Genomic DNA, 72089 nt, shown 5'->3' with positions numbered 1-72089 from the left:
CAGACATAGTGGAAAAGCGTTTTGCTAAGATGTAGACGACAAGAGAGGCTAAGGAGTGGATGTTAGCAAATGACACCCATCTTCAAAAAAGGCTATTAAGAGGACTCGCCATAGTACAAACCAGCCAGCCTCTTTTTTATCCCCAGGAAGTTGATGAAGCAGCTCTTCCTGGAAATCCTTGCCAGGCACATGAAAGATGATCAAATAATGTAGTTAGCATGATTTTTCAGGGGAATTTCATGCTGAACATCACTTTAAACTCCTCTGATGAATCAACTTGACTGGTAGATGAAGGGAATATTATCTGCCTGGGCTTCAGGGAGGTGTTTGACATACCTCTACATGGCATCACACATACATATGGAAGCAATAGTGCAAAGGGGAGGGAATCAGTGTCTTTTCAGTGATGCTGAGGGAAAAGACAAGAGGCAGTGGGCACACACTGAAATACAGGAGATTGCCTTTGAACATCAGTAAATGTTTCTTTACTGTCAGGGTGACTGAACCACGGCACAGACTGCCCAGAAAGATTGTGGAGCCTGGATCTTTGAAGACATTAAAAGTACACCCAGATAGAATCCTGGGCAAGAGGCTCTAGGTATCCTGGTTTAGGCAGGGGGGTTGGGCCTGGTTAGCCCCACCAACCCCTTCCACTCTCTTTCATTCTGTGCTAGTGAATTCTCTTCAAGATGCATTTCAAAGCACTGGCATGACAAAGTTCTGTGCAGACAGAGATCCAAATGGACATGGCATCTAAGTTCCTTAAGCAGTGTTCAAGAAGAATGTAAAACTCTGGCACAAGTGTCTCTTCCCTAACTGAATCCCTTTCATGGGAAAATTCCCAGCGCTAGAAAGATCTTCTGATACGCATGCTTAAGACTGACACTGGCTGAGCAAATTTCTCCCTATGTATATCTAAGACCAGTTAGGATCTTCACCCAAAGTGCAGTCAACATAGTCACAGAATGCCTATTGTTAAGAAGTGACAGCTTCCATCAGAATGGCAGCTATTGGTCCACAAAATGGATTAATGGATGGGAATTATCTACGTGGGTTAAAAACAAAAATAAAGAGTTGGTCTTTATTTATCAATTTCATGGCAATATTGATAAGGGAAGAAAAAGATCTAAGTCCTTGACTTTCTGGACTCGAGGAAAGATTTTAAAAATTCCTTGTAAAAATGTATGATCACAATCAGACTATTGAAACCATTTTAGTTGGGAACAAAGTTCCAAAATTGTCTAGATAGTGGCAAAGAAGCCAAGAAAATAGGAAAGAAACAAAAAGAGAGCAAAAGAGTCAGCTTCAGTGTACAAGCTCGTTCTAGAAGTAGTCTGCTGGGAAAAGGAACCCCCAGCTAAATTTCCAATGTATTCCTGCGCTTGATTCAGTAACTGGTCAATGTAAAAACCAATCCTTTTGTACAACTTCTTCCAGCAACAAAAACTCCAACAGGTTGACACTACCATCATGCCTGTTCCAGACATATTTAAAAGAGAAATGATGATTTTCTTGAAAACCTACTTACATAAAAGTTGCAAGATGGTGGAGGGATTCCCACATCCTCCTTCCTCCATCTGGCTTGAAAGTATATTTGATAAAATATGCAACAAAGCACATGATTTATAAGGGAGAGTCAAATGGATGATTTGGGAATCGATCTCTTGTTGATAGTAAACTTCATATCCACTCGGTGTGACCTTTTTAAAACAAAATGTGGAGCTGAGGCATGAATCTGCCACAACAATTGTAAAGCAAACATACACACTCCCCTTCATATGCCCCCCCCTCCACACACACCTAGGCACACACAGAGATCAGCATAGCAGATCATGAACACCTTGGAAAAGACTGAAATGCTAAATGCCTCTCTTGATGGGCAAAAGAGCTGGTGCAGTAATTCAAATGCCTGGTACAAAAATTCTGTTTAATATTTAGCTCCTATTTAAAACACAGCTTTTCATTTCATTCTATTTACAGAATATTTTCATTTCATTTGTTTCTTTAAAATTACTTAGTTCTCACCTGTTGTATGTCTAGGAATATTTTCTTCCAAAAATAGAAAAAAATAGATGATATCTTTTCAGCAGAAAACATTGGTTGATACAATTTTAAACCATCATGATATGGAAGAATTCTTCTGTCCCTCTCGAAGGTGGAAGAAGCATTTGGATCACAGATCATCTACAATGAAATACTTGACATGTTTAAGATGCTTTCAATCAATTTTGATCGTCAATTGCTTATTTGTTGTAAACAGTAATTTTTCAGTGAAGGGAAAGCGTGTGTGGTATATCTACATGATATGTTCAAAGGCAGTTCCTACTAATGGCCAGGCTGAATTCCAGTAAATAATGTCCCGAATGATATTTTGCCGCCTTCTTTGGCACTTCATGAAATCTTACCCCGATGAAGTGCTGAAACACAGAGATTTTCTCTTAGAGAGTGTCTCATGTTGTAACCTATCCCATGGATTTTATGCTGTAATTCTTATCTCTTTTAAAATTTACTATCTTCTGTACAGTTTTCATGAAACTTTCTGTTACAGTAGTGAATAGCACAGATAAATGTCATTTTGTACAACTTTGAATTTACCCCAAGAGCTGAGAGAAAACTTGATCCTATACTTCAATCCGAGTTTCTTCTATAGTCCAACTTTGTTTCTCTACCATCAAGCTTCTCCTTTGTTGCTGCTCCAAGCCCCGTCCAAGGTGACCTTGAATACTTTCAGGGATGGGACACCCACAACTTCTCTGGGCAACCTGTTCCAGTGTTCCAGCACTCCCACAGTAAAAAAGGCCTTCCTTTCATCTAATATGTGTAGGAAATCATAAATCTAGGCATAGAAGCTTGGAGTGCAAATTTGAAATTCTTTGGATTTGAAGCACATTTTATATGAATACTGACTTACAGATGACTAAAAGATGTTGATGGGCATTTGAGCTGACAAGTTTTGAAAAAGTGCACGGAAATTAAAATTGAAACCACTAAAATTAAAAACTCCTTGCCATTTTCTTTTTCCTCTCCTATTCAAAATTGCATATGTCAGATATCAGTGCTTCATGCAAACCTCTCAGATGCTCTCAGAGAAAAAGCTTTTCTTTCAGACTAAGTTGCGGTTGACGTAGAACACTAGCAGGAGTGAAAGATTTTCTGGGCATTGGGGCAGCACGTTCTCCTTGGATTTGTGTGCAGAATGCATTTTATCCAAACTGGAAAATAGATCCCAGCTCTGTTCTATTCATCATTCTTACTTCATCAGGCCAGAAGATTCTGTGAAAAGTAGCCTGCGGACCTTGAAGACAGCGCATGTGAACCAGATGAGAGGTGATAGAGAAGTTGAGGGAGAGAAGAAAGAGCATATGGCTGAAACCAGAAAGTATTTCTCCACGTGATCATGGAAGATTGCAGGAGCCACTTGGTACTATCAAACCAGCCCGACTTGGCACTGGTGCCACTATGGGTCTGGGAGCCATGTTGCATATCGTGCATTTTAAGGAGCCAGCTGGCCACACCCAGCCATATGCCCCCAAACACAAACCAAGCCCTTTTCTCTGGCAAACAAAACTCAGCTGCCCTGCTTCTGGATGGCAGATTGCAGGAGCCACTTGGTACTATCAAACCAGCCCAACTTGGCACTGGTGCCACCTTGGCTCTGGGAACCATCCTGCCTATTGTAGCTTTTCAGGAGCCAGCCGGTCACTCCCAGCCATAGGCCCCCAAACAGAAACCTCGGCCCGTTTCCCTGGCAAACAAAAGTAAGCTGCCCCGCTTCTGGATGGCAGATTGCAGGAGCTACTTAGTACTATCAAATCAGCCCGACTTGGCACAGGTGCCACCTTGGATCTGGGAACCATCCTGTGTATCGTGGATTTTCAGGGGCCAGCCGGCCACTCTCAGCCATATGCCCCCAAACACAAACCACGGACCTTTTCTCTGGCAAACAAAAATCAGCTGCCCCACTTCTGGATGGCAGATTGCAGGAGCCACTTGGGACTATCACACCAGCACAACATGGCACTGCTGCCACCTTGGATCTGGGAACAATCCTGCGTATCGTACATATTCAGGAACCAGCCGAACACTCCCAGCCACAGGCCCCCAAACACAAACAACGGCCCATTTCCCTGGCAAACAAAACTCAGCTGCCCCGCTTCTGGATGGCAGATTGCAGGAGCCACTTGGGACTATCAAACCAGCCCGACTTGGTAATGGTACCACCTTGGATCTGGGAACCATCCGGCGTATCGTGGATTTTCAGGGGCCAGCCGGTCATTCCCAGCCATATGCTCCCAAACACAAACCTCGGCCCTTTTCTCTGGCAAACAAAACTCAACTGCCCCTCTTCTGGATGGCAAATTGCAGGACGCACTTGGTACTACAAAAAGAGCCCGACTTGGCAGTGGTGCCACCTTGGCTCTGGGAACCATCCTGCGTATCGAGCATTTTAAGGAGCCAGCCGGCAATTCCCAGCCGTATGCCCCAAAAAGAAACCACGGACCTTTTCTCTGGCAAAAAAAACTCAGCTGTCCCGCTTCTGGATGGCAGATTGCAGGAGTCACTTTGAACCATACAACCAGCCTTACTTGGCACTGGTGCCACCTTGGATCTGGGAACCATCCTGCCTATCGTTGATTTTCAGGGGCCAGCCTACCACTCTCGGCCATAGGCCCCCAAACACAAACCACAGCCCTTTTCTCTAGCAAACAAAATTTAGCTGCCCCGCTTCTGGATGGCAAATTGCAGGAGCCACTGGGTACTACAAAAACAGCCCGACTTGGCACTGGTGCCACCTTGCGTCTGGTTACCATGCGGCGTATCGTGCATTTTAAGGAGCCAGGTGGCCACTCCCAGCCATATGCCCCCAAACACAACCCACGGCCCTTTTCTCTGGCAAACAAAACTCAGCTGCCCCGCTTCTGGATGGCAGATTGCAGGAGACACTTGGTACTATCAAACCAGCCCGACTTGGCACTGGTGCCACCTTTGGTCTGGGAACCATCCTGCGTATTGTGGATTGTCAGGAGACAGCCGACCACTCTCGGCCACAGACCCCAATCAAAAACAAAGGTCCGTTTCCCTGGCAAAAAAAACTCAGCTGCCCCGCTTCTGGATGGGAGATTGCAGGAGGCACTTGACACTGTCAAACGAGCCCCACTTTGTACTGGTGCCACCTTGGGTCTGGGAACCATGCTGCGTATCGTGGATTTTCAGGAGCCAGCCGGCCACTGCCAGCCACAGGCCCCCAAACAAAAACCACAGCCTTTTTCTCTGGCAAACAAAACTCAGCTGCCCCGCTTCTGGATGGCAGATTGCAGGAGCCACTTGGTACTATCAAACCAGCCCGACTTGGCACTGGTGCCACCTTGGGTCTGGGAACCATCCTGCCTATCGTGGATTTTAAGGAGCCAGCCGGCTACTCCCAGCCACAGGCCCCCAACAAAAACCACGGCCCTTTTTTCTCGCAAACAAAACTTAGCTGCCTCACTTCTGGATGGCAGATTGCAGGAGCCACTTGGTGTAATCAAACCAGCCCGACTTGGCACTGGTGCCACCTTGGGTCTGGGAACCATCCTGCGTATCGTGGATTCTAAGGAGCCAGCCGGCCACTCCCAGCCACAGGCCCCCAAACAAAATCAACGGCGCTGTTCCCCGGAAAACAAAACACGCCTGCCAACTTTTTGATGGAGTTTGCAGGAGCCACTTGGTACTATCAAACCAGCCCAACTTGGCACTGGTGCCACCTTGGATCTGGGAACCATGCTGTGTATCGTGGATTTTCAGGGGCCAGCCGGCCACTCTCAGCCATATGCCCCCAAACAGAAACCTCGGCCCGTTTCTCTGGCAAACAAAACTCAACTGCCCCTCTTCTGGATGGCAAATTGCAGGATGAACTTGATACTAAAACCGCAGGCCGACTTGGTAGTGGTGACACCTTGGGCCTGGGAACCATCATGCGTATCGAGCATTTTAAGGAGCCAGCCGGCCACTCCCAGCAATATGCCCCCAAAAACAATCCACGGAATTTTTCTCTGGCAAACAAAAATCAGCTGCCCCGCTTCTGGATGGCAGATTGCAGGAGCCACTTTGCACCATCAAACCAGCCCGACTTGGCACTGGTGCCACCTTGCATCCTGGAACCATGCTGCCTAGCGTGGATTTTCAGGGGCCAGCTGGCCACTCTCAGCTATATGCCCCCAAACAAAACCCACGGCCCGTTTCCCTGGCAAACAAAAGTAAGCTGCCCCGCTTCTGGATGGCAGATTGCAGGAACCACTTGGTAGTATCAAACCAGCCCGACTTGGCACTGGTGCCACCTTGGGTCTGGGAACCATCCTGCGTATCGTGGATTCTAAGGAGCCAGCCGGCCACTCTGAGCCACAGGCCCCCAAATACAAACAACGGCGCTTTTCCCTGGAAAACAAAACTCGCCTGCCAACTTTTTGATGGCAGATTGCAGGAGCAACTTGGTACTATCAAACCAGCCCAACTTGGCACTGGTGCCACCATGGGTCTGGTAACCATCCTGCCTATTGTAGCTTTCCAGGAGCCAGCCGGTCACTCCCAGCCATAGGCCCCCAGTCACAAACCTCGGCCCGTTTCCCTGGCAAACAAAAGTAAGCTGCCCCGCTTCTGGATGGCAGATTGCAGGAGCCACTTGGTACTATCAAACCAGCCCGACTTGGCACTGGTGCCACCTTGGGTCTGGGAACCATGCTGCGTATCGCAGATTCTAAGGCGCCAGTCGGCCACTCCCAGCCACAAGCCCCCAAACACAAACAATGGCGCTATTCTCTGGCAAACAAAACTCAACTGCCCCTCTTCTGGATGGCAAATTGCAGGACGCACTTGGTACTATCAAACCAGCACGACTTGGCACTGGTGCCACCTTGGGTCTGGGAACCATCCTGCGTATTGTGGATTGTCAGGAGCCAGCTGAACACTCTCGGCCACAGAGCCCAATCAAAAACAACGGCCCGTTTCACAGGCAAACAAAAGTAAGCTGCCCCGCTTCTGGATGGGAGATTGCAGGAAGCACTTGACACTGTGAAACCAGCCCCACTTGGCACTGGTGCCACCTTGGGTCTGGGAACCATGCTGCGTATCATGGATTTTCAGGAGCCAGCCGGCCACTCCCAGCCATAGGCCCCCAAACAAAAACCACAGCCTTTTTCTCTGGCAAACAAAATTCAGCTGCCCCACTTCTGGATGGCAGATTGCAGGAGCCACTTGGGACTATCACACCAGCACAACATGGCACTGGTGCCACCTTGGATCTGGGAACCATCATTCCTATCGTGGATTTTCAGGGGCCAGCCGGTCACTCTCAGCCATAGGCCCCAAACACAAACCACGGCCCTTTTCTCTGGAAAACAAAACTCAACTGCCCCTCTTCTGGATGGCAGATTGCAGGAGCCACTGGGTACTATGAAACCAGCCCTACTTGGCACTGGTGCCACCTTGGGTCTGGGAACCATGCTGCGTATCATGGATTTTCAGGAGCCAGCCGTCCACTGCCAGCCACAGGCCCCAAAACACAAACAACGGTGCTTTTCCCTGGAAAACAAAACTCGCCTGCCAACATTTTGATGGCAGATTGCAGGAGCCACTTGGTACTATCAAACCAGCCCAACTTGGCACTGGTGCCACCATGGGTCTGGTCACCATCCTGCCTATGGTAGCTTTTCAGGAGCCAGCCGGTCACTCCCTGCCATAGGCGCCCAGACACAAACCTCAGCCCGTTTCCCTGGCAAACAAAAGCAAGCTGCCCCGCTTCTGGATGGCAGATTGCAGGAGCCACTTGGTACTATCAAACCAGCCCGACTTGGCACTGGTACCACCTTGGGTCTGGGAACCATCCTGCCTATCGTGGATTTTAAGGAGCCAGCCGGCTACTCCCAGCCACAGGCCCCCAACAAAAACCACGGCCCTTTTTTCTGGCAAACAATACTTAGCTGCCTCACTTATGGATGGCAGATTGCAGGAGCCACTTGTTGTAATCAAACCAGCCCGACTTGGCACTGGTGCCACCTTGGGTCTGGGAACCATCCTGCGTATCGTGGATTCTAAGGAGCCAGCCGGCCACTCCCAGCCACAGGCCCCCAAACAAAATCAACGGCGCTGTTCCCTGGAAAACAAAACACGCCTGCCAACTTTTTGATGGAGTTTGCAGGAGCCACTTGGTACTATCAAACCAGCCCGACTTGGCACTGGTGCCACCATGGGTCTGGTAAACATCCTGCGTATCGTGGATTCTTAGGAGCCAGCAGGCCACTCCTAGCCACAGGCCCCCAAACAAAAACCTGGGCCTATTTCTCTGGCAAACAAAAGTAAGCTGCCCCGCTTCTGGATGGCAGATTGCAGGAGACACTTGGGACTATCAAACCAGCCCAACTTGCACTGGTGCCACCTTGGATCTGGGAACCATGCTATGTATCGTGGATTTTCAGGGGCCAGCCGGCCACTCTCAGCCATATGCCCCCAAACAGAAACCTCGGCCCGTTTCTCTGGCAAACAAAACTCAACTGCCCCTCTTCTGGATGGCAAATTGCAGGATGAACTTGATACTAAAACCGCAGGCCGACTTGGTAGTGGTGACACCTTGGGCCTGGGAACCATCATGCATATCGAGCATTTTAAGGAGCCAGCTGGCCACTCCCAGCAATATGCCCCCAAAAAAAATCCACGGAATTTTTCTCTGGCAAACAAAAATCAGCTGCCCCGCTTTCTGGATGGCAGATTGCAGGAGCCACTTTGCACCATCAAACCAGCCCGACTTGGCACTGGTGCCACCTTGCATCTGGGAACCATGCTGCCTAGCGTGGATTTTCAGGGGCCAGCCGGACACTCTCAGCTATATGCCCCCAAACAAAACCCACGGCCCGTTTCCCTGGCAAAAAAAAGTAAGCTGCCCCGCTTCTGGATGGCAGATTGCAGGAACCACTTGGTAGTATCAAACCAGCCCGACTTGGCACTGGTGCCACCTTGGGTCTGGGAACCATCCTGCGTATCGTGGATTCTAAGGAGCCAGCCGGCCACTCCCAGCCACAGGCCCCCAAACACAAACAACGGCGCTTTTCCCTGGAAAACAAAACTCGCCTGCCAACTTTTTGATGGCAGATTGCAGGAGCAACTTGGTACTATCAAACCAGCCCAACTTGGCACTGGTGCCACCATGGGTCTGGTCACCATCCTGCCTATTGTAGCTTTCCAGGAGCCAGCCGGTCACTCCCAGCCATAGGCCCCAAAACACAAACCTCGGCCCGTTTCCCTGGCAAACAAAAGTAAGCTGCCCCGCTTCTGGATGGCAGATTGCAGGAGCCACTTGGTACTATCAAACCAGCCCAACTTGGAACTGGTGCCACCTTGGGTCTGGGAACCATGCTGCGTATCGCAGATTCTAAGGCGCCAGTCGGCCACTCCCAGCCACAAGCCCCCAAACACAAACAACGGCGCTTTTCTCTGGCGAACAAAACTCAACTGCCCCTCTTCTGGATGGCAAATTTCAGGACGCACTTGGTACTATAAAAACAGCCTGACTTGGCACTGGTGCCACATTGGGTCTGGGAGCCATCGTGCGTAGCGATCTTTTTAATGAGACAGCCGGCCACTCCCAGCCATATGCCCCCGAACACAACCCACGGCCCTTTCCTCTGGCAAACAAAACTCAGCTGCACCGCTTCTGGATGGCAGATTGCAGGAGCCACTTGGTACTATCAAACCAGCACGACTTGGCACTGGTGCCACCTTGGGTCTGGGAACCATCCTGCGTATTGTGGATTGTCAGGAGCCAGCTGAACACTCTCGGCCACAGACCCCAATCAAAAACAACGGCCCGTTTCACAGGCAAACAAAACTCAGCTGCCCCGCTTCTGGATGGGAGATTGCAGGAGGCACTTGACACTGTGAAACCAGCCCCACTTGGCACTGGTGCCACCTTGGGTCTTGGAACCATCCTTCCTATCGTGGATTTTCAGGAGCCAGCCGGCCACTCCCAGCCATAGGCCCCCAAACAAAAACCACAGCCTTTTTCTCTGGCAAACAAAATTCAGCTGCCCCACTTCTGGATGGCAGAGTGCAGGAGCCACTTGGGACTATCACACCAGCACAACATGGCACTGGTGCCACCTTGGATCTGGGAACCATCATTCCTATCGTGGATTTTCAGGGGCCAGCCGGTCACTCTCAGCCATAGGCCCCAAACACAAACCACGGCCCTTTTCTCTGGAAAACAAAACTCAACTGCCCCTCTTCTGGATGGCAGATTGCAGGAGCCACTGGGTACTATGAAACCAGCCCTACTTGGCACTGGTGCCACCTTGGGTCTGGGAACCATGCTGCGTATCATGGATTTTCAGGAGCCAGCCGTCCACTGCCAGCCACAGGCCCCGAAACACAAACAACAGCCTTTTTCTCTGGCAAACAAAATTCAGCTGCCCCGCTTCTGGATGGCAGATTGCAGGAACCACTTGGTACTAACAAACCAGCCCGACTTGGCACTGGTGCCACCTTGGGTCTGGGAACCATCCTGCGTATCGTGGATTCTAAGGAGCCAGCTGGCCACTCCCAGCCACAGGCCCCAAAACACACACAACGGCGCTTTTCCCTGGAAAACAAAACTCGCCTGCCAACTTTTTGATGGCAGATTGCAGGAGCCACTTGGTACTATCAAACCAGCCCAACTTGGCACTGGTGCCACCATGGGTCTGGTCACCATCCTGCCTATCGTAGCTTTTCAGGAGCCAGCTGGTTACTCCCAGCCATAGGCCCCCAGATACAAACCTCGGCCCGTTTCCCTGGCAAACAAAAGTAAGCTTCCCCGCTTCTGGATGGCAGATTGCAGGAGCCACTTGGTACTATCAAACCAGCCCGACTTGGCACTGGTGCCACCTCTGGTCTGGGAACCATGCTGCGTATCGTGGATTCTAAGGAGCCAGCCGGCCACACCCTGCCACAGGCCCCCAAACACAAAAAACGGCGCTTTTCCCTGGAAAACAAAATTCGCCTGCCGACTTTTTGATGGCAGATTGCAGGAGCCACTTGGTACTATCAAATCAGCCCAACTTGGCACTGGTGCCACCATGGGTCTGGTCACCATCCTGCCTATCGTAGCTTTTCAGGAGCCAGCCGGTCACTCCCAGCCATAGGCCTCCAGACAAAAACCTCGGCCCGTTTCCCTGGCAAAAAAAAGTAAGCTACCCCGCTACTGGATGGCAGATTGCAGGAGCCACTTTGCACCATCAAACTAGCCCGACTTGGCCCTGGTGCCACCTTGGGTCTTGGAACCATGCTGCGTATCGTGGATTCTAAGGAGCCAGCTGGCCACTCCCAGCCACAGGCCCCCAAACACAAACAACGGCGCTTTTCCCTGGAAAACAAAACTCGCCTGCCAACATTTTGATGGCAGATTGCAGGAGCCACTTGGTACTATCAAATCAGCCCAACTTGGCACTGGTGCCACCTCTGGTCGGATCGCCATCCGGCCTATCGTAGCTTTTCAGGAGCCAGCCGGTCACTCCCAGCCATAGGCCCCCAGACAAAAACCTCGGCCCGTTTCCCAGGCAAACAAAAGTAAGCTGCCCCGCTTCTGGATGGCAGATTGCAGGACGCACTTGGTACTATCAAACCAGCCCAACTTGGCACTGGTGCCACCTCTGGTCTGGGAACCATGGTGCGTATCGTGGATTCTAATTAGCCAGCCGGCCACTCCCAGCCACAGGCCCCCAAACACAAACAACGGCGCTTTTCCCTGGAAAACAAAACTCGCCTGCCAACATTTTGATGGCAGATTGCAGGAGCCACTTGCTACTATCAAACCAGCCCAACTAGGCACTGGTGCCACCATGGGTCTGCTCACCATCCTGCCTATCGTAGCTTTTCAGGAGCCAGCCGGTCACTCCCAGCCATAGGCCCCCAGACACAAAGCTCGGCCCGTTTCCCTGGCAAACAAAAGTAAGCTGCCCTGCTTCTGGATGGCAGATTGCAGGAACCACTTGGTACTATCAAATCAGCCCGACTTGGCACTGGTGCCACCTTGGGTCTTGGAACCATGCTGCGTATCGTGGATTCTAAGGAGCCAGCTGGCCACTCCCAGCCACAGGCCCCCAAACACAAACAACGGCGCTTTTCCCTGAAAACAAAACTCGCCTGCCAACATTTTGATGGCTGATTACAGGAGCCACTTGGTACTATCAAACCAGCCCAACTTGGCACTGGTGCCACCATGGGTCTGGTCACCATCCTGCCTATCGTAGCTTTTCAGGAGCCAGCTGGTCACTCCCAGCCATAGGCCCCCAGACAAAAACCTCGGTCGGTTCCCTGGCAAACAAAAGTAAGCTGCCCCGCTTCTGGATGGCAGATTGCAGGGGCCACTTTGCACCATCAAACTAGCCCGACTTGGCACTGGTGCCACATCTGGTCTGGGAACCATCCTGCCTGTCGTGGATTCTAATTAGCCAGCCGGCCACTCCCAGCCATAGGCCCCGAGACACAAAGCTCGGCCCGTTTCCCTGGCAAACAAAAGTAAGCTGCCCCGCTTCTGGATGGCAGATTGCAGGACGCACTTGGTACTATCAAACCAGCCCGACTTGGCACTGGTGCCACCTCTGGTCTGGGAACCATGCTGCGTATCGTGGATTCTAAGGAGCCAGCCGGCCACTCCCAGCCACAGGCCCCCAAACACAAACAACGGCGCTTTTCCCTGGAAAACAAAACTCGCCTGCCAACTTTTTGATGGCAGATTGCAGGAGCCACTTGGTACTATCAAACCAGCCCAACTTGGCACTGGTGCCACCATGGGTCTGGTCACCATCCTGCCTATCGTAGCTTTTCAGGAGCCAGCTGGTTACTCCCAGCCATAGGCCCCCAGATACAAACCTCGGCCCGTTTCCCAGGCAAACAAAAGTAAGCTGCCCCGCTTCTGGATGGCAGATTGCAGGACGCACTTGGTACTATCAAACCAGCCCAACTTGGCACTGGTGCCACCTCTGGTCTGGGAACCATGGTGCGTATCGTGGATTCTAAGGAGCCAGCCGGCCACTCCCAGCCACAGGCCCCCAAACACAAACAACGGCGCTTTTCCCTGGAAAACAAAACTCGCCTGCCAACTTTTTGATGGCAGATTGCAGGAGCCACTTGCTACTATCAAACCAGCCCAACTTGGCACTGGTGCCACCATGGGTCTGGGAACCATCCTGCCTATCGTAGCTTTTCAGGAGCCAGCCGGTCACTCCCAGCCATAGGCCCCCAGACACAAAGCTCGGCCCGTTTCCCTGGCAAACAAAAGTAAGCTGCCCCGCTTCTGGATGGCAGATTGCAGGAACCACTTGGTACTATCAAATCAGCCCGACTTGGCACTGGTGCCACCTTGGGTCTTGGAACCATGCTGCGTATCGTGGATTCTAAGGAGCCAGCTGGCCACTCCCAGCCACAGGCCCCCAAACACAAACAACGGCGCTTTTCCCTGAAAACAAAACTCGCCTGCCAACATTTTGATGGCTGATTACAGGAGCCACTTGGTACTATCAAACCAGCCCAACTTGGCACTGGTGCCACCATGGGTCTGGTCACCATCCTGCCTATCGTAGCTTTTCAGGAGCCAGCCGGTCACTCCCAGCCATAGGCCCCCAGACAAAAAACTCGGTCGGTTCCCTGGCAAACAAAACTCAGCTGCCCCGCTTCTGGATGGCAGATTGCAGGGGCCACTTTGCACCATCAAACTAGCCCGACTTGGCACTGGTGCCACATCTGGTCTGGGAACCATCCTGCCTGTCGTGGATTCTAATTAGCCAGCCGGCCACTCCCAGCCATAGGCCCCGAGACACAAAGCTCGGCCCGTTTCCCTGGCAAACAAAAGTAAGCTGCCCCGCTTCTGGATGGCAGATTGCAGGACGCACTTGGTACTATCAAACCAGCCCGACTTGGCACTGGTGCCACCTCTGGTCTGGGAACCATGCTGCGTATCGTGGATTCTAAGGAGCCAGCAGGCCACTCCCAGCCACAGGCCCCCAAACACAAACAACGGCGCTTTTCCCTGGAAAACAAAACTCGCCTGCCAACATTTTGATGGCAGATTGCAGGAGCCACTTGGTACTATCAAACCAGCCCAACTTGGCACTGGTGCCACCATGGGTCTGGTCACCATCCTGCCTATCGTAGCTTTTCAGGAGCCAGCTGGTTACTCCCAGCCATAGGCCCCCAGATACAAACCTCGGCCCGTTTCCCTGGCAAACAAAAGTAAGCTTCCCCGCTTCTGGATGGCAGATTGCAGGAGCCACTTGGTACTATCAAACCAGCCCGGCTTGGCACTGGTGCCACCTCTGGTCTGGGAACCATGCTGCGTATAGTGGATTCTAAGGAGCCAGCCGGCCACTCCCTGCCACAGGCCCCCAAACACAAACAACGGCGCTTTTCCCTGGAAAACAAAATTCGCCTGCCGACTTTTTGATGGCAGATTGCAGGAGCCACTTGGTACTATCAAACCAGCCCGACTTGGCACTGTTGCCACCTTGGGTCTGGGAACCATGCTGCGTATCGTGGATTCTAAGGAGCCAGCTGGCCACTCCCTGCCACAGGCCCCCAAACACAAACAACGGCGCTTTTCCCTGGAAAACAAAATTCGCCTGCCGACTTTTTGATGGCAGATTGCAGGAGCCACTTGGTACTATCAAATCAGCCCAACTTGGCACTTGTGCCACCATGGGTCTGGTCACCATCCTGCCTATCGTAGCTTTTCAGGAGCCAGCCGGTCCCTCCCTGCCATAGGCCCCCAGACACAAAGCTCGGCCCGTTTCCCTGGCAAACAAAAGTAAGCTGCCCCGCTTCTGGATGGCAGATTGCCGGAGCCACTTGGTACTATCAAATCAGCCCAACTTGGCACTGGTGCCACCTTGGGTCTGGGAACCATCCTGCGTATCGTGGATTCTAAGGAGCCAGCCGGCCACTCCCAGCCACAGGCCCCCAAACACAAACAACGGCGCTTTTCCCTGGGAAACAAAACTCTCCTGCCAACTTTTTGATGGCAGATTGCAGGAGCCACTTGGTACTATCAAACCAGCCCAACTTGGCACTGGTGCCACCATGGGTCTGGTCACCATCCTGCCTATCGTAGCTTTTCAGGAGCCAGCCGGTCACTCCCAGCCATAGGCCCCCAAACACAAATCTCGGCCCGTTTCCCTGGCAAAAAAATGTAAGCTGCCACGCTTCTGGATGGCAGATTGCAGGAACCACTTGGTACTATCAAGCCAGCCCGACTTGGCACTGGTGCCACCTTGGGTCTGGGAACCATGCTGCGTATCGTGGATTCTAAGGAGCCAGCCGGCCATACCCTGCTACAGGCGCCCAAACACAAGCAACGGCGCTTTTCCCTGGAAAACAAAACTCGCCTGCCAACTTTTGATGGCAGATTGCAGGAGCTACTTGGTACTATCAAATCAGCCCAACTTGGCACTGGTGTCACCATGGGTCTGGTCACCATCCTGCCTATCGTAGCTTTTCAGGAGCCAGCCAGTCACTCCCAGCCATAGGCCTCCAGACAAAAACCTCGGCCCGTTTCCCTGGCAAAAAAAAGTAAGCTACCCCGCTTCTGGATGGCAGATTGCAGGAGCCACTTTGCACCATCAAACCAGCCCAACTTGGCACTGGTGCCACCTCTGGTCTGGGAACCATGCTGCGTATCGTGGATTCTAAGGAGCCAGCCGGCCACTCCCAGCCACAGGCCCCCAAACACAAACAACGGCGCTTTTTCCTTGAAAACAAAACTCGCCTGCCAAATTTGATGGCAGATTGCAGGAGCTACTTGATACTATCAAATCAGCCCAACTTGGCACTGGTGCCACCTCTGGTCGGGTCACCATCCTGCCTATCGTAGCTTTTCAGGAGCCAGCCGGTCACTCCCAGCCATAGGCCCCCAGACAAAAACCTCGGCCCGTTTCCCTGGCAAACAAAAGTAAGCTGCCCCGCTTCTGGATGGCAGATTGCAGGAGCCACTTGGTACTATCAAACCAGCCCGACTTGGCACTGGTGCCACCTCTGGTCTGGGAACCATGCTGCGTATCGTGGATTCTAAGGAGCCAGCCGGCCACTCCCAGCCACAGGCCCCCAAACAAAAACAACGGCGCTTTTCCCTGGAAAACAAAACTCGCCTGGCAACTTTTTGATGGCAGATTGCAGGAGCCACTTGGTACTATCAAACCAGCCCAACTTGGCACTGGTGCCACCATGGGTCTGGTCACCATCCTGCCTATCGTAGCTTTTCAGGACCTAGCCGGTCACTCCCAGCCATAGGCCCCCAGACACAAAGCTCGGCCCGTTTTCCTGGCAAACAAAAGTAAGCTGCCCCGCTTCTGGATGGCAGATTGCAGGAACCACTTGGTACTATCAAATCAGCCCGACTTGGCACTGGTGCCACCTTGGGTCTTGGAACCATGCTGCGTATCGTGGATTCCAAGGAGCCAGCCGGCCACTGCCTGCCACAGGCCCCCAAACACAAACAACGGCACTTTTCCCTGGAAGTCAACACTCGCTTGCCGACTTTTTGATGGCAGATTGCAGGAGCCACTTGGTACTATCAAACCAGCCCAACTTGGCACTGGTGCCACCATGGGTCTGGTCACCATCCTGCCTCTCGTAGCTTTTCCGGACCTAGCCGGTCACTCCCAGCCATAGGCCCCCAGACACAAACCTCGGCCCGTTTCCCTGGCAAACAAAAGTAAGCTGCCCCGCTTCTGGATGGCAGATTGCAGGAGCCACTTTGCACCATCAAACTGGCCCGACTTGGCACTGGTGCCACCTCAGGTCTGGGAACCATCCTGCGTATCGTGGATTCTAATTAGCCATCCGGCCACTCCCACCCACAGGCCCCCAAACACAAACAACGGCGCTTTTCCCTGGAAAACAAACTCGCCTACCAACTATTTGATGGCAGATTGCAGGAGCCACTTGGTACTATCAAATCAGCCGAACTTGGCACTGGTGCCACCATGGGTCTGGTAACCATCCGGCCTATCGTAGCTTTTCAGGAGCCAGCCGGTCACTCCCAGCCATAGGCCCCCAGACAAAAACCTCGGCCCGTTTCACTGGCAAAAAAAAGTAAGCTACCCCGCTTCTGGATGGCAGATTGCAGGAGCCACTTTGCACCATCTAACTAGCCCGACTTTGCACTGGTGCCACCTCTGGTCTGGGAACCATCCTGCCTGTCGTGGATTCTGATTAGCCAGCCGGCCACTCCCAGCCATAGGCCCCGAGACACAAAGCTCGGCCCGTTTCCCTGGCAAACAAAAGTAAGCTGCCCCGCTTCTGGATGGCAGATTGCAGGACGCACTTGGTACTTTCAAACCAGCCCAACTTGGCACTGGTGCCACCTCAGGTCTGGGAACCATGCGGCGTATCGTGGATTCTAAGGAGCCAGCCGGCCACTCCCAGCCACAGGCCCCCAAACACAAACAACGGCGCTTTTCCCTGGAAAACAAAACTCGCCTGCCAACTTTTTGATGGCAGATTGCAGGAGCCACTTGGTACTATCAAACCAGCCCGACTTGGCACTGGTGCCACCTTGGGTCTGGGAACCATGCTGCGTATCGTGGATTCTAAGGAGCCAGCCGGCCACTCCCTGGCACAGGGCCCCAAACACAAACAACGGCGCTTTTCCCTGGAAAACAAAATTCTCCTGCCGACTTTTTGATGGCAGATTGCAGGAGCCACTTGGTACTATCAAATCAGCCCAACTTGGCACTGGTGCCACCATGGGTCTGGTCACCATCCTGCCTATCGTAGCTTTTCAGGAGCCAGCCGGTCACTCCCAGCCATAGGCCCCCAGACACAAAGCTCGGCCCGTTTCCCTGGCAAACAAAAGTCAGCTGCCCCGCTTCTGGATGGCAGATTGCAGGAGCCACTTGCTACTATCAAACCAGCCCAACTTGGCACTGGTGCCACCTTGGGTCTTGGAACCATGCTGCGTATCGTGGATTCTAAGGAGCCAGCTGGCCACTCCCAGCCACAGGCCCCCAAACACAAACAACGGCGCTTTTCCCTGGAAAAAAAAACTCGCCTGCCAAATTTGATGGCAGATTGCAGGAGCTACTTGGTACTATCAAATCAGCCCAACTTGGCACTGGTGCCACCTCTGGTCGGATCGCCATCCGGCCTATCGTAGCTTTTCAGGAGCCAGCCGGTCACTCCCAGCCATAGGCCCCCAGACAAAAACCTCGGCCCGTTTCCCAGGCAAACAAAAGTAAGCTGCCCCGCTTCTGGATGGCAGATTGCAGGACGCACTTGGTACTATCAAACCAGCCCAACTTGGCACTGGTGCCACCTCTGGTCTGGGAACCATCCTGCGTATCGTGGATTCTAAGGAGCCAGCCGGCCACTCCCAGCCACAGGCCCCCAAACACACACAACGGCGCTTTTCCCTGGAAAACAAAACTCGCCTGCCAACTTTTTGATGGCAGATTGCAGGAGCCACTTGCTACTATCAAACCAGCCCAACTTGGCACTGGTGCCACCATGGGTCTGCTCACCATCCTGCCTATCGTAGCTTTTCAGGAGCCAGCCGGTCACTCCCAGCCATAGGCCCCCAGACACAAAGCTCGGCCCGTTTCCCTGGCAAACAAAAGTAAGCTGCCCCGCTTCTGGATGGCAGATTGCAGGAACCACTTGGTACTATCAAATCAGCCCGACTTGGCACTGGTGCCACCTTGGGTCTTGGAACCATGCTGCGTATCGTGGATTCTAAGGAGCCAGCTGGCCACTCCCCGCCACAGGCCCCCAAACACAAACAACGGCACTTTTCCCTGAAAACAAAACTCGCCTGCCAAAATTTTGATGGCTGATTGCAGGAGCCACTTGGTACTATCAAACCAGCCCAACTTGGCACTGGTGCCACCATGGGTCTGGTCACCATCCTGCCTATCGTAGCTTTTCAGGAGCCAGCCGGTCACTCCCAGCCATAGGCCCCCAGAGAAAAACCTCGGTCGGTTCCCTGGCAAACAAAAGTAAGCTGCCCCGCTTCTGGATGGCAGATTGCAGGGGCCACTTTGCACCATCAAACTAGCCCGACTTGGCACTGGTGCCACATCTGGTCTGAGAACCATCCTGCCTGTCGTGGATTCTAATTAGCCAGCCGGCCACTCCCAGCCATAGGCCCCGAGACACAAAGCTCGGCCCGTTTCCCTGGCAAACAAAAGTAAGCTGCCCTGCTTCTGGATGGCAGATTGCAGGACGCACTTGGTACTATCAAACCAGCCCGACTTGGCACTGGTGCCACCTCTGGTCTGGGAACCATGCTGCGTATCGTGGATTCTAAGGAGCCAGCCGGCCACTCCCAGCCACAGGCCCCCAAACACAAGCAACGGCGCTTTTCCATGGAAAACAAAACTCGCCTGCCAAGTTTTTGATGGCAGATTGCAGGAGCCACTTGGAACTATCAAACCAGCCCAACTTGGCACGGGTGCCACCATGGGTCTGGTCACCATCCTACCTATCGTAGCTTTTCAGGAGCCAGCTGGTCACTCCCAGCCATAGGCCCCGAGACAAAAAGCTCGGCCCGTTTCCCTGGCAAACAAAAGTAAGCTTCCCCGCTTCTGGATGGCAGATTGCCGGAGCCACTTGGTACTATCAAACCAGCCCGACTTGGCACTGGTGCCACCTCTGGTCTGGGAACCATCCTGCGTATCGTGGATTCTAAGGAGCCAGCCGGCCACTCCCAGCCACAGGCCCCCAAACACAAACAACGGCGCTTTTCCCTGGAAAACAAAACTCGCCTGCCAACTTTTTGATGGCAGATTGCAGGAGCCACTTGGTACTATCAAACCAGCCCGACTTGGCACTGGTGCCACCTCTGGTCTGGGAACCATGCTGCGTATCGTGGATTCTAAGGAGCCAGCCGGCCAGTCCCTGCCACAGGCCCCCAAACACAAACAACGGCGCTTTTCCCTGGAAAACAAAATTCGCCTGCCGACTTTTTGATGGCAGATTGCAGGAGCCACTTGGTACTATCAAATCAGCCCAACTTGGCACTGGTGCCACCATGGGTCTGGTCACCATCCTGCCTATCGTAGCTTTTCAGGAGCCAGCCGGTCACTCCCAGCCATAGGCCCCCAGACACAAAGCTCGGCCCGTTTCCCTGGCAAACAAAAGTCAGCTGCCCCGCTTCTGGATGGCAGATTGCAGGAGCCACTTGGTACTATCAAATCAGCCCAACTTGGCACTGGTGCCACCTTGGGTCTGGGAACCATCCTGCGTATCGTGGATTCTAAGGAGCCAGCCGGCCACTCCCAGCCACAGGCCCCCAAACACAAACAACGGCGCTTTTCCCTGGAAAACAAAACTCTCCTGCCAACTTTTTGATGGCAGATTGCAGGAGCCACTTGGTACTATCAAACCAGCCCAACTTGGCACTGGTGCCACCATGGGTCTGGTCACCATCCTGCCTATCGTAGCTTTTCAGGAGCCAGCCGGTCACTCCCAGCCATAGGCCCCCAAACACAAATCTCGGCCCGTTTCCCTGGCAAAAAAAAGTAAGCTGCCCCGCTTCTGGATGGTAGATTGCAGGAACCACTTGGTACTATCAAGCCAGCCCGACTTGGCACTGGTGCCACCTTGGGTCTGGGAACCATCCTGCGTATCGTGGATTCAAAGGAGCCAGCCGGCCACACCCTGCTACAGGCGCCCAAACACAAGCAACCCCGCTTTTCCCTGGAAAACAAAACTCGCCTGCCAAATTTTGATGGCAGATTGCAGGAGCTACTTGGTACTATCAAATCAGCCCAACTTGGCACTGGTGTCACCATGGGTCTGGTCACCATCCTGCCTATCGTAGCTTTTCAGGAGCCAGCCAGTCACTCCCAGCCATAGGCCTCCAGACAAAAACCTCGGCCCGTTTCCCTGGCAAAAAAAAGTAAGCTACCCCGCTTCTGGATGGCAGATTGCAGGAGCCACTTTGCACCATCAAACCAGCCCGACTTGGCACTGGTGCCACCTCTGGTCTGGGAACCATGCTGCGTATCGTGGATTCTCAGGAGCCAGCCGGTCACTCCCAGCCATAGGCCCCCAGACAAAAACCTCGGCCCGTTTCCCTGGCAAACAAAAGTAAGCTACCCCGCTTCTGGATGGCAGATTGCAGGAGCCACTTTGCACCATCAAACTAGCCCGACTTTGCACTGGTGCCACCTCTGGTCTGGGAACCATCCAGCCTGTCGTGGATTCTGATTAGCCAGCCGGCCACTCCCAGCCATAGGCCCCGAGACACAAAGCTCGGCCCGTTTCCCTGGCAAACAAAAGTAAGCTGCCCCGCTTCTGGATGGCAGATTGCAGGACGCACTTTGTACTTTCAAACCAGCCCAACTTGGCACTGGTGCCACCATGGGTCTGGTCACCATCCTGCCTATTGTAGCTTTCCAGGAGCCAGCCGGTCACTCCCAGCCATAGGCCCCAAAACACAAACCTCGGCCCGTTTCCCTGGCAAACAAAAGTAAGCTGCCCCGCTTCTGGATGGCAGATTGCAGGAGCCACTTGGTACTATCAAACCAGCCCAACTTGGAACTGGTGCCACCTTGGGTCTGGGAACCATGCTGCGTATCGCAGATTCTAAGGCGCCAGTCGGCCACTCCCAGCCACAAGCCCCCAAACACAAACAACGGCGCTTTTCTCTGGCGAACAAAACTCAACTGCCCCTCTTCTGGATGGCAAATTTCAGGACGCACTTGGTACTATAAAAACAGCCTGACTTGGCACTGGTGCCACATTGGGTCTGGGAGCCATCGTGCGTAGCGATCTTTTTAATGAGACAGCCGGCCACTCCCAGCCATATGCCCCCGAACACAACCCACGGCCCTTTCCTCTGGCAAACAAAACTCAGCTGCACCGCTTCTGGATGGCAGATTGCAGGAGCCACTTGGTACTATCAAACCAGCACGACTTGGCACTGGTGCCACCTTGGGTCTGGGAACCATCCTGCGTATTGTGGATTGTCAGGAGCCAGCTGAACACTCTCGGCCACAGACCCCAATCAAAAACAACGGCCCGTTTCACAGGCAAACAAAACTCAGCTGCCCCGCTTCTGGATGGGAGATTGCAGGAGGCACTTGACACTGTGAAACCAGCCCCACTTGGCACTGGTGCCACCTTGGGTCTTGGAACCATCCTTCCTATCGTGGATTTTCAGGAGCCAGCCGGCCACTCCCAGCCATAGGCCCCCAAACAAAAACCACAGCCTTTTTCTCTGGCAAACAAAATTCAGCTGCCCCACTTCTGGATGGCAGAGTGCAGGAGCCACTTGGGACTATCACACCAGCACAACATGGCACTGGTGCCACCTTGGATCTGGGAACCATCATTCCTATCGTGGATTTTCAGGGGCCAGCCGGTCACTCTCAGCCATAGGCCCCAAACACAAACCACGGCCCTTTTCTCTGGAAAACAAAACTCAACTGCCCCTCTTCTGGATGGCAGATTGCAGGAGCCACTGGGTACTATGAAACCAGCCCTACTTGGCACTGGTGCCACCTTGGGTCTGGGAACCATGCTGCGTATCATGGATTTTCAGGAGCCAGCCGTCCACTGCCAGCCACAGGCCCCGAAACACAAACAACAGCCTTTTTCTCTGGCAAACAAAATTCAGCTGCCCCGCTTCTGGATGGCAGATTGCAGGAACCACTTGGTACTAACAAACCAGCCCGACTTGGCACTGGTGCCACCTTGGGTCTGGGAACCATCCTGCGTATCGTGGATTCTAAGGAGCCAGCTGGCCACTCCCAGCCACAGGCCCCAAAACACACACAACGGCGCTTTTCCCTGGAAAACAAAACTCGCCTGCCAACTTTTTGATGGCAGATTGCAGGAGCCACTTGGTACTATCAAACCAGCCCAACTTGGCACTGGTGCCACCATGGGTCTGGTCACCATCCTGCCTATCGTAGCTTTTCAGGAGCCAGCTGGTTACTCGCAGCCATAGGCCCCCAGATACAAACCTCGGCCCGTTTCCCTGGCAAACAAAAGTAAGCTTCCCCGCTTCTGGATGGCAGATTGCAGGAGCCACTTGGTACTATCAAACCAGCCCGACTTGGCACTGGTGCCACCTCTGGTCTGGGAACCATGCTGCGTATCGTGGATTCTAAGGAGCCAGCCGGCCACACCCAGCCACAGGCCCCCAAACACAAAAAACGGCGCTTTTCCCTGGAAAACAAAATTCGCCTGCCGACTTTTTGATGGCAGATTGCAGGAGCCACTTGGTACTATCAAATCAGCCCAACTTGGCACTGGTGCCACCATGGGTCTGGTCACCATCCTGCCTATCGTAGCTTTTCAGGAGCCAGCCGGTCACTCCCAGCCATAGGCCTCCAGACAAAAACCTCGGCCCGTTTCCCTGGCAAAAAAAAGTAAGCTACCCCGCTACTGGATGGCAGATTGCAGGAGCCACTTTGCACCATCAAACTAGCCCGACTTGGCCCTGGTGCCACCTTGGGTCTTGGAACCATGCTGCGTATCGTGGATTCTAAGGAGCCAGCTGGCCACTCCCAGCCACAGGCCCCCAAACACAAACAACGGCGCTTTTCCCTGGAAAACAAAACTCGCCTGCCAAATTTGATGGCAGATTGCAGGAGCTACTTGGTACTATCAAATCAGCCCAACTTGGCACTGGTGCCACCTCTGGTCGGATCGCCATCCGGCCTATCGTAGCTTTTCAGGAGCCAGCCGGTCACTCCCAGCCATAGGCCCCCAGACAAAAACCTCGGCCCGTTTCCCAGGCAAACAAAAGTAAGCTGCCCCGCTTCTGGATGGCAGATTGCAGGACGCACTTGGTACTATCAAACCAGCCCAACTTGGCACTGGTGCCACCTCTGGTCTGGGAACCATGGTGCGTATCGTGGATTCTAAGGAGCCAGCCGGCCACTCCCAGCCACAGGCCCCCAAACACAAACAACGGCGCTTTTCCCTGGAAAACAAAACTCGCCTGCCAACTTTTTGATGGCAGATTGCAGGAGCCACTTGCTACTATCAAACCAGCCCAACTTGGCACTGGTGCCACCATGGGTCTGCTCACCATCCTGCCTATCGTAGCTTTTCAGGAGCCAGCCGGTCACTCCCAGCCATAGGCCCCCAGACACAAAGCTCGGCCCGTTTCCCTGGCAAACAAAAGTAAGCTGCCCTGCTTCTGGATGGCAGATTGCAGGAACCACTTGGTACTATCAAATCAGCCCGACTTGGCACTGGTGCCACCTTGGGTCTTGGAACCATGCTGCGTATCGTGGATTCTAAGGAGCCAGCTGGCCACTCCCAGCCACAGGCCCCCAAACACAACCAACGGCGCTTTTCCCTGAAAACAAAACTCGCCTGCCAACATTTTGATGGCTGATTACAGGAGCCACTTGGTACTATCAAACCAGCCCAACTTGGCACTGGTGCCACCATGGGTCTGGTCACCATCCTGCCTATCGTAGCTTTTCAGGAGCCAGCTGGTCACTCCCAGCCATAGGCCCCCAGACAAAAACCTCGGTCGGTTCCCTGGCAAACAAAAGTAAGCTGCCCCGCTTCTGGATGGCAGATTGCAGGGGCCACTTTGCACCATCAAACTAGCCCGACTTGGCACTGGTGCCACATCTGGTCTGGGAACCATCCTGCCTGTCGTGGATTCTAATTAGCCAGCCGGCCACTCCCAGCCATAGGCCCCGAGACACAAAGCTCGGCCCGTTTCCCTGGCAAACAAAAGTAAGCTGCCCCGCTTCTGGATGGCAGATTGCAGGACGCACTTGGTACTATCAAACCAGCCCGACTTGGCACTGGTGCCACCTCTGGTCTGGGAACCATGCTGCGTATCGTGGATTCTAAGGAGCCAGCCGGCCACTCCCAGCCACAGGCCCCCAAACACAAACAACGGCGCTTTTCCCTGGAAAACAAAACTCGCCTGCCAACATTTTGATGGCAGATTGCAGGAGCCACTTGGTACTATCAAACCAGCCCAACTTGGCACTGGTGCCACCATGGGTCTGGTCACCATCCTGCCTATCGTAGCTTTTCAGGAGCCAGCTGGTTACTCCCAGCCATAGGCCCCCAGATACAAACCTCGGCCCGTTTCCCAGGCAAACAAAAGTAAGCTGCCCCGCTTCTGGATGGCAGATTGCAGGAACCACTTGGTACTATCAAACCAGCCCAACTTGGCACTGGTGCCACCTCTGGTCTGGGAACCATGGTGCGTATCGTGGATTCTAAGGAGCCAGCCGGCCACTCCCAGCCACAGGCCCCCAAACAGAAACAACGGCGCTTTTCCCTGGAAAACAAAACTCGCCTGCCAACTTTTTGATGGCAGATTGCAGGAGCCACTTGCTACTATCAAACCAGCCCAACTTGGCACTGGTGCCACCATGGGTCTGCTCACCATCCTGCCTATCGTAGCTTTTCAGGAGCCAGGCGGTCACTCCCAGCCATAGGCCCCCAGACACAAAGCTCGGCCCGTTTCCCTGGCAAACAAAAGTAAGCTGCCCTGCTTCTGGATGGCAGATTGCAGGAACCACTTGGTACTATCAAATCAGCCCGACTTGGCACTGGTGCCACCTTGGGTCTTGGAACCATGCTGCGTATCGTGGATTCTAAGGAGCCAGCTGGCCACTCCCAGCCACAGGCCCCCAAACACAAACAACGGCGCTTTTCCCTGAAAACAAAACTCGCCTGCCAACATTTTGATGGCTGATTACAGGAGCCACTTGGTACTATCAAACCAGCCCAACTTGGCACTGGTGCCACCATGGGTCTGGTCACCATCCTGCCTATCGTAGCTTTTCAGGAGCCAGCCGGTCACTCCCAGCCATAGGCCCCCAGACAAAAAACTCGGTCGGTTCCCTGGCAAAGAAAACTCAGCTGCCCCGCTTCTGGATGGCAGATTGCAGGGGCCACTTTGCACCATCAAACTAGCCCGACTTGGCACTGGTGCCACATCTGGTCTGGGAACCATCCTGCCTGTCGTGGATTCTAATTAGCCAGCCGGCCACTCCCAGCCATAGGCCCCGAGACACAAAGCTCGGCCCGTTTCCCTGGCAAACAAAAGTAAGCTGCCCCGCTTCTGGATGGCAGATTGCAGGACGCACTTGGTACTATCAAACCAGCCCGACTTGGCACTGGTGCCACCTCTGGTCTGGGAACCATGCTGCGTATCGTGGATTCTAAGGAGCCAGCAGGCCACTCCCAGCCACAGGCCCCCAAACACAAACAACGGCGCTTTTCCCTGGAAAACAAAACTCGCCTGCCAACATTTTGATGGCAGATTGCAGGAGCCACTTGGTACTATCAAACCAGCCCAACTTGGCACTGGTGCCACCATGGGTCTGGTCACCATCCTGCCTATCGTAGCTTTTCAGGAGCCAGCTGGTTACTCCCAGCCATAGGCCCCCAGATACAAACCTCGGCCCGTTTCCCTGGCAAACAAAAGTAAGCTTCCCCGCTTCTGGATGGCAGATTGCAGGAGCCACTTGGTACTATCAAACCAGCCCGACTTGGCACTGGTGCCACCTCTGGTCTGGGAACCATGCTGCGTATAGTGGATTCTAAGGAGCCAGCCGGCCACTCCCTGCCACAGGCCCCCAAACACAAACAACGGCGCTTTTCCCTGGAAAACAAAATTCGCCTGCCGACTTTTTGATGGCAGATTGCAGGAGCCACTTGGTACTATCAAACCAGCCCGACTTGGCACTGTTGCCACCTTGGGTCTGGGAACCATGCTGCGTATCGTGGATTCTAAGGAGCCAGCTGGCCACTCCCTGCCACAGGCCCCCAAACACAAACAACGGCGCTTTTCCCTGGAAAACAAAATTCGCCTGCCGACTTTTTGATGGCAGATTGCAGGAGCCACTTGGTACTATCAAATCAGCCCAACTTGGCACTGGTGCCACCATGGGTCTGGTCACCATCCTGCCTATCGTAGCTTTTCAGGAGCCAGCCGGTCACTCCCAGCCATAGGCCCCCAGACACAAAGCTCGGCCCGTTTCCCTGGCAAACAAAAGTCAGCTGCCCCGCTTCTGGATGGCAGATTGCAGGAGCCACTTGGTACTATCAAATCAGCCCAACTTGGCACTGGTGCCACCTTGGGTCTGGGAACCATCCTGCGTATCGTGGATTCTAAGGAGCCAGCCGGCCACTCCCAGCCACAGGCCCCCAAACACAAACAACGGCGCTTTTCCCTGGGAAACAAAACTCTCCTGCCAACTTTTTGATGGCAGATTGCAGGAGCCACTTGGTACTATCAAACCAGCCCAACTTGGCACTGGTGCCACCATGGGTCTGGTCACCATCCTGCCTATCGTAGCTTTTCAGGAGCCAGCCGGTCACTCCCAGCCATAGGCCCCCAAACACAAATCTCGGCCCGTTTCCCTGGCAAAAAAATGTAAGCTGCCACGCTTCTGGATGGCAGATTGCAGGAACCACTTGGTACTATCAAGCCAGCCCGACTTGGCACTGGTGCCACCTTGGGTCTGGGAACCATGCTGCGTATCGTGGATTCTAAGGAGCCAGCCGGCCACACCCTGCTACAGGCGCCCAAACACAAGCAACGGCGCTTTTCCCTGGAAAACAAAACTCGCCTGCCAACATTTTGATGGCAGATTGCAGGAGCTACTTGGTACTATCAAATCAGCCCAACTTGGCACTGGTGTCACCATGGGTCTGGTCACCATCCTGCCTATCGTAGCTTTTCAGGAGCCAGCCAGTCACTCCCAGCCATAGGCCTCCAGACAAAAACCTCGGCCCGTTTCCCTGGCAAAAAAAAGTAAGCTACCCCGCTTCTGGATGGCAGATTGCAGGAGCCACTTTGCACCATCAAACCAGCCCGACTTGGCACTGGTGCCACCTCTGGTCTGGGAACCATGCTGCGTATCGTGGATTCTAAGGAGCCAGCCGGCCACTCCCAGCCACAGGCCCCCAAACACAAACAACGGCGCTTTTTCCTTGAAAACAAAACTCGCCTGCCAAATTTGATGGCAGATTGCAGGAGCTACTTGATACTATCAAATCAGCCCAACTTGGCACTGGTGCCACCTCTGGTCGGGTCACCATCCTGCCTATCGTAGCTTTTCAGGAGCCAGCCGGTCACTCCCAGCCATAGGCCCCCAGACAAAAACCTCGGCCCGTTTCCCTGGCAAACAAAAGTAAGCTGCCCCGCTTCTGGATGGCAGATTGCAGGACGCACTTGGTACTATCAAACCAGCCCGACTTGGCACTGGTGCCACCTCTGGTCTGGGAACCATGCTGCGTATCGTGGATTCTAAGGAGCCAGCCGGCCACTCCCAGCCACAGGCCCCCAAACAAAAACAACGGCGCTTTTCCCTGGAAAACAAAACTCGCCTGGCAACTTTTTGATGGCAGATTGCAGGAGCCACTTGGTACTATCAAACCAGCCCAACTTGGCACTGGTGCCACCATGGGTCTGGTCACCATCCTGCCTATCGTAGCTTTTCAGGACCTAGCCGGTCACTCCCAGCCATAGGCCCCCAGACACAAAGCTCGGCCCGTTTTCCTGGCAAACAAAAGTAAGCTGCCCCGCTTCTGGATGGCAGATTGCAGGAACCACTTGGTACTATCAAATCAGCCCGACTTGGCACTGGTGCCACCTTGGGTCTTGGAACCATGCTGCGTATCGTGGATTCCAAGGAGCCAGCCGGCCACTGCCTGCCACAGGCCCCCAAACACAAACAACGGCACTTTTCCCTGGAAGTCAACACTCGCTTGCCGACTTTTTGATGGCAGATTGCAGGAGCCACTTGGTACTATCAAACCAGCCCAACTTGGCACTGGTGCCACCATGGGTCTGGTCACCATCCTGCCTCTCGTAGCTTTTCCGGACCTAGCCGGTCACTCCCAGCCATAGGCCCCCAGACACAAACCTCGGCCCGTTTCCCTGGCAAACAAAAGTAAGCTGCCCCGCTTCTGGATGGCAGATTGCAGGAGCCACTTTGCACCATCAAACCAGCCCGACTTGGCACTGGTGCCACCTCAGGTCTGGGAACCATCCTGCGTATCGTGGATTCTAATTAGCCATCCGGCCACTCCCACCCACAGGCCCCCAAACACAAACAACGGCGCTTTTCCCTGGAAAACAAACTCGCCTACCAACTATTTGATGGCAGATTGCAGGAGCCACTTGGTACTATCAAATCAGCCGAACTTGGCACTGGTGCCACCATGGGTCTTGTAACCATCCGGCCTATCGTAGCTTTTCAGGAGCCAGCCGGTCACTCCCAGCCATAGGCCCCCAGACAAAAACCTCGGCCCGTTTCCCTGGCAAACAAAAGTAAGCTACCCCGCTTCTGGATGGCAGATTGCAGGAGCCACTTTGCACCATCAAACTAGCCCGACTTTGCACTGGTGCCACCTCTGGTCTGGGAACCATCCTGCCTGTCGTGGATTCTGATTAGCCAGCCGGCCACTCCCAGCCATAGGCCCCGAGACACAAAGCTCGGCCCGTTTCCCTGGCAAACAAAAGTAAGCTGCCCCGCTTCTGGATGGCAGATTGAAGGACGCACTTGGTACTTTCAAACCAGCCCAACTTGGCACTGGTGCCACCTCAGGTCTGGGAACCATGCTGCGTATCGTGGATTCTAAGGAGCCAGCCGGCCACTCCCAGCCACAGGCCCCCAAACACAAACAACGGCGCTTTTCCCTGGAAAACAAAACTCGCCTGCCAACTTTTTGATGGCAGATTGCAGGAGCCACTTGGTACTATCAAACCAGCCCGACTTGGCACTGGTGCCACCTTGGGTCTGGGAACCATGCTGCGTATCGTGGATTCTAAGGAGCCAGCCGGCCACTCCCTGGCACAGGGCCCCAAACACAAACAACGGCGCTTTTCCCTGGAAAACAAAATTCTCCTGCCGACTTTTTGATGGCAGATTGCAGGAGCCACTTGGTACTATCAAATCAGCCCAACTTGGCACTGGTGCCACCATGGGTCTGGTCACCATCCTGCCTATCGTAGCTTTTCAGGAGCCAGCCGGTCACTCCCAGCCATAGGCCCCCAGACACAAAGCTCGGCCCGTTTCCCTGGCAAACAAAAGTCAGCTGCCCCGCTTCTGGATGGCAGATTGCAGGAGCCACTTGCTACTATCAAACCAGCCCAACTTGGCACTGGTGCCACCTTGGGTCTTGGAACCATGCTGCGTATCGTGGATTCTAAGGAGCCAGCTGGCCACTCCCAGCCACAGGCCCCCAAACACAAACAACGGCGCTTTTCCCTGGAAAAAAAAACTCGCCTGCCAAATTTGATGGCAGATTGCAGGAGCTACTTGGTACTATCAAATCAGCCCAACTTGGCACTGGTGCCACCTCTGGTCGGATCGCCATCCGGCCTATCGTAGCTTTTCAGGAGCCAGCCGGTCACTCCCAGCCATAGGCCCCCAGACAAAAACCTCGGCCCGTTTCCCAGGCAAACAAAAGTAAGCTGCCCCGCTTCTGGATGGCAGATTGCAGGACGCACTTGGTACTATCAAACCAGCCCAACTTGGCACTGGTGCCACCTCTGGTCTGGGAACCATCCTGCGTATCGTGGATTCTAAGGAGCCAGCCGGCCACTCCCAGCCACAGGCCCCCAAACACACACAACGGCGCTTTTCCCTGGAAAACAAAACTCGCCTGCCAACTTTTTGATGGCAGATTGCAGGAGCCACTTGCTACTATCAAACCAGCCCAACTTGGCACTGGTGCCACCATGGGTCTGCTCACCATCCTGCCTATCGTAGCTTTTCAGGAGCCAGCCGGTCACTCCCAGCCATAGGCCCCCAGACACAAAGCTCGGCCCGTTTCCCTGGCAAACAAAAGTAAGCTGCCCCGCTTCTGGATGGCAGATTGCAGGAACCACTTGGTACTATCAAATCAGCCCGACTTGGCACTGGTGCCACCTTGGGTCTTGGAACCATGCTGCGTATCGTGGATTCTAAGGAGCCAGCTGGCCACTCCCCGCCACAGGCCCCCAAACACAAACAACGGCACTTTTCCCTGAAAACAAAACTCGCCTGCCAAAATTTTGATGGCTGATTGCAGGAGCCACTTGGTACTATCAAACCAGCCCAACTTGGCACTGGTGCCACCATGGGTCTGGTCACCATCCTGCCTATCGTAGCTTTTCAGGAGCCAGCCGGTCACTCCCAGCCATAGGCCCCCAGAGAAAAACCTCGGTCGGTTCCCTGGCAAACAAAAGTAAGCTGCCCCGCTTCTGGATGGCAGATTGCAGGGGCCACTTTGCACCATCAAACTAGCCCGACTTGGCACTGGTGCCACATCTGGTCTGAGAACCATCCTGCCTGTCGTGGATTCTAATTAGCCAGCCGGCCACTCCCAGCCATAGGCCCCGAGACACAAAGCTCGGCCCGTTTCCCTGGCAAACAAAAGTAAGCTGCCCCGCTTCTGGATGGCAGATTGCAGGACGCACTTGGTACTATCAAACCAGCCCGACTTGGCACTGGTGCCACCTCTGGTCTGGGAACCATGCTGCGTATCGTGGATTCTAAGGAGCCAGCCGGCCACTCCCAGCCACAGGCCCCCAAACAAAAGCAACGGCGCTTTTCCATGGAAAACAAAACTCGCCTGCCAAGTTTTTGATGGCAGATTGCAGGAGCCACTTGGAACTATCAAATCAGCCGAACTTGGCACGGGTGCCACCATGGGTCTGGTCACCATCCTACCTATCGTAGCTTTTCAGGAGCCAGCTGGTCACTCCCAGCCATAGGCCCCGAGACAAAAAGCTCGGCCCGTTTCCCTGGCAAACAAAAGTAAGCTTCCCCGCTTCTGGATGGCAGATTGCAGGAGCCACTTGGTACTATCAAACCAGCCCGACTTGGCACTGGTGCCACCTCTGGTCTGGGAACCATCCTGCGTATCGTGGATTCTAAGGAGCCATCCGGCCACTCCCAGCCACAGGCCCCCAAACACAAACAACGGCGCTTTTCCCTGGAAAACAAAACTCGCCTGCCAACTTTTTGATGGCAGATTGCAGGAGCCACTTGGTACTATCAAACCAGCCCGACTTGGCACTGGTGCCACCTCTGGTCTGGGAACCATGCTGCGTATCGTGGATTCTAAGGAGCCAGCCGGCCAGTCCCTGCCACAGGCCCCCAAACACAAACAACGGCGCTTTTCCCTGGAAAACAAAATTCGCCTGCCGACTTTTTGATGGCAGATTGCAGGAGCCACTTGGTACTATCAAATCAGCCCAACTTGGCACTGGTGCCACCATGGGTCTGGTCACCATCCTGCCTATCGTAGCTTTTCAGGAGCCAGCCGGTCACTCCCAGCCATAGGCCCCCAGACACAAAGCTCGGCCCGTTTCCCTGGCAAACAAAAGTCAGCTGCCCCGCTTCTGGATGGCAGATTGCAGGAGCCACTTGGTACTATCAAATCAGCCCAACTTGGCACTGGTGCCACCTTGGGTCTGGGAACCATCCTGCGTATCGTGGATTCTAAGGAGCCAGCCGGCCACTCCCAGCCACAGGCCCCCAAACACAAACAACGGCGCTTTTCCCTGGAAAACAAAACTCTCCTGCCAACTTTTTGATGGCAGATTGCAGGAGCCACTTGGTACTATCAAACCAGCCCAACTTGGCACTGGTGCCACCATGGGTCTGGTCACCATCCTGCCTATCGTAGCTTTTCAGGAGCCAGCCGGTCACTCCCAGCCATAGGCCCCCAAACACAAATCTCGGCCCGTTTCCCTGGCAAAAAAAAGTAAGCTGCCCCGCTTCTGGATGGTAGATTGCAGGAACCACTTGGTACTATCAAGCCAGCCCGACTTGGCACTGGTGCCACCTTGGGTCTGGGAACCATCCTGCGTATCGTGGATTCAAAGGAGCCAGCCGGCCACACCCTGCTACAGGCGCCCAAACACAAGCAACCCCGCTTTTCCCTGGAAAACAAAACTCGCCTGCCAAATTTTGATGGCAGATTGCAGGAGCTACTTGGTACTATCAAATCAGCCCAACTTGGCACTGGTGTCACCATGGGTCTGGTCACCATCCTGCCTATCGTAGCTTTTCAGGAGCCAGCCAGTCACTCCCAGCCATAGGCCTCCAGACAAAAACCTCGGCCCGTTTCCCTGGCAAAAAAAAGTAACCTACCCCGCTTCTGGATGGCAGATTGCAGGAGCCACTTTGCACCATCAAACCAGCCCGACTTGGCACTGGTGCCACCTCTGGTCTGGGAACCATGCTGCGTATCGTGGATTCTCAGGAGCCAGCCGGTCACTCCCAGCCATAGGCCCCCAGACAAAAACCTCGGCCCGTTTCCCTGGCAAACAAAAGTAAGCTACCCCGCTTCTGGATGGCAGATTGCAGGAGCCACTTTGCACCATCAAACTAGCCCGACTTTGCACTGGTGCCACCTCTGGTCTGGGAACCATCCTGCCTGTCGTGGATTCTGATTAGCCAGCCGGCCACTCCCAGCCATAGGCCCCGAGACACAAAGCTCGGCCCGTTTCCCTGGCAAACAAAAGTAAGCTGCCCCGCTTCTGGATGGCAGATTGCAGGACGCACTTTGTACTTTCAAACCAGCCCAACTTGGCACTGGTGCCACCTCAGGTCTGGGAACCATGCTGCGTATCGTGGATTCTAAGGAGCCAGCCGGCCACTCCCAGCCACAGGCCCCCAAACACAAACAACGGCGCTTTTCCCTGGAAAACAAAACTCGCCTGCCAACTTTTTGATGGCAGATTGCAAGAGCCACTTGGTACTATCAAACCAGCCCGACTTGGCACTGGTGCCACCTTGGGTCTGGGAACCATGCTGCGTATCGTGGATTCTAAGGAGCCAGCCGGCCACTCCCTGGCACAGGGCCCCAAACACAAACAACGGCGCTTTTCCCTGGAAAACAAAATTCTCCTGCCGACTTTTTGATGGCAGATTGCAGGAGCCACTTGGTACTATCAAATCAGCCCAACTTGGCACTGGTGCCACCATGGGTCTGGTCACCATCCTGCCTATCGTAGCTTTTCAGGAGCCAGCCGGTCACTCCCAGCCATAGGCCCTGAGACACAAACCTCGGCCCGTTTCCCTGGCAAACAAAAGTCAGCTGCCCCGCTTCTGGATGGCAGATTGCAGGAGCCACTTGCTACTATCAAACCAGCCCGACTTGGCACTGGTGCCACCTTGGGTCTTGGAACCATGCTGCGTATCGTGGATTCTAAGGAGCCAGCTGGCCACTCCCAGCCACAGGCCCCCAAACACAAACAACGGCGCTTTTCCCTGGAAAAAAAAACTCGCCTGCCAAATTTGATGGCAGATTGCAGGAGCTACTTGGTACTATCAAATCAGCCCAACTTGGCACTGGTGCCACCTCTGGTCGGATCGCCATCCGGCCTATCGTAGCTTTTCAGGAGCCAGCCGGTCACTCCCAGCCATAGGCCCCCAGACAAAAACCTCGGCCCGTTTCCCAGGCAAACAAAAGTAAGCTGCCCCGCTTCTGGATGGCAGATTGCAGGACGCACTTGGTACTATCAAACCAGCCCAACTTGGCACTGGTGCCACCTCTGGTCTGGGAACCATCCTCGTATCGTGGATTCTAAGGAGCCAGCCGGCCACTCCCAGCCACAGGCCCCCAAACACACACAACGGCGCTTTTCCCTGGAAAACAAAACTCGCCTGCCAACTTTTTGATGGCAGATTGCAGGAGCCACTTGGTACTATCAAATCAGCCCAACTTGGCACTGGTGCCACCATGGGTCTGCTCACCATCCTGCCTATCGTAGCTTTTCAGGAGCCAGCCGGTCACTCCCAGCCATAGGCCCCCAGACACAAAGCTCGGCCCGTTTCCCTGGCAAACAAAAGTAAGCTGCCCCGCTTCTGGATGGCAGATTGCAGGAACCACTTGGTACTATCAAATCAGCCCGACTTGGCACTGGTGCCACCTTGGGTCTTGGAACCATGCTGCGTATCGTGGATTCTAAGGAGCCAGCTGGCCACTCCCCGCCACAGGCCCCCAAACACAAACAACGGCACTTTTCCCTGAAAACAAAACTCGCCTGCCAAAATTTTGATGGCTGATTGCAGGAGCCACTTGGTACTATCAAACCAGCCCAACTTGGCACTGGTGCCACCATGGGTCTGGTCACCATCCTGCCTATCGTAGCTTTTCAGGAGCCAGCCGGTCACTCCCAGCCATAGGCCCCCAGAGAAAAACCTCGGTCGGTTCCCTGGCAAACAAAAGTAAGCTGCCCCGCTTCTGGATGGCAGATTGCAGGGGCCACTTTGCACCATCAAACTAGCCCGACTTGGCACTGGTGCCACATCTGGTCTGAGAACCATCCTGCCTGTCGTGGATTCTAATTAGCCAGCCGGCCACTCCCAGCCATAGGCCCCGAGACACAAAGCTCGGCCCGTTTCCCTGGCAAACAAAAGTAAGCTGCCCCGCTTCTGGATGGCAGATTGCAGGACGCACTTGGTACTATCAAACCAGCCCGACTTGGCACTGGTGCCACCTCTGGTCTGGGAACCATGCTGCGTATCGTGGATTCTAAGGAGCCAGCCGGCCACTCCCAGCCACAGGCCCCCAAACACAAGCAACGGCGCTTTTCCATGGAAAACAAAACTCGCCTGCCAAGTTTTTGATGGCAGATTGCAGGAGCCACTTGGAACTATCAAACCAGCCCAACTTGGCACGGGTGCCACCATGGGTCTGGTCACCATCCTACCTATCGTAGCTTTTCAGGAGCCAGCTGGTCACTCCCAGCCATAGGCCCCGAGACAAAAAGCTCGGCCCGTTTCCCTGGCAAACAAAAGTAAGCTTCCCCGCTTCTGGATGGCAGATTGCAGGAGCCACTTGGTACTATCAAACCAGCCCGACTTGGCACTGGTGCCACCTCTGGTCTGGGAACCATCCTGCGTATCGTGGATTCTAAGGAGCCAGCCGGCCACTCCCAGCCACAGGCCCCGAAACACAAACAACGGCGCTTTTCCCTGGAAAACAAAACTCGCCTGCCAACTTTTTGATGGCAGATTGCAGGAGCCACTTGGTACTATCAAACCAGCCCGACTTGGCACTGGTGCCACCTCTGGTCTGGGAACCATGCTGCGTATCGTGGATTCTAAGGAGCCAGCCGGCCAGTCCCTGCCACAGGCCCCCAAACACAAACAACGGCGCTTTTCCCTGGAAAACAAAATTCGCCTGCCGACTTTTTGATGGCAGATTGCAGGAGCCACTTGGTACTATCAAATCAGCCCAACTTGGCACTGGTGCCACCATGGGTCTGGTCACCATCCTGCCTATCGTAGCTTTTCAGGAGCCAGCCGGTCACTCCCAGCCATAGGCCCCCAGACACAAAGCTCGGCCCGTTTCCCTGGCAAACAAAAGTCAGCTGCCCCGCTTCTGGATGGCAGATTGCAGGAGCCACTTGGTACTATCAAATCAGCCCAACTTGGCACTGGTGCCACCTTGGGTCTGGGAACCATCCTGCGTATCGTGGATTCTAAGGAGCCAGCCGGCCACTCCCAGCCACAGGCCCCCAAACACAAACAACGGCGCTTTTCCCTGGAAAACAAAACTCTCCTGCCAACTTTTTGATGGCAGATTGCAGGAGCCACTTGGTACTATCAAACCAGCCCAACTTGGCACTGGTGCCACCATGGGTCTGGTCACCATCCTGCCTATCGTAGCTTTTCAGGAGCCAGCCGGTCACTCCCAGCCATAGGCCCCCAAACACAAATCTCGGCCCGTTTCCCTGGCAAAAAAAAGTAAGCTGCCCCGCTTCTGGATGGTAGATTGCAGGAACCACTTGGTACTATCAAGCCAGCCCGACTTGGCACTGGTGCCATCTTGGGTCTGGGAACCATCCTGCGTATCGTGGATTCAAAGGAGCCAGCCGGCCACACCCTGCTACAGGCGCCCAAACACAAGCAACCCCGCTTTTCCCTGGAAAACAAAACTCGCCTGCCAAATTTTGATGGCAGATTGCAGGAGCTACTTGGTACTATCAAATCAGCCCAACTTGGCACTGGTGTCACCATGGGTCTGGTCACCATCCTGCCTATCGTAGCTTTTCAGGAGCCAGCCAGTCACTCCCAGCCATAGGCCTCCAGACAAAAACCTCGGCCCGTTTCCCTGGCAAAAAAAAGTAAGCTACCCCGCTTCTGGATGGCAGATTGCAGGAGCCACTTTGCACCATCAAACCAGCCCGACTTGGCACTGGTGCCACCTCTGGTCTGGGAACCATGCTGCGTATCGTGGATTCTAAGGAGCCAGCCGGCCACTCCCAGCCACAGGCCCCCAAACACAAACAACGGCGCTTTTTCCTTGAAAACAAAACTCGCCTGCCAAATTTGATGGCAGATTGCAGGAGCTACTTGATACTATCAAATCAGCCCAACTTGGCACTGGTGCCACCTCTGGTCGGGTCACCATCCTGCCTATCGTAGCTTTTCAGGAGCCAGCCGGTCACTCCCAGCCATAGGCCCCCAGACACAAAGCTCGGCCCGTTTCCCTGGCAAAAAAAAGTAAGCTGCCCCGCTTCTGGATGGCAGATTGCAGGACGCACTTGGTACTATCAAACCAGCCCGACTTGGCACTGGTGCCACCTCAGGTCTGGGAACCATCCTGCGTATCGTGTGTTCTAAGGAGCCAGCCGGCCACTCCCAGCCACAGGCCCCCAAACAAAAACAACGGCGCTTTTCCCTGGAAAACAAAACTCGCCTGGCAACTTTTTGATGGCAGATTGCAGGAGCCACTTGGTACTATCAAACCAGCCCAACTTGGCACTGGTGCCACCATGGGTCTGGTCACCATCCTGCCTATCGTAGCTTTTCAGGAGCCAGCTGGTCACTCCCAGCCATAGGCCCCCAGACACAAAGCTCGGCCCGTTTCCCTGGCAAAAAAAACTAAGCTGCCCCGCTTCTGGATGGCAGATTGCAGGAGCCACTTGGTACTATCAAACCAGCCCGACTTGGCACTGGTGCAACCTTGGGTCTGGGAACCATCCTGCGTATCGTGGATTCTAAGGAGCCAGCCGGTCACTCCCAGCCACAGGCCCCCAAACAAAAGCCACAGCGCTTTTCCCTGGAAAACAAAACTCGCCTGCCAACATTTTGATGGCAGATTGCAGGAGCCACTTGCTACTATCAAATCAGCCCAACTTGGCACTCGTGCCACCATGGGTCTGGTCACCATCCTGCCTATCGTAGTTTTCAGGAGCCAGCCGGTCCCTCCCTGCCATAGGCCCCCAGAGAAAAACCTCGGCCCGTTTCCCTGGCAAACAAAAGTAAGCTGCCCTGCTTCTGGATGGCAGATTGCAGGACGCACTTGGTACTATCAAACCAGCCCAACCTGGCACTGGTGCCACCTCAGGTCTGGGAACCATGCTGCGTATCGTGGATTCTAAGGAGCCAGCCGGGCACTCCCTGCCACAGGCCCCCAGACCCAAACAACGGCGCTTTTCCCTGGAAAACAAAACTCGCCTGCCGACTTTTTGATGGCAGATTGCAGGAGCCAGTTGCTACTATCAAATCAGCCCAACTTGGCACTGGTGCCACCATGGGTCTGGTCACCATCCTGCCTATCGTAGCTTTTCAGGAGCCAGCCGGTCCCTCCCTGCCATAGGCCCCCAGAGAAAAACCTCGGCCCATTACCCCGGCAAACAAAAGTAAGCTGCCCCGCTTCTGGATGGCAGATTGCAGGAGCCACTTGGTACTATCAAACCAGCCCGACTTGGCACTGGTGCCAACTCTGGTCTGGGAACCATCCTGCGTATCGTGGATTTTAAGGAGCCAGCCGGTCAGTCCCAGCCATAGCCCCCCAGACAAAAACCTCGGCCCGTTTCCCAGGCAAACAAAAGTAAGCTGCCCCGCTTCTGGATGGCAGATTGCAGGAACCACTTGGTAGTATCAAACCAGCCCAACTTGGCACTGGTGGCACCTCTTGTCTGGGAACCATGCTGCGTTTCGTGGTTTCTAAGGAGCCAGCCGGCCACTCCCAACCATAGACCCCCAGACACAAACCTCGGCCCGTTTCCCTGGAAAACAAAAGTAAGCTACCCCGATTCTGGATGGCAGATTGCAGGAGCCACTTGGTACTATAAAAACAGCCCAACTTGGCACTGGTGCCACCATGGGTCTGGTAAACATCCTGCCTATCGTAGCTTTTCAGGAGCCAGCTGGCCACTCTCAGCCATATGCCCCCAAAAACAAACCACGGCCCTTTTCTCTGGCAAACATAACTCAACTGCCCCTCTTCTGGATGGCAAATTTTAGGACGCACTTTGTACTACGAAAACCGCCCGACGTGGCACTGGTGCCACCTTGTGTCAGGGAACCATCCTGCATATCGAACTTTTTAAGGAGCCAGCCGGCCACGCCCAGCCATAAACCCCCAAAAAAAAACCACGGATCATTTCTCTTGGAAACAAAAATCCGCTGCCCCGCGTCTGGATGGCAGATTGCAGGAGCCACTTTGCACCATCAAACCAGCCCGACTTGGCACTGGTGCCACCTTGGGTCTGGGAACAATCCTGCATATCGTGGATTCTAAGGAGCCAGCCGGCCACTCCCAGCCACAGGCCCCCAAACACAAACAACGGCGCTTTTCCCTGGAAAACAAAATTCGCCTGCCAACTTTTTGATGGCAGATTGCAGGAGCCACTTGGTACTATCAAATCATCCCAACTTGGCACTGGTGCCACTATGGGTCTGGGAGCCATCCTGCCTATTGTAGCATTTCAGGAGCCAGCCGGTCACTCCCAGCCATAGGCCCCCAGACACAAACCTCGGCCCGTTTCCCTGGCAAACAAAATTAAGCTGCCCCGATTCTGGATGGCAGAGTGCAGGAGCCACTTGGTAGTGTCAAAACAGCCCGACTTGGCACTGGTGCCACCTTGGGTCTGGGAACCATCCTGCGTATCGTGGATTCTAAGCAGCCACCCGGCCACTCTGAGCCACAGGCCCCCAAACACAAACAACGGCGCTTTTCCCTGGAAAACAATACTCGCCTGCCAACATTTTGATGGCAGATTGCAGGAGCCACTTGGTACTATCAAACAAGCCCAACTTGGCACTGGTGCCACCATGGGTCTGGTCACCATCCTGCCTATCGTAGCTTTTCAGGAGCCAGCCGGTCACTCCCAGCCATAGGCCCCCAGACACAAACCTCGGCCCGTTTCCCTGGAAAACAAAAGTAAGCTGCCCCGATTCTGGATGGCAGATTGCAGGAGCCACTTGGTACTATCAAATCAGCCCAACTTTGCACTGGTGCCACCATGGGTCTGGTAAACATGCTGCCTATCGTAGCTTTTCAGGAGCCAGCCGGTCACTCCCTGCCATAGGCCCCCAGACACAAACCTCGGCCCGTTTCCCTGGCAAACAAAAGTAAGCTGCCCCGCTTTTGGATGGCTGATTGCAGGATGCACTTAGTACTATCAAACCAGCCCGACTTGGCCCTCGTGCCACCTTGGCTCTGGGAACCATGCTGCGTAACGTAGATTCTACGAGGACAGGCGGCCACTCCCTGCCACAGGCCTCTAAACAAAAGCAACGGCGCTTTTCCGTGGAAAACAAAACTCGCCTGCCAACTTTTTGATGGCAGATTGCAGGAGCCACTTGGTACTATCAAACCAGCCCAACTTGGCACTGGTGCCACCATGGGTCTGCTCACCATCCTGCCTATCGTAGCTTTTCAGGAGCCAGCCGGTCACTCCCAGTCATAGGCCCCCAGACAAATACCTCGGCCCGTTTCCCTGGCAAACAAAAGTAAGCTGCCCCGCTTCTGGATGGCAGATTGCAGGAGCCACATGGTACTATCAAACCAGGCCAACATGGCACTGGTGCCACCTTGGCTCTGGGAACCATCCTGCCTATCTTGGATTTTCAGGGGCCAGCCGGCCACTCTCAGCCATATGCCCCCAAACACATACCACGGCCCTTTTCTCTGGCAAACAAAACTCAACTGCCCCTACTCTGGATGGCAAATTGCAGGACCCACTTGGTACTACGAAAACAGCCCGACTTGGCACTGATGCCACCTTGGGTCAGGGAACAATCCTGCGTATCGATCTTTTTAAGGAGCCAGCCGGCCCCGCCCAGCCATATACCCCCAAAAAACAACCACGGAACTTTTCTCCAGCAAACAAAAATCCGCTGCCCCGCGTCTGAATGGCAGATTTCAGGAGCTATTTAGTATTATAAACCAGCCCGACTTGGCACTGGTGCCATCTTGGGTCTGGGAACCATGCTGCGTATCATGGATTTTCAGGAGCCAGCCGGTCACTCCCAGCCATAGGCCCCCAGACAAATAGCTCGGCCCGTTTCCCTGGGAAACAAAAGTAAGCTGCCCCGCTTCTGGATGGCAGATTGCAGGAGCCACTTGCTACTATCAAACCAGCCCAATTTTGCACTGGTGCCACCTTGGGTCTGGGAACCATCCTACGTATCGTGGATTCTAAGGAGCCAGCCGGCCACTCCCAGCCACAGGCCCGCAAACACAAACAACGGCGCTTTTCCCTGGAAAACAAAACTCGCCTGACAACTTTTTGATGGCAGATTGCAGGAGCCACTTGCTACTATCAAATCAGCCCAACTTGGCACTGGTGCCACCATGGGTCTGGTCACCATCCTGCCTATCGTAGCTTTTCAGGAGCCAGCCGGTCACTCCCAGCCATAGGCCCCCTGACAAATACCTCGGCCCCTTTCCCTGGAAAACAAAAGTAAGCAGCCCCGCTTCTGGATGGCAGATTGCAGGAGCCACATGGTACTATCAAAGAGGCCAACATGGCACTGGTGCCACCTTGGTTCTGGGAACCATCCTGCCTATCGTGGATTTTCAGGGGCCAGCCGGCCACTCTCAGCCATATGCCCCCAAACACATACCACGGCCCTTTTCTCTGGCAAACAAAACTCAACTGCCCCTCTTCTGGATTGCGAATTGCAGGACGCACTTGGTACTACGAAAAGAGCCCGACTTGGCACTGACGCCACCTTGGGTCAGGGAACAATCCTGCGTATCGAGCTTTTTAAGGAGCCAGCCGGCCACGTCCAGCCATATACCCCCAAAAAAAAACCACGGAACTTTTCTCCAGCAAACAAAAATCCGCTGCCCCGCGTCTGGATGCCAGATTGCAGGAGCTATTTAGTATCATCAAACCAGCCCGACTTGGCACTGGTGCCACCTCTGGTCTGGGAACCATCCTGCGTATCGTGGATTCTAAGGAGACAGCTGGCCACTCCCAGCCACAGGCCCCCAAACACAAACAACGGAGCTTTTCCCTGGAAAACAAAACTCGCCTGCCAACTTTTTGATGGCAGATTGCAGGAGCCACTTGGTACTATCAAACCAGCTCAACTTGGCACTGGTGCCACCATGGGTCTGGTCACCATCCTGCCTATCGTAGCTTTTCAGGAGCCAGCCGGTCACTCCCAGCCATAGGCCCCCAGACACAAACCTCGGCCCGTTTCCCTGGCAAACAAAAGTAAGTTATCCCGCTTCTGGATGGCAGATTGCAGGAGCCACTTTTCACCATCAAACCAGCCCGACTTGGCACTGCTGCCACCTTGGGTCTGGGAACCATCCTGCGTATCGTGGATTCTAAGGAGACAGCTGGCCACTCCCCACCACAGGCCCCAAAACACAAACAACGGCGCTTTTCCCTGGAAAACAAAACTCGCCTGCCAACTTTTTGATGGCAGATTGCAGGAGCCACTTGGTACTATCAAACCAGCCCAACTTGGCACTGGTGCCACCATGGGTCTGGTCACCATCTTGCCTATCGTAGCTTTTCAGGAGCCAGCCGGTCACTCCCAGCCATAGGGCCCCAGACAAATACCTCGGCCTTTTTCCCTGGCAAACAAAATTAAGCTGCCCCTCTTCTGGCTGTCTGATTGCAGGACGCACTTGGTACTATCAAACCAGCCCAACTTGGCACTGGTGCCACCTCTGGTCTGGGAACCATGCTGCGTATCGTGGATTCTAAGGAGCCAGCCGGCCACTCCCAGCCACAGGCCTCCAAACAAAAACAACGGCGCTTTTCCCTGGAAAACAAAACTCGCCTGCCAACTTTTTGATGGCAGATTGCAGGAGCCACTTGGTACTATCAAACCAGCCCAACTTGGCACTGGTGTCACCATGGGTCTGATCACCATCCTGCCTATCGTAGCTTTTCAGGAGCCAGCCGGTCACTCCCAGCCATAGGCCCCCAGACACAAACCTCGGCCCGTTTCCCTGGCAAAAAAACGTAAGCTGCCCCGCTTCTGGATGGCAGATTGCAGGAGCCACTTGGTAGTATCAAACCAGCCCGACTTGGCACTGGTGCCACCTTGGGTTGGGAACCATCCGGCGTATCGTGTGTTCAAAGGAGCCAGCCGGCCACTCCCAGCCACAGGCCTCCAAACAAAAACAACGGCGCTTTTCCCTGGAAAAGAAAACTCAACTGCCCTTCTTCTGGATGGAAAATTGCAGGACGCACTTGGTACTACAAAAACAGCCAAACTTGGCGATGGTGCCACCTTCGATCTGGGAACCATCCTGCGTATCGAACTTCTTAAGGAGCCAGCCGGCCACTCCCAGCCATATGCCCCCAAAAACAAACCACGGACCTTTACTCTGGCAAACAAAGATCCGCTGCCCCGCGTCAGGATGGCAGATTGCAGGACGCACTTGGTACTATCAAACCAGCCCGACTTGGCCCTGGTGCCACCTTGAGTCTGGGAACCATCCTGCGTATTGTGGATTGTCAGGAGCCAGTCGACCATTCTCGGCCACAGACCCCAATCAAAAACAACGGCCGGTTCACAGGCAAAAGAACTCAGCTGCCCCGTTTCTGGATGGGAGATTGCATGAGGCACTTGACACTGTCAAACCAGCCCCACTTGGCACTGGTGCAATCTTGGGTCTGGGAACCATGCTGCGTATCATGGATTTTCAGTAGCCAGCCGGCCACTGCCAGCCATAGGCCCCCAGACAAAAACCTCGGCCCGTTTCCCTGGCAAACAAAATTCAGCTGCCCTGCTTCTGGATGGCAGATTACAGGAACCACTTGGTACTATCAAACCAGCCCGACTTGGCACTGGTGCCATCTTGGGTCTGGGTACCATCCTGCGTATCGTGGATTCTAAGCAGCCAGCCGGCCACTCCCTGCCACAGGCCCGCAAACACAAACAACGGCGCTTTTCCCTGGAAAACAAAACTCGCCTGCCAACTTTTTGATGGCAGATTGCAGGAGCCACTTGGTACTATCAAATCAGCCCAACTTGGCACTGGTGTCACCATGGGTCTGGTCACCATCCTGCCTATCGTAGCTTTTCAGGAGCCAGCCGGTCACTCCCAGCCATAGGCCTCCAGACAAAAACCTCGGCACGTTTCCCTGGCAAAAAAAAGTAAGCTACCCCGCTACTGGATGGCAGATTGCAGGAGCCACTTTGCACCATCAAACTAGCCCGACTTGGCCCTGGTGCCACCTTGGGTCTTGGAACCATGCTGCGTATCGTGGATTCTAAGGAGCCAGCTGGCCACTCCCAGCCACAGGACCCCAAACACAAACAACGGCGCTTTTCCCTGGAAAACAAAACTCGCCTGCCAAATTTGATGGCAGATTGCAGGAGCTACTTGGTACTATCAAATCAGCCCAACTTGGCACTGGTGCCACCTCTGGTCGGATCGCCATCCGGCCTATCGTAGCTTTTCAGGAGCCAGCCGGTCACTCCCAGCCATAGGCCCCCAGACACAAAGCTCGGCCCGTTTCCCTGGCAAACAAAAGTAAGGTGCCCTGCTCTGGATGGCAGATTGCAGGAACCACTTGGTACTATCAAATCAGCCCGACTTGGCACTGGTGCCACCTTGGGTCTTGGAACCATGCTGCGTATCGTGGATTCTAAGGAGCCAGCTGGCCACTCCCAGCCACAGGCCCCCAAACACAAACAACGGCGCTTTTCCCTGAAAACAAAACTCGCCTGCCAACATTTTGATGGCTGATTACAGGAGCCACGTGGTACTATCAAACCAGCCCAACTTGGCACTGGTGCCACCATGGATATGGTCACCATCCTGCCTATCGTAGCTTTTCAGGAGCCAGCCGGTCACTCCCAGCCATAGGGCCCCAGACAAAAACCTCGGTCGGTTCCCTGGCAAACAAAAGTAAGCTGCCCCGCTTCTGGATGGCAGATTGCAGGGGCCACTTTGCACCATCAAACCAGCCCGACTTGGCGCTGGTGCCACCTCTGGTCTGGGAACCATGCTGCGTATCGTGGATTCTAAGGAGCCAGCCGGCCACTCCCAGCCACAGGCCCCCAAACACAAACAACGGCGGTTTTTCCTTGAAAACAAAACTCGCCTGCCAAATTTGATGGCAGATTGCAGGAGCTACTTGATACTATCAAATCAGCCCAACTTGGCACTGGTGCCACCTCTGGTCGGGTCACCATCCTGCCTATCGTAGCTTTTCAGGAGCCAGCCGGTCACTCCCAGCCATAGGCCCCCAGACACAAAGCTCGGCCCGTTTCCCTGGCAAAAAAAAATAAGCTGCCCCGCTTCTGGATGGCAGAATGCAGGAGCCACTTGGTACTATCAAACCAGCCCGACTTGGCACTGGTGCAACCTTGGGTCTGGGAACCATCCTGCGTATCGTGGATTCTAAGGAGCCAGCCGGTCACTCCCAGCCACAGGCCCCCAAACACAAGCCACAGCGCTTTTCCCTGGAAAACAAAACTCGCCTGCCAACATTTTGATGGCAGATTGCAGGAGCCACTTGCTACTATCAAATCAGCCCAACTTGGCACTCGTGCCACCATGGGTCTGGTCACCATCCTGCCTATCGTAGTTTTCAGGAGCCAGCCGGTCCCTCCCTGCCATAGGCCCCCAGAGAAAAACCTCGGCCCGTTTCCCTGGCAAACAAAAGTAAGCTGCCCTGCTTCTGGATGGCAGATTGCAGGACGCACTTGGTACTATCAAACCAGCCCAACTTGGCACTGGTGCCACCTCTGGTCTGGGAACCATGCTGCGTATCGTGGATTCTAAGGAGCCAGCCGGTCACTCCCTGCCACAGGCCCCCAGACCCAAACAACGGCGCTTTTCCCTGGAAAACAAAACTCGCCTGCCGACTTTTTGATGGCAGATTGCAGGAGCCACTTGGTACTATCAAATCAGCCCAACTTGGCACTGGTGCCACCATGGGTCTGGTCACCATCCTGCCTATCGTAGCTTTTCAGGAGCCAGCCGGTCACTCCCAGCCATAGGCCCCCAGACACAAAGCTCGACCCGTTTCCCTGGCAAACAAAAGTAAGCTGCCCCGCTTCTGGATGGCAGATTGCAGGAGCCACTTGGTACAATCAAACCAGCCCAACTTGGCACTGGTGCCACCTTGGGTCTGGGAACCATCCTGCGTATCGTGGATTCTAAGGAGCCAGCCGGTCACTCCCAGCCACAGGCCCCCAAACACAAACCACAGCGCTTTTCCCTGGAAAACAAAACTCGCCTGCCAACATTTTGATGGCAGATTGCAGGAGCCAGTTGCTACTATCAAATCAGCCCAACTTGGCACTGGTGCCACCATGGGTCTGGTCACCATCCTGCCTATCGTAGCTTTTCAGGAGCCAGCCGGTCCCTCCCTGCCATAGGCCCCCAGAGAAAAACCTCGGCCCGTTACCCCGGCAAACAAAAGTAAGCTGCCCCGCTTCTGGATGGCAGATTGCAGGAGCCACTTGGTACTATCAAACCAGCCCGACTTGGCACTGGTGCCAACTCTGGTCTGGGAACCATCCTGCGTATCGTGGATTTTAAGGAGCCAGCCGGTCAGTCCCAGCCATAGCCCCCCAGACAAAAACCTCGGCCCGTTTCCCAGGCAAACAAAAGTAAGCTGCCCCGCTTCTGGATGGCAGATTGCAGGAACCACTTGGTAGTATCAAACCAGCCCAACTTGGCACTGGTGGCACCTCTTGTCTGGGAACCATGCTGCGTATCGTGGTTTCTAAGGAGCCAGCCGGCCACTCCCAACCATAGACCCCCAGACACAAACCTCGGCCCGTTTCCCTGGAAAACAAAAGTAAGCTACCCCGATTCTGGATGGCAGATTGCAGGAGCCACTTGGTACTATAAAAACAGCCCAACTTGGCACTGGTGCCACCATGGGTCTGGTAAACATCCTGCCTATCGTAGCTTTTCAGGAGCCAGCTGGCCACTCTCAGCCATATGCCCCCAAAAACAAACCATGGCCCTTTTCTCTGGCAAACATAACTCAACTGCCCCTCTTCTGGATGGCAAATTTTAGGACGCACTTTGTACTACGAAAACCGCCCGACGTGGCACTGGTGCCACCTTGTGTCAGGGAACCATCCTGCATATCGAACTTTTTAAGGAGCCAGCCGGCCACGCCCAGCCATAAACCCCCAAAAACAAACCACGGATCATTTCTCTTGGAAACAAAAATCCGCTGCCCCGCGTCTGGATGGCAGATTGCAGGAGCCACTTTGCACCATCAAACCAGCCCGACTTGGCACTGGTGCCACCTTGGGTCTGGGAACAATCCTGCATATCGTGGATTCTAAGGAGCCAGCCGGCCACTCCCAGCCACAGGCCCCCAAACACAAGCAACCCCGCTTTTCCCTGGAAAACAAAACTCGCCTGCCAAATTTTGATGGCAGATTGCAGGAGCTACTTGGTACTATCAAATCAGCCCAACTTGGCACTGGTGTCACCATGGGTCTGGTCACCATCCTGCCTATCGTAGCTTTTCAGGAGCCAGCCAGTCACTCCCAGCCATAGGCCTCCAGACAAAAACCTCGGCCCGTTTCCCTGGCAAACAAAATTAAGCTGCCCCGATTCTGGATGGCAGAGTGCAGGAGCCACTTGGTAGTGTCAAAACAGCCCGACTTGGCACTGGTGCCACCTTGGGTCTGGGAACCATCCTGCGTATCGTGGATTCTAAGCAGCCACCCGGCCACTCTGAGCCACAGGCCCCCAAACACAAACAACGGCGCTTTTCCCTGGAAAACAATACTCGCCTGCCAACATTTTGATGGCAGATTGCAGGAGCCACTTGGTACTATCAAACAAGCCCAACTTGGCACTGGTGCCACCATGGGTCTGGTCACCATCCTGCCTATCGTAGCTTTTCAGGAGCCAGCCGGTCACTCCCAGCCATAGGCCCCCAGACACAAACCTCGGCCCGTTTCCCTGGAAAACAAAAGTAAGCTGCCCCGATTCTGGATGGCAGATTGCAGGAGCCACTTGGTACTATCAAATCAGCCCAACTTGGCACTGGTGCCACCATGGGTCTGGTAAACATGCTGCCTATCGTAGCTTTTCAGGAGCCAGCCGGTCACTCCCTGCCATAGGCCCCCAGACACAAACCTCGGCCCGTTTCCCTGGCAAACAAAAGTAAGCTGCCCCGCTTTTGGATGGCTGATTGCAGGATGCACTTAGTACTATCAAACCAGCCCGACTTGGCCCTCGTGCCACCTTGGCTCTGGGAACCATGCTGCGTAACGTAGATTCTACGAGGACAGGCGGCCACTCCCTGCCACAGGCCTCTAAACAAAAGCAACGGCGCTTTTCCGTGGAAAACAAAACTCGCCTGCCAACTTTTTGATGGCAGATTGCAGGAGCCACTTGGTACTATCAAACCAGCCCAACTTGGCACTGGTGCCACCATGGGTCTGGTCACCATCCTGCCTATCGTAGCTTTTCAGGAGCCAGCCGGTCACTCCCAGTCATAGGCCCCCAGACAAATACCTCGGCCCGTTTCCCTGGCAAACAAAAGTAAGCTGCCCCGCTTCTGGATGGCAGATTGCAGGAGCCACATGGTACTATCAAACCAGGCCAACATGGCACTGGTGCCACCTTGGCTCTGGGAACCATCCTGCCTATCTTGGATTTTCAGGGGCCAGCCGGCCACTCTCAGCCATATGCCCCCAAACACATACCACGGCCCTTTTCTCTGGCAAACAAAACTCAACTGCCTCTACTCTGGATGGCAAATTGCAGGACCCACTTGGTACTACGAAAACAGCCCGACTTGGCACTGATGCCACCTTGGGTCAGGGAACAATCCTGCGTATCGATCTTTTTAAGGAGCCAGCCGGCCCCGCCCAGCCATATACCCCCAAAAAACAACCACGGAACTTTTCTCCAGCAAACAAAAATCCGCTGCCCCGCGTCTGAATGGCAGATTTCAGGAGCTATTTAGTATTATAAACCAGCCCGACTTGGCACTGGTGCCATCTTGGGTCTGGGAACCATGCTGCGTATCATGGATTTTCAGGAGCCAGCCGGTCACTCCCAGCCATAGGCCCCCAGACAAATAGCTCGGCCCGTTTCCCTGGGAAACAAAAGTAAGCTGCCCCGCTTCTGGATGGCAGATTGCAGGAGCCACTTGCTACTATCAAACCAGCCCAATTTTGCACTGGTGCCACCTTGGGTCTGGGAACCATCCTACGTATCGTGGATTCTAAGGAGCCAGCCGGCCACTCCCAGCCACAGGCCCGCAAACACAAACAACGGCGCTTTTCCCTGGAAAACAAAACTCGCCTGACAACTTTTTGATGGCAGATTGCAGGAGCCACTTGCTACTATCAAATCAGCCCAACTTGGCACTGGTGCCACCATGGGTCTGGTCACCATCCTGCCTATCGTAGCTTTTCAGGAGCCAGCCGGTCACTCCCAGCCATAGGCCCCCTGACAAATACCTCGGCCCCTTTCCCTGGAAAACAAAAGTAAGCAGCCCCGCTTCTGGATGGCAGATTGCAGGAGCCACATGGTACTATCAAAGAGGCCAACATGGCACTGGTGCCACCTTGGTTCTGGGAACCATCCTGCCTATCGTGGATTTTCAGGGGCCAGCCGGCCACTCTCAGCCATATGCCCCCAAACACATACCACGGCCCTTTTCTCTGGCAAACAAAACTCAACTGCCCCTCTTCTGGATTGCGAATTGCAGGACGCACTTGGTACTACGAAAAGAGCCCGACTTGGCACTGACGCCACCTTGGGTCAGGGAACAATCCTGCGTATCGAGCTTTTTAAGGAGCCAGCCGGCCACGTCCAGCCATATACCCCCAAAAAAAAACCACGGAACTTTTCTCCAGCAAACAAAAATCCGCTGCCCCGCGTCTGGATGCCAGATTGCAGGAGCTATTTAGTATCATCAAACCAGCCCGACTTGGCACTGGTGCCACCTCTGGTCTGGGAACCATCCTGCGTATCGTGGATTCTAAGGAGACAGCTGGCCACTCCCAGCCACAGGCCCCCAAACACAAACAACGGAGCTTTTCCCTGGAAAACAAAACTCGCCTGCCAACTTTTTGATGGCAGATTGCAGGAGCCACTTGGTACTATCAAACCAGCTCAACTTGGCACTGGTGCCACCATGGGTCTGGTCACCATCCTGCCTATCGTAGCTTTTCAGGAGCCAGCCGGTCACTCCCAGCCATAGGCCCCCAGACACAAACCTCGGCCCGTTTCCCTGGCAAACAAAAGTAAGTTATCCCGCTTCTGGATGGCAGATTGCAGGAGCCACTTTTCACCATCAAACCAGCCCGACTTGGCACTGCTGCCACCTTGGGTCTGGGAACCATCCTGCGTATCGTGGATTCTAAGGAGACAGCTGGCCACTCCCCACCACAGGCCCCAAAACACAAACAACGGCGCTTTTCCCTGGAAAACAAAACTCGCCTGCCAACTTTTTGATGGCAGATTGCAGGAGCCACTTGGTACTATCAAACCAGCCCAACTTGGCACTGGTGCCACCATGGGTCTGGTCACCATCTTGCCTATCGTAGCTTTTCAGGAGCCAGCCGGTCACTCCCAGCCATAGGGCCCCAGACAAATACCTCGGCCTTTTTCCCTGGCAAACAAAATTAAGCTGCCCCTCTTCTGGCTGTCTGATTGCAGGACGCACTTGGTACTATCAAACCAGCCCAACTTGGCACTGGTGCCACCTCTGGTCTGGGAACCATGCTGCGTATCGTGGATTCTAAGGAGCCAGCCGGCCACTCCCAGCCACAGGCCTCCAAACAAAAACAACGGCGCTTTTCCCTGGAAAACAAAACTCGCCTGCCAACTTTTTGATGGCAGATTGCAGGAGCCACTTGGTACTATCAAACCAGCCCAACTTGGCACTGGTGTCACCATGGGTCTGATCACCATCCTGCCTATCGTAGCTTTTCAGGAGCCAGCCGGTCACTCCCAGCCATAGGCCCCCAGACACAAAGCTCGGCCCGTTTCCCTGGCAAAAAAACGTAAGCTGCCCCGCTTCTGGATGGCAGATTGCAGGAGCCACTTGGTAGTATCAAACCAGCCCGACTTGGCACTGGTGCCACCTTGGGTTGGGAACCATCCGGCGTATCGTGTGTTGAAAGGAGCCAGCCGGCCACTCCCAGCCACAGGCCTCCAAACAAAAACAACGGCGCTTTTCCCTGGAAAAGAAAACTCAACTGCCCTTCTTCTGGATGGAAAATTGCAGGACGCACTTGGTACTACAAAAACAGTCAAACTTGGCGATGGTGCCACCTTCGATCTGGGAACCATCCTGCGTATCGAACTTCTTAAGGAGCCAGCCGGCCACTCCCAGCCATATGCCCCCAAAAACAAACCACGGACCTTTACTCTGGCAAACAAAGATCTGCTGCCCCGCGTCAGGATGGCAGATTGCAGGACGCACTTGGTACTATCAAACCAGCCCGACTTGGCCCTGGTGCCACCTTGAGTCTGGGAACCATCCTGCGTATTGTGGATTGTCAGGAGCCAGTCGACCATTCTCGGCCACAGACCCCAATCAAAAACAACGGCCGGTTCACAGGCAAAAGAACTCAGCTGCCCCGTTTCTGGATGGGAGATTGCATGAGGCACTTGACACTGTCAAACCAGCCCCACTTGGCACTGGTGCAATCTTGGGTCTGGGAACCATGCTGCGTATCATGGATTTTCAGTAGCCAGCCGGCCACTGCCAGCCATAGGCCCCCAGACAAAAACCTCGGCCCGTTTCCCTGGCAAACAAAATTCAGCTGCCCTGCTTCTGGATGGCAGATTGCAGGAACCACTTGGTACTATCAAACCAGCCCGACTTGGCACTGGTGCCATCTTGGGTCTGGGAACCATCCTGCGTATCGTGGATTCTAAGCAGCCAGCCGGCCACTCCCTGCCACAGGCCCGCAAACACAAACAACGGCGCTTTTCCCTGGAAAACAAAACTCGCCTGCCAACTTTTTGATGGCAGATTGCAGGAGCCACTTGGTACTATCAAATCAGCCCAACTTGGCACTGGTGTCACCATGGGTCTGGTCACCATCCTGCCTATCGTAGCTTTTCAGGAGCCAGCCGGTCACTCCCAGCCATAGGCCTCCAGACAAAAACCTCGGCCCGTTTCCCTGGCAAAAAAAAGTAAGCTACCCCGCTACTGGATGGCAGATTGCAGGAGCCACTTTGCACCATCAAACTAGCCCGACTTGGCCCTGGTGCCACCTTGGGTCTTGGAACCATGCTGCGTATCGTGGATTCTAAGGAGCCAGCTGGCCACTCCCAGCCACAGGCCCCCAAACACAAACAACGGCGCTTTTCCCTGGAAAACAAAACTCGCCTGCCAAATTTGATGGCAGATTGCAGGAGCTACTTGGTACTATCAAATCAGCCCAACTTGGCACTGGTGCCACCTCTGGTCGGATCGCCATCCGGCCTATCGTATCTTTTCAGGAGCCAGCCGGTCACTCCCAGCCATAGGCCCCCAGACACAAAGCTCGGCCCGTTTCCCTGGCAAACAAAAGTAAGGTGCCCTGCTTCTGGATGGCAGATTGCAGGAACCACTTGGTACTATCAAATCAGCCCGACTTGGCACTGGTGCCACCTTGGGTCTTGGAACCATGCTGCGTATCGTGGATTCTAAGGAGCCAGCTGGCCACTCCCAGCCACAGGCCCCCAAACACAAACAACGGCGCTTTTCCCTGAAAACAAAACTCGCCTGCCAACATTTTGATGGCTGATTACAGGAGCCACGTGGTACTATCAAACCAGCCCAACTTGGCACTGGTGCCACCATGGGTCTGGTCACCATCCTGCCTATCGTAGCTTTTCAGGAGCCAGCCGGTCACTCCCAGCCATAGGCCCCCAGACAAAAACCTCGGTCGGTTCCCTGGCAAACAAAAGTAAGCTGCCCCGCTTCTGGATGGCAGATTGCAGGGGCCACTTTGCACCATCAAACCAGCCCGACTTGGCGCTGGTGCCACCTCTGGTCTGGGAACCATGCTGCGTATCGTGGATTCTAAGGAGCCAGCCGGCCACTCCCAGCCACAGGCCCCCAAACACAAACAACGGCGGTTTTTCCTTGAAAACAAAACTCGCCTGCCAAATTTGATGGCAGATTGCAGGAGCTACTTGATACTATCAAACCAGCCCAACTTGGCACTGGTGCCACCTCTGGTCTGGGAACCATGCTGCGTATCGTGGATTCTAAGGAGCCAGCCGGTCACTCCCTGCCACAGGCCCCCAAACACAAACAACGGCGCTTTTCCCTGGAAAACAAAACTCGCCTGCCGACTTTTTGATGGCAGATTGCAGGAGCCACTTGGTACTATCAAATCAGCCCAACTTGGCACTGGTGCCACCATGGGTCTGGTCACCATCCTGCCTATCGTAGCTTTTCAGGAGCCAGCCGGTCACTCCCAGCCATAGGCCCCCAGACACAAAGCTCGACCCGTTTCCCTGGCAAACAAAAGTAAGCTGCCCCGCTTCTGGATGGCAGATTGCAGGAGCCACTTGGTACAATCAAACCAGCCCAACTTGGCACTGGTGCCACCTTGGGTCTGGGAACCATCCTGCGTATCGTGGATTCTAAGGAGCCAGCCGGTCACTCCCAGCCACAGGCCCCCAAACACAAACCACAGCGCTTTTCCCTGGAAAACAAAACTCGCCTGCCAACATTTTGATGGCAGATTGCAGGAGCCAGTTGCTACTATCAAATCAGCCCAACTTGGCACTGGTGCCACCATGGGTCTGGTCACCATCCTGCCTATCGTAGATTTTCAGGAGCCAGCCGGTCCCTCCCTGCCATAGGCCCCCAGAGAAAAACCTCGGCCCGTTACCCCGGCAAACAAAAGTAAGCTGCCCCGCTTCTGGATGGCAGATTGCAGGAGCCACTTGGTACTATCAAACCAGCCCGACTTGGCACTGGTGCCAACTCTGGTCTGGGAACCATCCTGCGTATCGTGGATTTTAAGGAGCCAGCCGGTCAGTCCCAGCCATAGCCCCCCAGACAAAAACCTCGGCCCGTTTCCCAGGCAAAAAAAAGTAAGCTGCCCCGCTTCTGGATGGCAGATTGCAGGAACCACTTGGTAGTATCAAACCAGCCCAACTTGGCACTGGTGGCACCTCTTGTCTGGGAACCATGCTGCGTATCGTGGTTTCTAAGGAGCCAGCCGGCCACTCCCAACCATAGACCCCCAGACACAAACCTCGGCCCGTTTCCCTGGAAAACAAAAGTAAGCTACCCCGATTCTGGATGGCAGATTGCAGGAGCCACTTGGTACTATAAAAACAGCCCAACTTGGCACTGGTGCCACCATGGGTCTGGTAAACATCCTGCCTATCGTAGCTTTTCAGGAGCCAGCTGGCCACTCTCAGCCATATGCCCCCAAAAACAAACCATGGCCCTTTTCTCTGGCAAACATAACTCAACTGCCCCTCTTCTGGATGGCAAATTTTAGGACGCACTTTGTACTACGAAAACCGCCCGACGTGGCACTGGTGCCACCTTGTGTCAGGGAACCATCCTGCATATCGAACTTTTTAAGGAGCCAGCCGGCCACGCCCAGCCATAAACCCCCAAAAACAAACCACGGATCATTTCTCTTGGAAACAAAAATCCGCTGCCCCGCGTCTGGATGGCAGATTGCAGGAGCCACTTTGCACCATCAAACCAGCCCGACTTGGCACTGGTGCCACCTTGGGTCTGGGAACAATCCTGCATATCGTGGATTCTAAGGAGCCAGCCGGCCACACCCTGCTACAGGCGCCCAAACACAAACAACGGCGCTTTTCCCTGGAAAACAAAATTCGCCTGCCAACATTTTGATGGCAGATTGCAGGAGCCACTTGGTACTATCAAATCATCCCAACTTGGCACTGGTGCCACTATGGGTCTGGGAGCCATCCTGCCTATTGTAGCATTTCAGGAGCCAGCCGGTCACTCCCAGCCATAGGCCCCCAGACACAAACCTCGGACCGTTTCCCTGGCAAACAAAACTAAGCTGCCCCGATTCTGGATGGCAGAGTGCAGGAGCCACTTGGTAGTGTCAAAACAGCCCGACTTGGCACTGGTGCCACCTTGGGTCTGGGAACCATCCTGCGTATCGTGGATTCTAAGCAGCCACCCGGCCACTCTGAGCCACAGGCCCCCAAACACAAACAACGGCGCTTTTCCCTGGAAAACAAAACTCGCCTGCCAACATTTTGATGGCAGATTGCAGGAGCCACTTGGTACTATCAAACAAGCCCAACTTGGCACTGGTGCCACCATGGGTCTGGTCACCATCCTGCCTATCGTAGCTTTTCAGGAGCCAGCCGGTCACTCCCAGCCATAGGCCCCCAGACAAAAACCTCGGTCGGTTCCCTGGCAAACAAAAGTAAGCTGCCCCGCTTCTGGATGGCAGATTGCAGGGGCCACTTTGCACCATCAAACCAGCCCGACTTGGCGCTGGTGCCACCTCTGGTCTGGGAACCATGCTGCGTATCGTGGATTCTACGAGGACAGGCGGCCACTCCCTGCCACAGGCCTCTAAACAAAAGCAACGGCGCTTTTCCGTGGAAAACAAAACTCGCCTGCCAACTTTTTGATGGCAGATTGCAGGAGCCACTTGGTACTATCAAACCAGCCCAACTTGGCACTGGTGCCACCATGGGTCTGGTCACCATCCTGCCTATCGTAGCTTTTCAGGAGCCAGCCGGTCACTCCCAGTCATAGGCCCCCAGACAAATACCTCGGCCCGTTTCCCTGGGAAACAAAAGTAAGCTGTCCCGCTTCTGGATGGCAGATTGCAGGAGCCACATGGTACTATCAAACCAGGCCAACATGGCACTGGTGCCACCTTGGCTCTGGGAACCATCCTGCCTATCTTGGATTTTCAGGGGCCAGCCGGCCACTCTCAGCCATATGCCCCCAAACACATACCACGGCCCTTTTCTCTGGCAAACAAAACTCAACTGCCCCTACTCTGGATGGCAAATTGCAGGACCCACTTGGTACTACGAAAACAGCCCGACTTGGCACTGATGCCACCTTGGGTCAGGGAACAATCCTGCGTATCGATCTTTTTAAGGAGCCAGCCGGCCCCGCCCAGCCATATACCCCCAAAAAACAACCACGGAACTTTTCTCCAGCAAACAAAAATCCGCTGCCCCGCGTCTGAATGGCAGATTTCAGGAGCTATTTAGTATTATAAACCAGCCCGACTTGGCACTGGTGCCATCTTGGGTCTGGGAACCATGCTGCGTATCATGGATTTTCAGGAGCCAGCCGGTCACTCCCAGCCATAGGCCCCCAGACAAATAGCTCGGCCCGTTTCCCTGGGAAACAAAAGTAAGCTGCCCCGCTTCTGGATGGCAGATTGCAGGAGCCACTTGGTACTATCAAACCAGCCCAATTTTGCACTGGTGCCACCATGGGTCTGGTCACCATCCTACGTATCGTGGATTCTAAGGAGCCAGCCGGCCACTCCCAGCCACAGGCCCGCAAACACAAACAACAGCGCTTTTCCCTGGAAAACAAAACTCGCCTGACAACTTTTTGATGGCAGATTGCAGGAGCCACTTGGTACTATCAAATCAGCCCAACTTGGCACTGGTGCCACCATGGGTCTGGTCACCATCCTGCCTATCGTAGCTTTTCAGGAGCCAGCCGGTCACTCCCAGCCATAGGCCCCCTGACAAATACCTCGGCCCCTTTCCCTGGAAAACAAAAGTAAGCAGCCCCGCTTCTGGATGGCAGATTGCAGGAGCCACATGGTACTATCAAAGAGGCCAACATGGCACTGGTGCCACCTTGGTTCTGGGAACCATCCTGCCTATCGTGGATTTTCAGGGGCCAGCCGGCCACTCTCAGCCATATGCCCCCAAACACATACCACGGCCCTTTTCTCTGGCAAACAAAACTCAACTGCCCCTCTTCTGGATTGCGAATTGCAGGACGCACTTGGTACTACGAAAAGAGCCCGACTTGGCACTGACGCCACCTTGGGTCAGGGAACAATCCTGCGTATCGAGCTTTTTAAGGAGCCAGCCGGCCACGTCCAGCCATATACCCCCAAAAAAAAACCACGGAACTTTTCTCCAGCAAACAAAAATCCGCTGCCCCGCGTCTGGATGCCAGATTGCAGGAGCTATTTAGTATCATCAAACCAGCCCGACTTGGCACTGGTGCCACCTCTGGTCTGGGAACCATCCTGCGTATCGTGGATTCTAAGGAGACAGCTGGCCACTCCCAGCCACAGGCCCCCAAACACAAACAACGGAGCTTTTCCCTGGAAAACAAAACTCGCCTGCCAACTTTTTGATGGCAGATTGCAGGAGCCACTTGGTACTATCAAACCAGCTCAACTTGGCACTGGTGCCACCATGGGTCTGGTCACCATCCTGCCTATCGTAGCTTTTCAGGAGCCAGCCGGTCACTCCCAGCCATAGGCCCCCAGACACAAACCTCGGCCCGTTTCCCTGGCAAACCAAAGTAAGTTATCCCGCTTCTGGATGGCAGATTGCAGGAGCCACTTTTCACCATCAAACCAGCCCGACTTGGCACTGCTGCCACCTTGGGTCTGGGAACCATCCTGCGTATCGTGGATTCTAAGGAGACAGCTGGCCACTCCCCGCCACAGGCCCCAAAACACAAACAACGGCGCTTTTCCCTGGAAAACAAAACTCGCCTGCCAACTTTTTGATGGCAGATTGCAGGAGCCACTTGGTACTATCAAACCAGCCCAACTTGGCACTTGTGCCACCATGGGTCTGGTCACCATCTTGCCTATCGTAGCTTTTCAGGAGCCAGCCGGTCACTCCCAGCCATAGGGCCCCAGACAAATACCTTGGCCTTTTTCCCTGGCAAACAAAATTAAGCTGCCCCTCTTCTGGCTGTCTGATTGCAGGACGCACTTGGTACTATCAAACCAGCCCAACTTGGCACTGGTGCCACCTCTGGTCTGGGAACCATGCTGCGTATCGTGGATTCTAAGGAGCCAGCCGGCCACTCCCAGCCACAGGCCTCCAGACAAAAACAACGGCGCTTTTCCCTGGAAAACAAAACTCGCCTGCCAACTTTTTGATGGCAGATTGCAGGAGCCACTTGGTACTATCAAACCAGCCCAACTTGGCACTGGTGTCACCATGGGTCTGATCACCATCCTGCCTATCGTAGCTTTTCAGGAGCCAGCCGGTCACTCCCAGCCATAGGCCCCCAGACACAAAGCTCGGCCCGTTTCCCTGGCAAAAAAACGTAAGCTGCCCCGCTTCTGGATGGCAGATTGCAGGAGCCACTTGGTAGTATCAAACCAGCCCGACATGGCACTGGTGCCACCTTGGGTTGGGAACCATCCGGCGTATCGTGTGTTGAAAGGAGCCAGCCGGCCACTCCCAGCCACAGGCCTCCAAACAAAAACAACGGCGCTTTTCCCTGGAAAAGAAAACTCAAATGCCCTTCTTCTGGATGGAAAATTGCTGGACGCACTTGGTACTACAAAAACAGCCAAACTTGGCGATGGTGCCACCTTCGATCTGGGAACCATCCTGCGTATCGAACTTCTTAAGGAGCCAGCCGGCCACTCCCAGCCATATGCCCCCAAAAACAAACCACGGACCTTTACTCTGGCAAACAAAGATCCGCTGCCCCGTGTCAGGATGGCAGATTGCAGGACGCACTTGGTACTATCAAACCAGCCCGACTTGGCCCTGGTGCCACCTTGAGTCTGGGAACCATCCTGCGTATTGTGGATTGTCAGGAGCCAGTCGACCATTCTCGGCCACAGACCCCAATCAAAAACAACGGCCGGTTCACAGGCAAAAGAACTCAGCTGCCCCGTTTCTGGATGGGAGATTGCATGAGGCACTTGACACTGTCAAACCAGCCCCACTTGGCACTGGTGCAATCTTGGGTCTGGGAACCATGCTGCGTATCATGGATTTTCAGGAGCCAGCCGGCCACTGCCAGCCATAGGCCCCCAGACAAAAACCTCGGCCCGTTTCCCTGGCAAACAAAATTCAGCTGCCCTGCTTCTGGATGGCAGATTGCAGGAACCACTTGGTACTATCAAACCAGCCCGACTTGGCACTGGTGCCATCTTGGGTCTGGGAACCATCCTGCGTATCGTGGATTCTAAGCAGCCAGCCGGCCACTCCCTGCCACAGGCCCGCAAACAAAAACAACGGCGCTTTTCCCTGGAAAACAAAACTCGCCTGCCAACTTTTTGATGGCAGATTGCAGGAGCCACTTGGTACTATCAAATCAGCCCAACTTGGCACTGGTGTCACCATGGGTCTGGTCACCATCCTGCCTATCGTAGCTTTTCAGGAGCCAGCCGGTCACTCCCAGCCATAGGCCTCCAGACAAAAACCTCGGACCGTTTCCCTGGCAAAAAAAAGTAAGCTACCCCGCTACTGGATGGCAGATTGCAGGAGCCACTTTGCACCATCAAACTAGCCCGACTTGGCCCTGGTGCCACCTTGGGTCTTGGAACCATGCTGCGTATCGTGGATTCTAAGGAGCCAGCTGGCCACTCCCAGCCACAGGCCCCCAAACACAAACAACGGCGCTTTTCCCTGGAAAACAAAACTCGCCTGCCAAATTTGATGGCAGATTGCAGGAGCTACTTGGTACTATCAAATCAGCCCAACTTGGCACTGGTGCCACCTCTGGTCGGATCGCCATCCGGCCTATCGTAGCTTTTCAGGAGCCAGACGGTCACTCCCAGCCATAGGCCCCCAGACAAAAACCTAGGCCCGTTTCCCAGGCAAACAAAAGTAAGCTGCCCCGCTTCTGGATGGCAGATTGCAGGACGCACTTGGTACTATCAAACCAGCCCAACTTGGCACTGGTGCCACCTCTGGTCTGGGAACCATGGTGCGTATCGTGGATTCTAAGGAGCCAGCCGGCCACTCCCAGCCACAGGCCCCCAAACACACACAACGGCGCTTTTCCGTGGAAAACAAAACTCGCCTGCCAACTTTTTGATGGCAGATTGCAGGAGCCACTTGGTACTATCAAACCAGCCCAACTTGGCACTGGTGCCACCATGGGTCTGCTCACCATCCTGCCTATCGTAGCTTTTCAGGAGCCAGCCGGTCACTCCCAGCCATAGGCCCCCAGACACAAAGCTCGGCCCGTTTCCCTGGCAAACAAAAGTAAGCTGCCCTGCTTCTTGATGGCAGATTGCAGGAACCACTTGGTACTATCAAATCAGCCCGACTTGGCACTGGTGCCACTTTGGGTCTTGGAACCATGCTGCGTATCGTGGATTCTAAGGAGCCAGCTGGCCACTCCCAGCCACAGGCCCCCAAACACAAACAACGGCGCTTTTCCCTGAAAACAAAACTCGCCTGCCAACATTTTGATGGCTGATTACAGGAGCCACGTGGTACTATCAAACCAGCCCAACTTGGCACTGGTGCCACCATGGGTCTGGTCACCATCCTGCCTATCGTAGCTTTTCAGGAGCCAGCCGGTCACTCCCAGCCATAGGCCCCCAGACAAAAACCTCGGTCGGTTCCCTGGCAAACAAAAGTAAGCTGCCCCGCTTCTGGATGGCAGATTGCAGGACGCACTTGGTACTATCAAACCAGCCCGACTTGGCACTGGTGCCACCTCTGGTCTGGGAACCATGCTGCGTATCGTGGATTCTAAGGAGCCAGCCGGCCACTCCCAGCCACAGGCCCCCAAACACAAACAACGGCGCTTTTCCCTGGAAAACAAAACTCGCCTGCCAACATTTTGATGGCAGATTGCAGGAGCCACTTGGTACTATCAAACCAGCCCAACTTGGCACTGGTGCCACCATGGGTCTGGTCACCATCCTGCCTATCGTAGCTTTTCAGGAGCCAGCTGGTTACTCCAAGCCATAGGCCCCCAGATACAAACCTCGGCCCGTTTCCCTGGCAAACAAAAGTAAGCTTCCCCGCTTCTGGATGGCAGATTGCAGGAGTCACTTTGAACCATACAACCAGCCTTACTTGGCACTGGTGCCACCTTGGATCTGGGAACCATCCTGCCTATCGTTGATTTTCAGGGGCCAGCCTACCACTCTCGGCCATAGGCCCCCAAACACAAACCACAGCCCTTTTCTCTAGCAAACAAAATTTAGCTGCCCCGCTTCTGGATGGCAAATTGCAGGAGCCACTGGGTACTACAAAAACAGCCCGACTTGGCACTGGTGCCACCTTGCGTCTGGTTACCATGCGGCGTATCGTGCATTTTAAGGAGCCAGCCGGCCACTCCCAGCCACATGCCCCCAAACACAACCCACGGCCCTTTTCTGTGGCAAACAAAACTCAGCTGCCCCGCTTCTGGATGGCAGATTGCAGGAGGCACTTGGTACTATCAAACCAGCCCGACTTGGCACTGGTGCCACCTTTGGTCTGGGAACCATCCTGCGTATTGTGGATTGTCAGGAGACAGCCGACCACTCTCGACCACAGACCCCAATCAAAAACAAAGGTCCGTTTCCCTGGCAAAAAAAACTCAGCTGCCCCGCTTCTGGATGGAAGATTGCAGGAGGCACTTGACACTGTCAAACGAGCCCCACTTTGTACTGGTGCCACCTTGGGTCTGGGAACCATGCTGCGTATCGTGGATTTTCAGGAGCCAGCCGGCCACTGCCAGCCACAGGCCCCCAAACAAAAACCACAGCCTTTTTCTCTGGCAAACAAAACTCAGCTGCCCCGCTTCTGGATGGCAGATTGCAGGAGCCACTTGGTACTATCAAACCAGCCCGACTGGCACTGGTGCCACCTTGGGTCTGGGAACCATCCTGCCTATCGTGGATTTTAAGGAGCCAGCCGGCTACTCCCAGCCACAGGCCCCCAACAAAAACCACGGCCCTTTTTTCTCGCAAACAAAACTTAGCTGCCTCACTTCTGGATGGCAGATTGCAGGAGCCACTTGGTGTAATCAAACCAGCCCGACTTGGCACTGGTGCCACCTTGGGTCTGGGAACCATCCTGCGTATCGTGGATTCTAAGGAGCCAGCCGGCCACTCCCAGCCACAGGCCCCCAAACAAAATCAACGGCGCTGTTCCCTGGAAAACAAAACACGCCTGCCAACTTTTTGATGGAGTTTGCAGGAACCACTTGGTATTATCAAACCAGCCCAACTTGGCACTGGTGCCACCTTGGGTCTGGATACCATGCTGCGTATCGTGGATTCTAAGGAGCCAGCCGGCCACTCCCAGCCACAGGCTCCCAAACACAAACAACGGTGCTTTTCCCTGGAAAACAAAACTCGCCTGCCAACTTTTTGATGGCAGATTGCAGGAGCCACTTGGTACTATCAAACCAGCCCGACTTGGCACTGGTGCCACCATGGGTCTGGTCACCATCCTGCCTATCGTAACTTTTCAGGAGCCAGCCGGTCACTCCCAGCCATAGGCCTTGAGACACAAACCTCGGCCCGTTTCCCTGGCAAACAAAAGTAAGCTGCCCCGCTTCTGGATGGCAGATTGCAGGAGCCACTTGGTACTATCAAACCAGCCCGACTTGGCACTGGTGCCACCTCTGGTCTGGGAACCATCCTGCGTATCGTGGATTCTAAGGAGCCATCCGGCCACTCCCACCCACAGGCCCCCAAACACAAACAACGGCGCTTTTCCCTGGAAAACAAAAGTAAGCTGCCCCGCTTCTGGATGGCAGATTGCAGGAGCCACTTGGTACTATCAAATCAGCCCGACTAGGCACTGGTGCCACCATGGGTCTGGGAACCATCCCGCGTATCGTGGATTCTAAGGAGCCAGTCGGCAACTCCCAGCCACAGGCCCCCAAACACAAACAACAGCCCGTTTCCCTGGCAAACAAAAGTAAGCTGCCCCGCTTCTGGATGGCAGATTGCAGGAGCCACTTGGTACTATCAAACCAGCCCAACTTGACACTGGTGCCACCTTGGCTCTGGGAACCATGCTGCGTAACCCGGATTCTAAGACGACAGGCAGCCACTGCCAGCCACCGGCCTCCAAACAAAATCAACGGCGCTTTTCCCTGGAAAACAAAACTCGCCTGACATCTTTTAGATGGCAGATTGCAGGAGCCAGTTGGTACCATCAAACCAGCCCAACTTGGCACTGGTGCCACCTTGGGTCTGGGAACCATCCTGCCTATTGTTGCTTTTCAGGAGCCAGCCTGTCACTCCTAGCCCTAGGCCCCCAGTCATAAACCTCGGCCCGTTTCCCTGGTACACAAATGTAAGCTACCCCGCTTCAGGATGGCAGATTGCAGGAGCCACTTTTCACCATCAAACCCGCCCGACGTGGCACTGGTGCCACCTTGGGTCTGGGAACCATCCTGCGTATCGTGTGTTCTAAGGAGCCAGCCGGCCACTCCCACCCACAGACCCCCAAACACAAACAACGGCGCTTTTCCCTGGAAAACAAAACTCGCCTGACAACTTTTTGATGGCAGATTGCAGGAGCCACTTGGTACTATCAAACCAGCCCAACTTGGCACTGGTGCCACCATGGGTCTGGTCACCATCCTGCCTATCGTAGCTTTTCAGGAGCCAGGCTGTCACTCCCAGCCATAGGCCCCCAGACACAAACCTCGGCCCGTTTCCCTGGCAAACAAAAGTAAGCTGCCCCGCTTCTGCATGGCAGATTGCAGGTGCTATTTAGTACTATCAAACCAGCCCGACTTGGCACTGGTGCCACCTCTGGTCTGGGAACCATCCTGCCTATCGTGGATTTTCAGGGGCCAGACGGCCACTATCAGCCATATGCCCCCAAAAACAAACCACGGCCCTTTTCTCTGGTAAACAAAACTCAACTGACCCTCTTCTGGATGGCAAATTTTAGGACGCACTTTGTACTACGAAATCCGCCCGACTTGGCACTGGTGCCACCTTGGGTCAGGGAACCATCCTGCCCATCGTAGCTTTTTAAGGAGCCAGCAGGCCACGCCCAGCCATATAGCCCCAAAAACAAACCACAGACCATTTCTCTTGGAAACAAAAATCCGCTGCCCCGCGTCAGGATGGCAGATTGCAGGAGCCACTTTGCACCATCAAACCAGCCCGACTTGGCACTGGTGCCATCTTGGATCTGGGAACCATCCTGCCTATCGTAGCTTTTCAGGAGCCAGCCGGTCACTCCCAGCCATAGGCCCCCAGACACAAACCTCGGACCGTTTCCCTGGCAAACAAAATTAAGCTGCCCCGATTCTGGATGGCAGAGTGCAGGACGCACTTGGTAGTGTCAAACCAGCCCGACTTGGCACTGGTGCCACCTTGGGTCTGGGAACCATCCTGCGTATCGTGGATTCTAAGCAGCCACCCGGCCACTCTGAGCCACAGGCCCCCAAACACAAACAACGGCGCTTTTCCCTGGAAAACAAAACTCGCCTGCCAACATTTTGATGGCAGATTGCAGGAGCCACTTGGTACTATCAAACCAGCCCAACTTGGCACTGGAGCCACCATGGGTCTGGGAACCATCCTGCCTATCGTAGCTTTTCAGGAGCCAGCCGGTCACTCCCAGCCATAGGCCCCCAGACACAAACCTCGGCCCGTTTCCCTGGAAAACAAAAGTAAGCTGCCCCGATTCTGGATGGCAGATTGCAGGAGCCACTTGGTACTATGAAATCAGCCAAACTTGGCACTGGTGCCACCATGGGTCTGGTAAACATCCTGCCTATCGTAGCTTTTCAGGAGCCAGCCGGTCACTCCCAGCCATAGGCCCCCAGACACAAACCTCGGCCCGTTTCCCTGGCAAACAAAAGTAAGCTGCCCCGCTTTTGGATGGCTGATTGCAGGATGCACTTGGTACTATCAAACCAGCCCGACTTGGCCCTGGTGCCACCTTGGCTCTGGGAACCATGCTGCGTAACGTAGATTCTACGAGGACAGGCGGCCACCCCCTGCCACAGGCCTCTAAACAAAAGCAACGGCGCTTTTCCCTGGAAAACAAAACTCGCCTGACAACTTTTTGATGGCAGATTGCAGGAGCCACTTGGTACTATCAAACCAGCCCAATTTTGCACTGGTGCCACCTTGGCTCTGGGAACCATCCTACGTATCCTGGGTTCAAAGGAGGCAGCCGGCCACTCCCAGCCACAGGCCTCTAAACAAAAACTACGGCGCTTTTCCCTGGAAAACAAAACTCGCCTGACAACTTTTTGATGGCAGATTGCAGGAGCCACTTGGTAGTATCAAACCAGCCCAACTTGGCACTGGTGCCACCATGGATCTGGTCACCATCCTGCCTATCGTAGCTTTTCAGGAGCCAGCCGGTCACTCCCAGCCATAGGCCCCCAGACACAAACCTCGGCCCGTTTCCCTGGCAAACAAAAGTAAGCAGCCCCGCTTCTGGATGGCAGATTGCAGGAGCCACATGGTACTATCAAACCAGGCCAACATGGCACTTGTGCCACCTTGGTTCTGTGAACCATCCTGCCTATCGTGGATTTTCAGGGGCCAGCCGGCCACTCTCAACCATATGCCCCCAAACATATACCACGGCCCTTTTCTCTGGCAAACAGAACTCAACTGCCCCTCTTCTGGATGGCAAATTGCAGGACCCACTTGGTACTACGAAAACAGCCCGACTTGGCACTGATGCCACCTTGGGTCAGGGAACAATCCTGCGTATCGAGCTTTTTAAGGAGCCAGCCGGCCACGTCCAGCCATATACCCCCAAAAAAAAACCACGGAACTTTTCTCCAGCAAACAAAAATCCGCTGCCCCGCGTCTGGATGGCAGATTGCAGGAGCTATTTAGTATCATCAAACCAGCCCGACTTGGCACTGGTGCCACCATGAGTCTGGTAACCATCCTGCCTATCGTAGCTTTTCAGGAGCCAGCCGGTCACTCCCAGCCATAGGCCCCCAGTCAAAAACCTCGGCCCGTTTCCCTGGCAAACAAAAGTAAGCTACCCCGCTTCTGGATGGCAGATTGCAGGAACCACTTTGCACCATCAAACCAGCCCGACTTGGCACTGGTGCCACCTCTGGTCTGGGAACCATCCTGCGTATCGTGGATTCTAAGGAGACAGCCGGCCACTCCCACCCACAGGCCCCCAAACACAAACAACGGCGCTTTTCCCTGGAAAACAAAACTCGCCTGCCAACTTTTTGATGGCAGATTGCAGGAGCCACTTGGTACTACCAAACCAGCCCAACTTGGCACTGGTGCCACCATGGGTCTGGTCACCATCCTGTCTATCGTAGCTTTTCAGGAGCCAGCCAAACACTCCCAGCCATAGGCCCCCAGACAAAAACCTCGGCCCGTTTCCCTGGCAAACAAAAGTAAGTTATCCCGCTTCTGGATGGCAGATTGCAGGAGCCACTTTTCACCATCAAACCAGCCCGACTTGGCACTGGTGCCACCTCTGGTCTGGGAACCATCCTGCGTATCGTGGATTCTAAGGAGCCAGCCGGCCACTCCCAGCCACAGGCCCCCAAACACAAACAACGGCGCTTTCCCTGGATAACAAACTCGCCTGCCAACTTTTTGATGGCAGATTGCAGGAGCCACTTGGTACTATCAAACCAGCCCAACTTGGCACTGGTGCCACCATGGGTCTGGTCACCATCCTGCCTATCGTAGCTTTTCAGGAGCCAGCCGGTCACTCCCAGCCATAGGCCCTGAGACACAAACCTCGGCCCGTTTCCCTGGCAAACAAAAGTAAGCTGCCCCGCTTCTGGATGGCAGATTGCAGGACGCACTTGGTACTATCAAACCAGCCCAACTTGGCACTGGTGCCACCTCTGGTCTGGGAACCATGCCGCGTATCGTGGATTCTAAGGAGCCAGCCGGCCACTCCCAGCCACAGGCCCCCAAACACAAACAACGGCGCTTTTCCCTGGAAAACAAAACTCGCCTGCCAACTTTTTGATGGCAGATTGCAGGAGCCACTTGGTACTATCAAATCAGCCCAACTTGGCACTGGTGCCACCATGGGTCTGGTCACCATCCTGCCTATCGTAGCTTTTCAGGACCTAGCCGGTCACTCCAAGCCATAGGCGCCCAGACACAAAGCTCGGCCCGTTTCCCTGGCAAACAAAAGTAAGCTACCCCGCTTCTGGATGGCAGATTGCAGGAGCCACTTTGCACCATCAAACTAGCCCAACTTGGCACTGGTGCCACCTTGGGTCTGGGAACCATCCTGCGTATCGTGGATTCTAAGCAGCCAGCCGGCCACTCCCTGCCACAGGCACCCAAACACAAACAACGGCGCTTTTCCCTGGAAAACAAAACTCGCCTGCCCACTTTTTGATGGCGGATTGCAGGAGCCACTTGGTACTATCAAACCAGCCCAACTTGGCACTGGTGCCACCATGGGTCTGGTCACCATCCTGCCTATCGTAGCTTTTCAGGACCTAGCAGGTCACTCCCAGCCATAGGCGCCCAGACACAAATCTCGGCCCGTTTCCCTGGCAAACAAAAGTAAGCTGCCCCGCTTCTGGATGGCAGATTGCCGGAGCCACTTGGTACTATCAAACCAGCCCGACTTGGCACTGGTGCCACCTCTGGTCTGGGAACCATGCTGCGTATCGTGGATTCTAAGGAGCCAGCCGGCCACTCCCAGCCACAGGCCCCCAAACACAAACAACGGCGCTTTTCCCTGGAAAACAAAACTCGCCTGCCAACATTTTGATGGCAGATTGCAGGAGCCACTTGCTACTATCAAATCAGCCCAACTTGGCACTGGTGCCACCATGGGTCTGGTCACCATCCTGCCTATCGTAGCTGTTCAGGCGCCAGCCGGTCACTCCCAGCCATAGGCCCCCAGAGAAAAACCTCGGCCCGTTTCCCTGGGAAACAAAAGTAAGCTGCCCCGCTTCTGGATGGCAGATTGCAGGAGCCACTTTGCACCATCAAACCAGCCCAACTTGGCACTGGTGCCACCTCTGGTCTGGGAACCATGCCGCGTATCGTGGATTCTAAGGAGCCAGCCGGCCACTCCCAGCCATAGGCCCCCAAACAGAAACAACGGCGGTTTTCCCTGGAAAACAAAACTCGCCTGGCAACTTTTTGATGGCAGATTGCAGGAGCCACTTGGTACTATCAAATCAGCCCAACTTGGCACTGGTGCCACCATGGGTCTGGTCACCATCCTGCCTATCGTAGCTTTTCAGGACCTAGCCGGTCACTCCAAGCCATAGGCGCCCAGACACAAAGCTCGGCCCGTTTCCCTGGCAAACAAATGTAAGCTGTCCCGCTTCTGGATGGCAGATTGCAGGATCAACTAGGTATTATCAAACCAGCCCGACTTGGCACTGGTGCCACCTCTGGTCTGGGAACCATCCTGCGTATCGTGGATTCTAAGCAGCCAGGCGGCCACTCCCAGCCACAGGCCCCCAAACACAAACAACGGCGCTTTTCCCTGGAAAACAAAACTCGCCTGCCAACATTTTGATGGCAGATTGCAGGAGCCACTTGGTACTATCAAACCAGCCCAACTTGGCACTGGTGCCACCATGGGTCTGCTCACCATCCTGCCTATCGTAGCTTTTCAGGAGCCAGCCGGTCACTCCAAGCCATAGGCCCCCAGACAAAAACCTCGGCCCGTTTCCCTGGCAAAGAAAAGTAAGCTGCCCCGCTTCTGGATGGCAGATTGCAGGAGCCACTTTGCACCATCAAACTAGCCAGACTTGGCACTTGTGCCACCTCTGGTCTGGGAACCATCCTGCGTATCGTGGATTCTAAGGAGCCAGCCGGCCACTCCCAGCCACAGGCCCCCAAACACAAACAACGGCGCTTTTCCCTGGAAAACAAAACTCGCCTGCCAAATTTTGATGGCAGATTGCAGGAGCCGCTTGGTACTATCAAACCAGCCCAACTTGACACTGGTGCCACCATGGGTCTGGTCACCATCCTGCCTATCGTAGCTTTTCAGGAGCCAGCCGGTCACTCCCAGCCATAGGCCCCCAGACACAAAGCTCGACCCGTTTCCCTGGCAAACAAAAGTAAGCTACCCCGCTTCTGGATGGCAGATTGCAGGACGCACTTGGTACTATCAAACCAGCCCAACTTGGCACTGGTGCCACCTTGGGTCTGGGAACCATCCTGCGTATCGTGGATTCTAATTAGCCATCCGTCCACTCCCAGCCACAGGCCCCCAAACAAAAACAACGGCGCTTTTCCCTGGAAAACAAAACTCGCCTGCCAACATTTTGATGGCAGATTGCCGGAGCCACTTGCTACTATCAAACCAGCCCAACTTGGCACTGGTGCCACCATGGGTCTGGTCACCATCCTGCCTATCGTAGCATTTCAGGAGCCAGCCGGTCACTCCCAGCCATAGGCCCCCAGACAAAAACCTTGGCCCGTTTCCCTGGCAAACAAAAGTAAGTTATCCCGCTACTGGATGGCAGATTGCAGGAGCCACTTTTCACCATCAAACCAGCCCAACTTGGCACTGGTGCCACCTCTGGTCTGGGAACCTTGCTGCGTATCGTGGATTCTAAGGAGCCATCCGTCCACTCCCAGCCACAGGCCCCCAAAAAAAACAACGGCGCTTTTCCCTGGAAAACAAAACTCGCCCGCCAACTTTTTGATGGCAGATTGCAGGAGCCACTTGGTACTATCAAACCAGCCCAACTTGACACTGGTGCCACCATGGGTCTGGTCACCATCCTGCCTATCTTAGCTTTTCAGGAGCCAGCCGGTCACTCCCAGCCATAGGCCCCCAGACACAAAGCTCGGCCCGTTTCCCTGACAAACAAAAGTAAGCTGTCCCGCTTCTGGATGGCAGATTCCAGGAGCCACTTGGTACTATCAAATCAGCCCAACTTGGCACTGGTGCCACCTCTGGTCTGGGAACCATCCTGCGTATCGTGGATTCTAATTAGCCATCCGTCCACTCCCAGCCACAGGCCCCCAAACGCAAACAACGGCGCTTTACCCTGGAAAACAAAACTCGTCTGCCAACTTTTTGATGGCAGATTGCCGGAGCCACTTGGTACTATCAAACCAGCCCAACTTGGCACTGTTGCCACCTTGGGTCTGGGAACCATGCTGCGTATCGTGGATTATAAGGAGCCAGCCGGCCACTCCCTGCCACAGGCCCCCAAACAGAAACAACGGCGCTTTTCCCTGGAAAACATAATTCCCCGGCCAACTATTTGATGGCAGATTGCAGGAGCCACTTGGTACTATCAAATCAGCCCAACTTGGCACTGGTGCCACCTCAGGTCTGGGAACCATCCTGCCTATCGTAGCTTTTCAGGAGCCAGCCGGTCACTCCCAGCCATAGGCGCCCAGACACAAAGCTCGGCCCGTTTCCCTGGCAAACCAAAGTATGCTGCCCCGCTTCTTGATGGCAGATTGCAGGAACCACTTTTAACCATCAAAGTAGCCCGACTTGGAACTGGTGCCACCTCTGGTCTGGGAACCATGCTGCGTATCGTGGATTCTAAGGAGCCAGCCGGCCACTCCCAGCCACAGGCCCCCAAACACAAACAACGGCGCTTTTCCCTGGAAAACAAAACTCGCCTGCCAACTTTTTGATGGCAGATTGCAGGAGCCACTTGGTACTATCAAACCAGCCCAACTTGGCACTGGTGCCAACATGGGTCTGGTCACCATCCTGCCTATCGTAGCTTTTCAGGAGCCAGCCGGTCACTCCCAGCCATTGGCCCCCAGACAAAAACCTCGGCCCGTTTCCCTGGCAAAGAAAAGTAAGCTGCCACGCTTCTGCATGGCAGATTGCAGGAACCACTTGGTATTATAAAAACAGCCCGACTTGGCACTGGTGCCACCTCTGGTCTGGGAACCATCCTGCGTATCGGGGATTCTAAGGAGCCAGCCGGCCACTCCCACCCAAAGGCCCCCAAACACAAACAACGGCGCTTTTCCCTGGAAAACAAAACTCGCCTGCCAACTTTTTGATGGCAGATTGCAGGAGCCACTTGGTACTATCAAACCAGCTCAACTTGGCACTGGTGCCACCATGGGTCTGGTCACCATCCTGCCTATCTTAGCTTTTCAGGACCTAGCAGGTCACTCCCAGCCATAGGCCCGCAGACACAAAGCTCGGCCCGTTTCCCTGGCAAACAAAAGTAAGCTGCCCCGCTTCTGGATGGCAGATTGCAGGAGCCACTTGGTCCTATTAAACCAGTCCAACTTGGCACTGGTGCCACCTCTGGTCTGGGAACCATCCTGCGTATCGTGGATTCTAAGGAGCCAGCAGGTCACTCCCAGCCACAGGCCCCCAAACACAAACCACAGCGCTTTTCCCTGGAAAACTAAATCCGCCTGCCGACATTTTGATGGCAGATTGCAGGAGCCACTTGGTACTATCAAATCAGCCCAACTTGGCACTGGTGCCACCATGGGTCTGGTAAACATCCTGCTTATCGTAGCTTTTCAGGAGCCAGCCGGTCACTCCCTGCCATAGGCCCCCAGACACAAACCTCGGCCCGTTTCCCTGGCAAACAAAAGTAAGCTGCCCCGCTTCTGGATGGCAGATTGTAGGACGCACTTGGTACTATCAAACCAGCCCGACTTGGCACTGGTGCCACCTCTGGTCTGGGAACCATGCTGCGTATCGTGGATTCTAAGCAGCCAGGCGGCCACTCCCAGCCACAGGCCCCCAAACACAAACAACGGCGCTTTTCCCTGGAAAACAAAACTCGCCTGCCAACTTTTTGATGGCAGATTGCAGGAGCCACTTGGTTTTATCAAATCAGACCAACTTGGCACTGGTGCCACCATGGGTCTGGTCACCATCCTGCCTATCGTAGCTTTTCAGGAGCCAGCCGGTCACTCCCAGCCATAGGCCCCCAGACACAAAGCTCGGCCCGTTTCCCTGACAAACAAAAGTAAGCTGCCCCGCTTCTGGATGGCAGATTGCAGGAACCACTTGGTACTATCAAACCAGCCCGACTTGGCACTGGTGCCACCTCTGGTCTGGGAACCATCCTGCGTATCGTGGATTCTAATTAGCCATCCGTCCACTCCCAGCCACAGGCCCCCAAAAAAAAACAACGGCGCTTTTCCCTG

Source organism: Melospiza melodia, chromosome 5 (genome assembly GCF_035770615.1).
Source record: "Melospiza melodia melodia isolate bMelMel2 chromosome 5, bMelMel2.pri, whole genome shotgun sequence".
Classification (NCBI taxonomy): domain Eukaryota; kingdom Metazoa; phylum Chordata; class Aves; order Passeriformes; family Passerellidae; genus Melospiza; species Melospiza melodia.
The sequence above is the reverse complement of the archived record's forward strand: the minus strand, read 5'-3'. Positions refer to the sequence as shown.